The 71,360-nt window shown below is 47.8% G+C and overlaps 2 protein-coding genes across 5 annotated transcripts in view; one reads left to right on the top strand and one right to left on the bottom strand.

Moving 5' to 3' along the window:
• Positions 1 to 20,269, top strand: part of GOLGA7B (golgin A7 family member B) — a 33,751-nt gene extending 13,482 nt beyond the window's left edge. The window contains exons 1-5 of one of the 2 annotated variants that reach the window (XM_081007588.1): positions 6,599 to 7,143; positions 12,508 to 12,633; positions 13,080 to 13,232; positions 15,618 to 15,719; positions 18,180 to 20,269. In XM_081007588.1, coding sequence (XP_080863714.1) covers positions 7,132 to 7,143; positions 12,508 to 12,633; positions 13,080 to 13,232; positions 15,618 to 15,719; positions 18,180 to 18,287 — 501 coding nt within the window. In that variant the 5' untranslated portion in view covers positions 6,599 to 7,131 and the 3' untranslated portion in view covers positions 18,288 to 20,269. Of the gene's footprint in view, positions 1 to 6,598; positions 7,144 to 12,507; positions 12,634 to 13,079; positions 13,233 to 15,617; positions 15,720 to 18,179 lie in introns of those variants that run through there. The other variant, XM_081007587.1, reaches the window with a different exon arrangement.
• An 11,224-nt stretch (positions 20,270 to 31,493) lies between these two features.
• CRTAC1 (cartilage acidic protein 1) lies at positions 31,494 to 67,539 on the bottom strand. Of its 3 annotated transcripts, none has more exons than XM_081005144.1 (16): positions 67,386 to 67,538; positions 60,441 to 60,640; positions 51,847 to 52,043; positions 48,816 to 48,946; positions 48,021 to 48,177; positions 46,589 to 46,723; positions 45,832 to 45,971; positions 44,793 to 44,929; positions 44,029 to 44,111; positions 42,944 to 43,044; positions 42,646 to 42,814; positions 41,638 to 41,786; positions 38,818 to 38,860; positions 38,405 to 38,548; positions 32,331 to 32,456; positions 31,494 to 31,863 (listed from the first exon to the last, which is right to left on the bottom strand). In XM_081005144.1, exons 1-16 carry the CDS (start codon positions 67,440 to 67,442, stop codon positions 31,733 to 31,735), a joined length of 2,100 nt encoding a protein of 699 aa, XP_080861270.1. In that variant the 5' UTR covers positions 67,443 to 67,538; the 3' UTR covers positions 31,494 to 31,732. The 3 variants fall into 3 exon arrangements, with proteins under 3 accessions (XP_080861270.1, XP_080861271.1, XP_080861272.1); XM_081005145.1 differs by lacking the exon at positions 67,386 to 67,538 and adding an exon at positions 66,973 to 66,991; XM_081005146.1 differs by lacking the exons at positions 31,494 to 31,863; positions 32,331 to 32,456 and adding an exon at positions 37,634 to 37,794 and having other exon boundaries at positions 67,386 to 67,539.
• Positions 67,540 to 71,360: the final 3,821 nt, after the last annotated feature.

Here is a 71,360-nt window from a genome sequence, read left to right as displayed (position 1 = left end):
GTGCGGCAGCAGCAGGAGGCCCCATTAGCTAAAGTGGTACCTCAGGTTATGAACAGTTTCAGGTTAAGAATGGACCTCTGGAACGAATTAAGTACTTAACCCAAGGCACCACTGTAATTCGTTCTGCAGGTCTGTTCTTAACCTGAAACTGTTCATAACCTGAGGTACCACTTTAGCTAATGGGGCCTCCTGCTGCCGCCACGCCTCCGCCTTACAATTTCTGTTCTCATCCTGAAGCAAAGTTCTTAACCTGAGGTACTATTTCTGGGTTAGTGGAGTCTGTAACCTGAAGCGTCTGTAACCCGAGGTACCACTGTATTTTATTTGAGTTGGCACCCTTGAAGGGGAGCATCAGGAGGTTCTGAATGGGAGCCTCAATCTAGTATGTAAATTCTGTGTCAATCTGTCTCAGTGCGGTGATGGTTGATGCCCATTGGGATTGGTGGGGCAGAAGAGAGGCAGACCCAACAATAGGTGGAACCAGATCTAAATGAAAGGCAAACCCACTTCGTAACCAGTTGTAAATAAGAAAGCAGGCAGACAGAGAGTTGGTTGACGGTAGACAGAGGTTGGTGGTGCAGTGTCCAATTTGCCCATGCAATGGATGGAGTGAGGACAGCAGGTAGTCCTGCTGAAAAGAGAACACTTACCACTTGTGGACAAGGCAATTCCTACTGCCTTTTGTTTGCCCTGATATTCTGGCACTTGCCAGAAGGCAGCATCTGATTTTGTGACACAACCTCACTGGACTGCATCTTTACTGCATCACCTGATTTCACTAATTTTGAAGGCAACAATCAGGTTCTGTCTGATGCATCCGTGGGTGATTGCAGTAGGCGATGGCTGCCATGCCATGCTGGAAGGGAGAAGCTTGGCGTTCTCTGAAACAAAGTAAGCATCTTAATATGAAACATTGCATACAATCATCAGTCCCTAGAGCGAATGACAGTAAAATAAAATGAATAAAGAAGTCAAATGACTCGTAGAGAAAATAAAAGCTAATCACATCCCAAAGCTGAATATCACTGGCTAGGATCCCTGTGGTGTGCAGGCATATTCCCCACCTACCCAGTTAGAGAAGATGACACAGTTTAAAAACATTTCATGGATGGTTTATTTTTAGATTCAGAACATTTCTTTCCTATCGGACTAGTTCTCTTGTGATTCTAGGCATCTGGGTGGTGTTGGTTGTTATTATTGCTTCTTTTCCTGGCTTCTCTCCATCAAGGGCGACTGATCCCCATCAAAACTGATGCCACATACATGTGTGTGGTCATGTTGAGAAGTTGGCATTTTTTGGACAGATAAAGTTTTTTTGCAATGGACTTCCTTGGTAGTGCATATAATACTGTGATTGAAACACAGATAGTATCAACTGGCTCTAAGCTTCTATCTACCCTCTGTAAGGAGCAGGAAAATGTCTGTGTTTGTTGCTGGTTTGCCACTTGTCTTAGGGCTCTTCCAGACATCTGCTGTTTGGGGGTGGGATTCAATCACATACCAGTGAGTCCATCTTTTGCACCGCAAACCCACTTCCTCCTCCCTAAAGCTGGTTTTTGTGACAATGAGAGTGATGGGGAAATGCCCCAGAAAGTGTGGAATAATACTTGCTTGACACAACGATCACATAACTTCCCCACAAACAATTCAGAATAGTCCTGTTCTTGCAAACTTGTGCAAACAAGGCAGCATGAGTGCTCAAGAAACAGGTCATCTGCAAGTGACCTTAGCTAAATGATAATGCATTTCAGGATGCTTGTGCCAATACATCAGAGTCCTTGCCACCAGCTCTCTAATCTGGACTGAACAAACTGCTTTTATTCTGCCAACTGTAGGTTCTAAAGTCAGCTTTTGGACTGCTCTGACCCATAAGAGAAGCAGTCCCAGGCTAGCTGCATGCATCTTCAGGCCTACAACCTCTGTTATTATTTTCCCTGCTGTATTATTTCCATTAGTACATTTTTAAAAATTCAGTGCAGAGAAGTAGCTAGGTCAGCATTGCCTCCCATTGCTTTTCCAATTGAGGCAGAAGCCAGGCCACTCATACCACATGCAAACTAAATAGGGCTGATAGTGGCTGTATCAGTAGCAGGCAGAATTATGAGCTTCAGTCAATTTTCTTGGTAGATTAATCGACTAAAGCTTGTGCTGCAGTTTGTCATCTGATTAATTAGTAGCGCTAATAGTGAAAGGGAGCCACCCTGCAGACTTCAGGCACATGCCAGCTCCTCCTTCTTTGGAAAAAACAACAACACCCCAGTTATACCAGCATGTTCTGCATACATGAGTAAACAGAGAAATATAGGATGAAGATGCCCCTTGTTGCTCATTCCCCTTATCCCCCCCCAATCACTGTAGTTCCACTGACGGCTGTGTCTTTGTACCCTTTGAACTGAGGACAATGCAAGATTCATCCATGAAATTCAATGCACTTTGCTGACAGCCAGTCCCCTTCCATGGCGAGACACAGCATGTCTGACTGCAGCAATCATGACCTAAAAGGACTGGCTTGAGTCCATTAGGCAGCAGGCACAATTACTCTTCGCCATAAAGCACCGATGTTGGCAGATTCCTCTCTCCACTGAGTACCATGAGTGATTTGCGAGGCGTGCTTCCTTCCCAAAGGCAGCTCAGGTCCTGCAGGGAAACTTATTTTTAGAACACCATGGAAAAGTCCCATTGGCTTGCCTTAGGTCCTCCCAGTGATCTGAGGTGCAAGGAGATTCACTTCCAACCCAGGACATAATGGAGTGCCCCAAGTTCTTCAGGGTTTCCTCACCTCTTCCTAGAAGCATTCTGTAGATATTACACATGCCTGCAGACTGAGGCTGTGCACACATCATATGTTTAAAGCACACGACTTCCCCCCAGGATTCCTGGGAAGTGTAGCTTGGCAAGGGCACTGGGAACTATAGCTTTGTGAGGGATAAATGACAGTTGTCAGTAATCTCATGTGCTGTAAATCTGTCGTGTGAATGCAGCCAGAGGAGACAACATATATTGTAAGCTCCCTAAAGAAGAGACCTATTCATTTTTGCTTATGCTACCCTGCAAAGCTCCAATGCACATTGACTGTGAGGTCTATCTATGATATGCCATAAAAAGCACATGGTGCATATCACACGGTAACATGTCTTCCATCCTTAAATGCATGCTATTTGTCATTTTACTCTGAATGACATCATCCACCTTCTATCTTGTATGCAAGCAGCAAATACTGTTGCTAGTATTACATAAACAGAAAATGTGGCGTCTCCAAGAGATAGAGAACGGAATCCTTTTGAAGCCATACTGCCTAATCATAATAAATACTACTGTCTCACCATCATTTCCCTAGAGTGAGCATGGATGTGCTTAACTCAGTCTGCCAGGTCTTTCAATTATTGACTTATGAGTATAAGGCACTGCCTTGACCTAAGACAGTTTCTCAACTTGCTTTCCTTCCCAAACACAATTCCTTATACTGGATTCAAAGCACCCTAGCTGTGTATCTCTCTTCAGCCACCCTCCCACTCTGTTTTCCCCATACTGCAGACTGTGCCAATTGCCTGCATAGGTCTAATGAGCCCAGACTTTGTTCAATCTTCCAGAAGTTTTGCTCCTCTCATTGAGCTGTAGCTAATCTTTCAGCCTTTCTTGTTGATGTGATTCTGTGCAGTGATCTCCAATGTGCAGCCTGAGTTTCCTTTCCAAATCTTCAGTTTTTTGGGGGGGAGGGGAGACACGCCATGTCTGAAGATCCGTAAATGAAATTTTAGGCTGCACTTTGGGGAGTGCTGCACAGAATGGCAATGAGAGATACTAAAACATTTCCAGAGCAGAACTCCTCTGCAGATAATTACAGGTTCCAAGCACTAGGCATCATCGTTGGCTTTGGGCCAGGCATGCCCAGCATCTGCTCAGGTCGATGCAGCATTTCTACTCATGCCAGCAAACAGCTGGATTACCACTGGCTCTCAAGCCTCCATTCTGCTGATGAAGTGCTCAACTGCAGGGTTGAGAAGCTTCTCAGCAATCCATATTGCTCCTTTAATTTGCCTGAACGACAAGATCCTTTGAGAAATTTTTCTTGTGCCTTTGCACAATGCATCTGACAGGGTCCTGGTTTGTATGAATTGGGAAGATATGAAAAGAATGGAGGAGGGCCAGAATGACAGGTTTGTCTTCAGGGTGAGGCAGAAGTAGCAAGTATCCTGGCTTGAGAGTTGGGTGTGGTTCTTCTGCAGGTGTATACAGGGTTGAATTAGGCTTGCAGTTGATATTTATATGTGTGTGTCTGGGTATAAGTATCTGAAGTCTCTTGGAATCACATAAGACAACACTATATTTTTAGACCTAAGCATTTATTTTCCTTCCTTCTTTCCTTTTTTTTCTTAAAGGTAGCACATATAAATCTCAGAAACACACACAGCTAAACTATTCCTGCTATCTGCATATATCTCTGTTTCCCTTATGTTGCTGATGTGAAGTTTTGGAACATTCAGAAACAGTCACAATTTTCAAGACAGAACACACAACAGTAAAAGGTTCATAAGCCGGCCAATTTCTACGAGGGGCTAGAGAGCTCAGCTTGGGTGGGGGAAGATTCACATAAGGCAGAAGAAATTATACCCATGTTGTTTATATTCCATGAAGTCTTCAGTACCCTATATAGCTCGTTGCCCCTTCTTTATGTCTGCTGAATAAATTCTGCAAACTAAGCAAAGACATGAAAATAATAAATGTGCATAATTCATAGAGATTGCAGAATCCAGCCTTTTCCTTAGCACTGAACTCCATAATTCAGAGTACATTTGAAGGAGCAGCTGAATAGCAAGAGGCCCCAGGAGGTAAAGAAGACAAAGAGCAGATCCTGACGCAGAGTAGAATGGGCATGAACTGAGAAACCAAAGGGAAGGATAAGGAAATAAGGCAAAATCCTAATGCAAGGATGATGAACCTGAGGCCCTCCAGATGTTATTGGATTACAATACCAATAATTCCTGGGTTGCTAATGGTGCTGATGGCACTTTGAGCTGAACAACATCTGAAGGGGCCAGGTTCACCACCTTTGCCCTAAAGAAAGGACAAGCAGAAGAGACAGTGAATTGAGAAAAGGATTAATCAGTGAGAAAGGTGTTATGAACAAAGCTCCCACATGGCCTCAAGGAGGTGTGGAGAACATTTGGCTCCTCCAGATGTTGCTCAACTACAACTCCCATCATCCCGGGCTAATGGGCATGCTTGCTAGGGCTGATGGGAGCTGAGACAACAGTGACTGGTGGTCACCTGGAAGTTGCACTAAGGAGAAAGCAGAGCAGGCAAACCCCATAAAACAGGATAAGGGACCTTGTGCTGTTAGGAGAAAGGGTGAGGACAGGCAAAGATGCTTTGGAGATTAGAGGAGTGATATGAGAATAGGTATATTACTTCCAAAATGGACGCGGGTGGCGCTGTGGGTAAAACCTCAGTGCCTAGGACTTGCCGATCGCATGGTCGAATCCCCGCGGCGGCGTGAGCTCCCATCGTTCGGTCCCAGCTCCTGCCCACCTAGCAGTTTGAAAGCACCCCCAAGTGCAAGTAGATAAATAGGTACCGCTTTATAGTGGGAAGGTAAACGGCGTTTCCGTGTGCTGCGCTGGTGCTGGCTCGCCAGAGCAGCTTCGTCACGCTGGCCACGTGACCCGGAAGTGTCTTCGGACAGCGCTGGCTCCTGGCCTCTTAAGCGAGATGAGCACGCAACCCCAGAGTCGGACACGACTGGCCTGTACGGGCAGGGGTACCTTTACCTTTTTTATATTACTTCCAGGTGCTAGGAAACCTACTGTACCTTTAAAAGTACCGTAAATCGGAAAATCCAACCAAGGGTGGAAGAAGCCACACCTGGAACTGTAATTATTATTTTAATCAAATGGTCAAAGCAAAGGTACAGAAAATCTCTCAATGTGTGAACATTGCAAGTTTAAGGAGATAGCAAGGCCCAGAGATGCAGGGTTGAGTTTGAACTATTAACTAAGGGCACTGCATCTAAAGTTGCCCAATTGTGAACTCAGGAGAGGGGATACAAATATATTTAATTTCATGAAAAATTATGGTTTATTGGTATCTTTCAGTCCTGTTTGGGGAATATCATTCCCTGGAACAGGGAGAAAACCCCATTATCTTTAATTCCAAATAAACATTTAGAAATCATAAAATGCTTTTATCCACATTTCCCTCCGAAGACGATCACTCCCTGGCCAGTTCTAGACAGTAAGCATGGAGGATCAAGTATAGTGCAGACACGCCACCCCAGGGAGGGCTATTCTGAAGGAGGCCCTTCTGTCGCTGTGCCCTAAGTGCCCATTAGTGCGGCCAATTAGTCAGTCCCACACCATATACCAGGTCTCCCTTAGGCTTGGTATGTGAGGGGTGGGTATGTGGCAGCTGGTGCCAAGCGTTCCCCATCAAAGAGAACTGCCCTGGAAGCGGAGGCAACAACACCCGCCAGCAACACCGGGACCTGAAGCTATGCGCTATCTCCCGCTTTGAGGCTGGGATGGCACGTGCCCCAAGTAGCCCGCACACCGGCTCTCGGAAGACAAGCAGGAAACGAGCGCGAGCCCGGTTGCTCTTTTCCTTGCTCTGCACAGCTCCGCCTCTCGCCGTCCCTCCCGCGAGTCAGTGCCGGAGCCCGGCGCTCCAGCGTGGGGACGCCCTGGGGGGATGCGGCTCCCATGAAGGCAGCCCGCCCCCTCCCCTTGTGGTGGAGATGCCATTCACTGAGGAAGCCTGAGCGTTGAGGCTGGGGGCGAGCGAAGCAGCGGTTGAGGAGGGGATCGCGCTGGGGGAGCGGGTCGTCAGCACCGCGGACAGCGCTAGGCGGGGCGCTTTGCCCCCGACTCCTGCGCCTCCGATTCCAGCACCAAGGACAGCGCAGAACTCTCCGCGCCAGTTGCCCACCGCGCTTCCCCGCTGCGGACGCCGCCCCAGCCCTGCCGGTGGCAACAAGCTCCGGGGAGCCGAGCGCTTCCTCCGCCTGCGGCAACAGGGACATCGCCCTTAGGTCGGCTTCCTGGGAAAGGAGGGGCCTTCGTCACCAACCTGCTCTAGCCTCGGCTTCGGACTCCCGGGCTCCCAAGCAGCGTGGAGCAACCACGCTGGCAGCACAACATGGCAACCGAGGTGAGCAGCGCGGGGAAAGCAAGAAGCACAGGAGGAAGCTCTGTCGAGTCATGGCAGCCGCCGGGAAGCATCTCCTCCTGCTTTGCCTGCCTAGTTTCTGCCCGGTGCGGTAGGAGATCGCCAGACCAGGCGACCCTCACCGAGACTGGCTGCTCCGGCACCGCATCCCTTGGGTTTGTTTTGCAGGCCCCAGAAGTCCCTTGTGCCTCCGACTTCAGCGCGGGTTAAAGAAAGGCAGCGCCGAGAGCCTCCGGCGTGTGTCTGGGGCTAGGGTGGTTGGCACGTCATGGCTCCCTCCCCAGCGTGGCGCTTCCCCTGCTCCGCAATCCTGGGTCACTAAACAAGGCAGGGCATTGCTAATAGAGAAGGAGTCCTCGCTATGCTCAGTGGCTGAGGGTGCAGCGCAGGGAGTCTCATAGCAGTACCTGCCAGCGTCAGGCAAGGGTCAGGACGACGACAAGAGGAAGCCACAGGGCGAGGACAGCAGCATCCCTGTTGCTTCCCCAGGCTGTCCTTTGCATGTGGCTCTGGTGATGGAGGATGAGACCACCTGTGGCATACGACTCTCCGGTTTAAGTGTGGGTCCCATCAACCAGCTTTGTGAATCACCGGCAGCCACCCCCAACACATTGCTCAGTGTGGAAGGTCTGAGTGGTAGAGCCCTGGGACCTCCAGGTAGGACTGAGAGAGAGAGACCCCTGCCTGAAATCTTGGAGAGCCACTGCCAGCCAGTGTGGGCAATACTGAGCTAAGATGGACCAATTATGTGGCACAGCATAAGGCAGCTTCCTAGGTCCCTATGTGGGGTTCAGAGCAGAGTAGAAAGGGTGGGGGAACGGGGATCCAGCAGCGCTATCTCTCCAGGTGTCCTATAGCCAGAAGCTCTCCAAAGCCAGCTCCTTCATCTTACACCTCAAATCCATCCCTTAGGGCTGTTCGCCACAACCTATGCTCTTCACCTTCCCCCTCCAGCGCCACAAAACAAGGTCTTGTTTACTGTCGTTGTTGTGCTGCTACCGAGGCAAGATGCAGCAGCGAGCAGGCGAAAATGGTCTGAGCCGGAATGGGAACTACCGAAAGGTTGTTACTAGGGGAAAGGCGGCAGTTTCTAAATGCGGGTGGTGCGGCGCGCGCGCGGGGAGGGGGGGGGGTTGCAGGCTGCTACTAACGCCACAGCAAGGCATCCCTGTAAAAGGCCAAAGCATCTGAGCACACGGTGCGCACCGAACCCCTCCCCTGTAGAGTAGACCAGTTCCACTTCCTGCTAGGAAAGTCAATAATTTTTATCCCAGCATCAGATCTTCAGCATCGCAGCCCTTGTTGCTGAGGTTAGGACCTCGGTTGAATCCCATCTTGCACATGCTCAGATTAAATAACCCTTGACTTGAGCCCAAACCCTCTTGAAAAAAACGAGGGGTGTTCCGAAATCCAGGTAGAAAACAATTGCTGACTTTCTCAACATCTAGGATGATTTATTAATATGGAGCACCCGAGATCCAATATAACAGAGCATGTGGGAAATTTAATGAGGTCAGAACCTGAGACATGCCTTTTTTTGAAGTCTTGTAAGGAGATGTCTAATAGGAAGGAAAGGTGTGCTCTCCCTGCCAGACAGGGTGGGGGCTGCTTGCAAACTGGGAAGAAATATAAGATTTCATCATGCCCCTAAATAAAGCCAGCATCAGACTGTGAACAGGCAGGATGACAGATTATCCTGTACTTGCTTCCCAGGGGATCTGAAATGCCTCTTGGAAGGTTTGAAACTGGGCTGAAAGGATTTCTGGATTATATATACTGGCCAGCTACAGAAGTTTAAAAAGGTAAAGGTAAAGGACCCCTGACAGTTAAGTCCAATTCCACAAAGCTTATTAGAAACTAAAGGCAGTGGGATGGACCCTGGAGCTAGGAGGTGTGCAGTTCCATATCGATTCTTAATCACTCAGGGATTCATCACAAATAGGAGAGGAATAGCTTGAGACACAAAATCTGCTGCCACCTCTTGGATTATCCATCACACAGCTCTAACTCCCAGCAATCCTATTCAGGATTTTGCAAGCTGTCAATTGGCATATACTGCTGCAGTTAATTTCTGTTTTCTTTCTGTTACTCCATTCTACATCTTTCAGTGTTGGTTTTAATGTTTTGGACCTGCTATGCTTCAACTCAAGCTGAGTAAATTTCACTAAGTTTTTGAACTGATTTTTGAGAGCACATAACAGCTAGATAGTCGGTTTTTTAAAAAATTTTTTGACAAAAGTGCACTTTCTTGTTCTGTTAATAGCTTATTGACTTGTCACATCCTCATTCAGCATATTCCATTATAAGTAATTGGTAAACCAATGAGTCATACAACCTGGAAAATCAAGATACAGACGTACACCTCAATAGCAACAAGGTGTTCCATACCTAACTATGAATTTTATCCTCACACTATCAAACCCTCAAAAATGACGTGTTTCCATCAAAATATTTTTGTGAAATTGATTTTTCCAGAAGGTTATTAAATAGTTCCAATTTTCCGTATAGCTTCTAATTGTGTTAATCCTATTCCCATACTGAATCAAACAACATGTATTAACTTTATCAAGTAAGAGATATTCCATGCATTCATAACTCTTTCCTAGCTTTAAGTTATTCTTCCAAATTGTTTTTGTGATTTCAGTTCTTGCAGATATAATTTGGTTATTGAAACCAAATATCCATGTCCTCTGCTCTATAACACAGAAGAAACCTTAATGGTATTAAAGGCAATACAGAGAGAATGGGCTTTTACAAAATTGGTGTGTGTGTGTGTGTGTGTGTGTGTGTTTCAAAAAGATGGAAAAATAATGCAGTACAATGCAGAAAATATAAGTAGTGCCAAGCTTATTTTCTTCTGACACAAATTTTGTACATCTCCATTTCTTTAAGCTTGCTTATTTATCCCTCTCTGTCTGATTAACTGTGTCTTTGAGAGTCTGTATGAAGGGCTTGGGAAGCTTCTGGAGAAAAGGCAATCTCCTTCAAAAGCAATTTAGTTCTGCTGCAGAACAAATTATAAGTATAGCTGGAAATACAGAATTAATAGGATTTTTTAAATTTATTTTGGTTACCCACAGTTTAGTTCACACTCACATATACGATACATCATTGCATGGGTCAAACACAGTGGACCTTACTCCAAATGGAACCAGGACACTTTGAAAGAATAAAGAAAAGTGTCTGGTTATACCAGTAATTTTTCAGAACTCTTTGGATACTTCATAAAGAAGGAAACTGCATGAGATTTTTAAAGGCTTAGATAATCTGGGTTTAGGAAATGAAAGTGTCAAGAGAACACAAAAAGTAATATGGCATGACAAAGACGAAGATGCTGAGCATAATTGTAAGGAACAAGTGACTCAATGTATTGTTTCATGCGTCTTATGAAGTTTAATTATTACTGTGACACAATATGGTAGGGCAGAAATGGGTCGTGAACCCAGGATTACCCACACCGAGTCTAATGCTCCAGTCATTGAGGCACACTGCTCAGTTGTGTGTTTGTGTGTGTACACCCCACCCCACCCCTTCTGGATGAAATAGGACCAGAAAGGAAACGCCCATTAGAATTGCCAAAGGATATTCAGCTACAAGCTGGCAGTTTATGAAGTTATATTCATATAGTCACAAATCTAGGGGCGGCTGGAACAACTCAGAGTGTTTAACAAAAATGTTTATAATGGGTTAGCCTCAGGAAGGATACACACTTTTACTCCCTAAAGTTATGTGACAGATGTCTGCAGTGTTTATGGAGGATCTTGCTTTGGGGTTGTAGTTCTTGAGCCTACGTTAAATAAGGAGACAGATGCAAAGGCTAGACTCCATATCAGCTTGAGGCTCTTACCTTTTTACCATGCATGATCTGCTGCTCTTACTTTTTATCTGTGTCTTTGGCTGGCTGGGATTCAAACTGGAGGTGGGATGAGTCTGTACATTCGGCTCAATCCAGTCTCAGAGTTGGCTGGCAACCAGGGGAAGAAAGAGTGTTTGGGGAGCAAAAAAACCTCTGTGGTTTATTCTGGAAGAACTTGTTCTTGCTTTGTTAGGTGTGTCCCTTCAATTGAGGTCATCCTGTGATCTTTTCTATATGTTCCTGCCAGCTCCACTCTTTGTAAGATATATAACCCCAGAGTTTCAGGTTTTCCAGTCATTGATGGTCTTGGGAACCTGCTCCATTTCTTACTACAAAGCATCTTGCCAAGTTCCATTGATAGTCCTCTTGCTCCAACAGCAGCAGGCACATGTTGCTTGTATATAGGGATAGCCCATAAAATGCAATAGGAGGGCTGATTCACACATGGATGTTGCACAGTTCTCAGCCAATAATGTGCACTGCCTCAGTCGGAAATCACTATCTGTTGTGATAGAAAAGCTTCATGATGTTTGATCTACGACGACTGTTTTATACATCTAAGTTACTAGCTAATGAATATGGATGTATGAATTTACTCCGTGTCTAACCTTCAAACTGCATTTCCAAATCTAAAATCCTTACCAGTATTCTAAGGTGATGCTGAAGAGATAAGGAACTGTGTTATAATCCACTGCAGCAGGGCTTACCAGTGTTGTGAACTATAGTCTCATAGAACATACCGTATTTTCAATCAGTTTTGGGTAGGATTGCAATGCTGAATTGGTTAAACAGCTGTTGAATGGCCTTCTGGTCAACTAAAGAGATGCCCTTCAATTAAGTAGCAGATCAAAACAACTGTTCTTTAAATGCAAGCAAGTGTCAGACGCCATCTTAGAAGAGTCATTCTTGCTTCTTGCTCACACAAGGAGGGAGGGAATGCCTCTTCTGAGATGGTGCTCTCAATGAGGAGTGGCACATCATCAAAAAAACAATGGGTGGCATCCAAACCTGTGCAAGCCATGTTCCATTTGTGCAAAGTAACTCACCTTCCTCTCCTCTCCCCCTGCACCCTCAAAATCTACTCCAGAGTGTTTGTGGGGATGGCTGAAGGGGAGATGAGAGAAGGGGATATTTCCATTGCACAAGCAGAAATCAGTTGCATGAGAAGAGCAGCATTGACTACAACCCAATAACAGTACCCCATAATCATAACTTTTTTATAAAAAAATATTTGTATCCAAGTCAATGTAGATTCAGGGACTCTTTAGAGCAGGGGTGAAGAACCTGCAGCCCTCCAGGTGGTGTTGGGCTCCATCTTCCACCAACCCCTGCTAGCATGAACAATGGATAAAGAGAGTTGTAATCCAGCAATATTTGGAGGGCCACAAATTCCTGCCTTAGATGCATGGCATCAGGGTATGCTGTGAGCTTCCCCCACTGTTCTAGAAGGCACCTTTGCCTGTTGTAACCACCTGCCTCTGCTCTTTCAGGTCCACAATCTCCAAGAACTACGGCGGAGTGCTTCCCTGGCCACCAAGGTCTTTGTTCAGCGGGACTACAGTGACGGGACCATCTGCCAGTTCCAGACCAAATTCCCTCCAGAGCTGGACAGCCGGGTACAGCCAGTTTTCTCACAGGGTTCATGCTGACTGGTGAAGTAGGTGACAAATCCTTATGTCAGACGAAGGCATTGTAGTCTGGATGCCAGTGAGAACAAGGTGTTAGTGCACCAATGATGTTTCAGATGCTCTAGAAATCTTAAGCTGCACAGAGTGGTTTCCTGCCTTCTTAAACACCTGGGGTATGCCTCATTTCCTTTTATGATTTATTCTAACTTGTTAGCTGTTGTGATCATATACAAAATGCATAGCAGACCATCTTGCTCAAAGATCTGAACACACACACTTCCATTCCACAGTGCACCTGCTCTTGTTCCAATGCTCCCTTCTCTGATAGCATCTATTATTTTGCACTGGGTGAAAGATGGGTGCCATAAACAATGGAATGGCCTCCTGTGCATACATCTTATGGCATTCTTTCTCTTATTTTCTCCTCACCAAAGATCGAGCGGCAACTTTTTGAAGAAACTGTGAAGACCCTCAACAACTTCTATGCGGAGGCTGAGAAAATAGGGGGCAGCTCCTACCTGGAGGGATGCTTGGCCTGTGCCACAGCCTACTTCATCTTTCTCTGCATGGAGACCCGCTATGAGAAGGTTTGGAGCCACAACATGCATTGTGGTGTGATATAACAATTGGCGTTGTTGTTAAATAATATTGATTGGTCAATATGGAGTGTGTAAGTTAGATGAACCACCTGATTATCCACGTTCATAAGATGTAGATTCCTTGTTTCTCCCATATTTAACAATATCCTGTCCAACCTCTTCTTGTGCCAATAATCTCAATTTGTGAATCATTGGGGTTAAAGGTAAAGGTAAAGGGACCCCTGACCATTAGGTCCAGTCGTGGCCGACTCTGGGGTTGCGGCGCTCATCTCGCTTTATTGGCCGAGGGAGCCGGCATACAGCTTCCGGGTCATGTGGCCAGCATGACTAAGCTGCTTCTGGCAAACCAGAGCAGAGCACGGAAACACCGTTTACCTTCCCACCGGAGCGGTACCTATTTATCTACTTGCACTTTGACGTGCTTTCGAACTGCTAGGTTGGCAGGAGCAGGGACCGAGCAACGGAGCTCACTCCGTTGCGGGGATTCGAACTGCCAACCTTCTGATTGGAAAGTCCTAGGCTCTGTAGTTTAACCCACAGCGCCACATCATTGTGGTTAGGACTGAACTAAATAGGATATAAAGGGTTACCATCCAGAAATGTTGTTATCACAACTATTGTAGCAAAGCTGTAGCAAACTGACACTATGCATCGGTGCATATGGTGCTGAAGCACCCAGAAATTAGAATGCCAAGTTGATGTTTTTATTTATATACTTGCTTTTATTTACTTAATTGTGATAGTATGTGATCTGAATCCTGAAGCCACACAACGCAGGATCATGTAGACAATGAGGTCGCACTGGCAGAGTTTTTAGCTTTGTCTGATATGCTGATGGCGGGAATCCAGTGAACACTTGGCTCATGCATATGGACCTAAGGATTACTTGCACACAATGAACACCTAGAGTTTCAAGAGTGGAGAGAGAAGCCCAGTGTGGACACATCCTCATTCTTTGGTTTTGTTCTTTAGAGTCCCCCCCCCCCTTCCTGGTTGCATCTGAAATTTGCTTATCTCTAACAGCAGGTAGGCAGGACCTTGAATATCCTTGCCTAGTAAAGAGCTCAGTTAGAATAGAACCAGGGAGACCTGCAGCAAAATGTTGCAGTGTGGAATGTTCTTGGGCTCCTCCAGGTGACCTGTTTATTGAGCACTCATCCCAGTTTACTAGCACAAAGTTTTCAGGGCGATTTTACAGTATCCTCTCTTTATTGAGCATTCCTCCTGAATTGTTTGTGGGGAGGTTATATGACTTCCTGTCAACTGACCATCATCACACATTTTTTAGTGAACTTCCTCATCACTTTCCTTCCTGCAAAAAGTCTGGAACTTTTTTTAAAGTAGATTTGTTGTGCCACAGCACTTTAACTGTGACAACCAAAATTTCTGGTATGCAATTAAATTCTTCCTGCAATATAGTGACAGTCTGTTCAGTACCCTCCCCGGGATACTCCATTACATTTCCCACCCAATCAGTTTTCCTCCCCCCACCCACATGCTGCAATAGTATTCCGTGGGCACTGAACATGTTCTTTTTGGGGTTCCCCATAATTCCCCCCCTAAAGATTCTTTATACTTCTGCAAAAGTTAGAGTTTCCTGAAACCTGTTGATACTTCCCTCTTGCCCATAGCTGTCTTAGCTTCATAAGCAGTGGTACTGATGTCTGAACATAAGAAACAAAGGGAATAATGAGCAGGATTAAAAGGGAAAGGCACATGATTTAAACTGACAGCCTGTTTCAAGCTTTAGGGAATGCTTTCTTTGTCACAGGTTTTGCTCAAAATGTCAGACTTGACAACTCACTATTTTCCAGGGTTGGGAAAATATTCAAAATAGCAGAGCATTCTGGTACACTTAACAACTCTCCCTTCAGGTTTTATACATTTCATCTGAATGTAGCTCTACCTTTCTGTGAAGTCTCCAGCTAATTTAGATTGGGCTCCCATGCATTCAAGATGCAATGCAGTCATTCACAGGGGCACATAAATAGCGTAGGAGAGAGGCTAAAATAATTCTTTTGGTTTCACTTACAAAAAAATGTTCTCAGGCAGATAGTAGGCCAACATGCTCTGTGTAGGAGCACAGTTAGGCAATAGAGTGACTTGTCCTGGGAAACTTTCAAAGCTTGATGCTTATCAATCAGAGATTACTGAAACTGGAAATGGGATATCTAGGTCAACACCAGCTTCTGTTATTGAGGTGCTTCATCTGTTGATGCTTCATGAAACACCTTTTCCTTCTTGAAGTAGGTGAATCCAAGAACTTCAGAGGATTCCAGTAAATCGATCATCTTCCCTATATTTTGTGTCTCATTCTCTGGGGCTACATCTTCGCCAAATAGTTGCTGAACGCTTGTCCAATTATCTCACCAGGTTCTGAAGAAGATCTCCAAGTACATCCAAGAGCAGAATGAGAAAATCTATGCTCCTCGAGGGCTGTTGCTGACAGACCCAGTGGAACGGGGCATGCGAGTTGTATCCTTCCTGGTTAGCACCAAAGGGGAAAGGGGAAGATATGGTCACCATATAGATCGCTCTTCTTACCCATGTGGCTGACTCTCACCAACACACACACACACCCATTTCTTGTGTCCCAGCTGAGATTCTCTACTCCAAATTCAACATTCAAGCTCAAAAAAGAAGTTGTGGGATCATGCTACTTAGTCTACTTACTTATTTTACAGTGTTTGTTTACTGCTTTCGAACCACCGTGGCTCTCAAAGCGGTTCACAAAAATAAAATCAGATCTACAGGCAGATGATATTACTCCACACAGCAACAAATCTGGACTCCCAAGTGCTATCAGTGATATTTTGAACAATAGCATTGTGTGACTCTGCTCCCTTGACAAGAGTTTGGGGAAATGGGGCAATATAAGGCTGAAGTTTTCAGGAACATAGGAAACTGCCTTATATGGAGTCAGACCATTGTCCCATCTTGCTCAGTACCACTGAGCTATGACCCTTCCTAACTGCTGCTCACTTTTCTGCTGCTCTCAGCAGATGGGATCAGCTGGTTTGAGGCACAGTGTGTGGACAGTGATGTCTAAAGTAACCCCCCAATTCCCTTTGCTGGTGTTGCTGCCTCCCCAGGTTCACCACAGTGCCACAGGAAACGACCCTTGCTCCCAAAGGGGCTACCCCACAGTGCCACAGGAAACGACCCTTGCTCCCAAAGGGGCTACCAGTCCTATGCTTAGCAGCCAGAGGTTTTTGGTCTTTGTGGAGGCAAGCTCCTTCACCAGAGGTTGTGTCCAGCTATTGCGGCTTCTGGCTCGGCTCCCTTGAAGGGATGTGGTGGCCAAGAAGAAGTAGGTACTGAAAGGCCCATGTGTTCCCTCCAACCCACCAAGCATTCCTGCTGCCTCTAGTGCTGCCAGGACTCACAGTTTCCTGAACTCGTCAGCAAAATGTATTTTAGCCTTCAAAAACACCAGCAAAACACCGTAGGGATTATAAAGGATGTGCTTGGGATGTGTTTGTTTAGAGCTTTAAAACTTTGCTCTTCAGATGAAAAAGGCTCGCAAAGACCAGAAATAAAACAGTCCCTGCCCTCGGGCTCACAATCTAGGTGACACAGCACAAAATGAGAGATTTGGGAGGGAAGAGGTAAAAGCAAACTCAGGTGCAAGTTTTTAGTTACAAAGAACATCTCATAATGGAAGGCAGTAGCATATAACTTTAGGGCTGTCCCTGCAAGAGTGAGCATGCAATACATTCATGGGGCAACGACTACTATTTGTGTAAGGAAAGATTAACTGTCTTATCATGTGCCTGCTTCCTCTCTCAAACATAAGTTTCACTTAGTTCAGTAATACTTACTCTCAAGTTAATAAAGCATTGCACACTTTCAACTATTTGGCTTAGATAAGTGGTGGTTGAGGAGTGGAAGTAGACAGATATGAAACTATGACTATGGAGCAACCTTCTTTCACCTTCTGTGTGATATCATACAGCAGGAATGGAGAACCTGTCACCCCACAGATGTTCTTAGGTTCCAGCTCCCATCAGCGCCAACCAACATGGTTGGCCAATAGTCTGGGATTATGGCATGGAAGCCACAGATTAAGGGCACGTCCACACTTCTGCTTGTCATGCCACTTTCCCTGGGGTAATGCAGCTCTTTACCACTGAATCGGAGCAAATGTCAATTGGGTTTTCTATGGACTGACACTTGCTCCAATTCAGCGGTAAAGAGTGGGTTTTCCTGGGAAAAGAGGTGGGGCAAACAGAAAACCTCTGGGACCTGTTCTTTCTAGGTGAGGGATAAGTGGAAGTGAGAAGATGCTCCAACAACACAGGATGCCAACCCCTTTTGCAGAAGAAGGCACCTGATGTCAGAGAAAAACAGATGAGGCATATTTTTACCCAGTGCATGGTTGACTTGTGGAAGCACAACAACATGTATTTGAGACAGAGCAACTGCCTGAAAGGTGCGCTGTCATTTCATATTTCAGCTGCACATGCCAAACTGTCTGAGGTTGGAACAGTCAGGAACTTGCTCTTACCAGATCAGCTGATGTCTTACAACAGAGGTGAGGAAACGTCTTCAGTCTGAGGCCTCGTTTCCTCGTGGGGAACCTCCCAAGGGCTACTTGCTAGTGGTGGGTGATGCCAGAGGCAAAGCTGGGTGAAAAATCAGATGGGACTCTCCCAGCATAAATCAGAAGTTTATATACACACATCTGTCCAGCCAGGCAGAAGAACTCAAGGTGGGCATACAGCAAGATTGTCCCAGGAGGGGCATGGCCTAGGGAGTTTCCTAAAGGCTGGATGGCGAGATCTGGAGGGACACAGTTGGCCCCTGGGCTGGAGGTTCCCCACCCTGTCCTACAGCATTGTCAAGCTCTATGTGCATTTGTGGCTGCTGAACAGGGGTGCGCAAGGCTACTAGCTCTCCTTGTTCCCTGTATCCTCCTTATCCTCCTGCCCACAGATCGAGATCTCCATCTATGAGGATCGTTGCAGCAGTTCCAGCTCTGGCAGCTCAAGCAGCAGCAACAGCAGTGCTGGCGGCGGGGGTGGGGGAGCCGGGGGCCGGTGACTGGCACAGAGTCCCGGCAGGGATTTGTACTGCCGGGACGACGGTGTCTCCGAGATCCGCAGACTGCGCTACCAGAGCACCCGCTTCTGAGCAGCCCCAGGGGGGTTGGGGTGCCAGCAAGGAGGGTTGTGACACCCCTGGGGAGGGGCTTGTGACAACCAGCGGGGGGCAAAGTCCTTCTAAAGAGGATGCTTGGCCTCAGCCCCAAATGAGCCCAGTCTCCCCATGGCTCAAAACCTGGGTAACCTGAACTACTTGACACTTCCTGCGGGCTCCTGGGGACACTCCTGCCCACCCCCTCCCCGGGATGTCCAAATGTGTCATTGTCCAAGTCCTGTCCTCACAAGCTGCAGGTACACAAATACCCCGTCCGAATGCACCCTCTAGCTCAAGGTCAAATGACCAGTAAAGATCAGCCCAGCATGGTGAGATGGGGTGGGGTGTGGGTGAGGGAACTGGTGATTTTGGGACCCTGTGACAAGCCTTTCCCTGAGCACCACTGTCCTCTCCCCTCCTGCATTGGCACTGACCCCCCATCCTAGTTCCTGTCTTTTGCTTGCTGCTGTGCATGCCATTCTCCTGGCACTTTAGGCATGGTCTGAGCATCCAACGTCCACAGTGCTGTGATGGGGCCCCTGCAAGTGCTTTGCCCACCCTCCCCTCCCTCCTGCAGGGTGCTGTACTGGCAGAGATGTGCCCTCTCACAGATTCCAGGATGGACTCTGTACTAGGGCACATGCCTCAAGCTCTGGATCCTTCTGAGGTAACAGAGAGACAGGGGTATTGTAAGGAGCCACAGGAGGAGGTGAGGCAGCAGCACTGTCCCCCTCTGGTGGGATAGCAGCACGGATCCTGTCAAGAACTATATAGTCTTCCAAAGTTGAAAGACTGCACCTTGCCACCTCTGACCAGGTGCAACAGGTTTTCCAGTTCAACCAGGGATCATGGAGAGCATCAGAAGATGGGAGATGTTGGAGGTGCTTTAGTGGAGAGGCCTCTGGCTCCTCAATTCCTCAGCTCCTCCCAGTCCAATAAGCATCTTTGGGATTATGTATGTAAATATTTAATATAGCCCTGGCTACCAAAGCTCCACCCCTCCCTTCACCCTTACACCACATTTGGCAAACAGAAGAAAGAGGAAGGAGGATGAAAACTCTGAGGTGGGTATGGAACCCTGCAATATTTCACCCACTTCCCTAGTGCACAGGTGTTTTGCAGCATCACCTTATCACTTGCATGCACAAGTTGTCTCCTTGCTGCATGTTCCCTCTCCCTCCTTCCTGTAAATAGCTACCTGGGCCCCACATATGTATGTCTGAGACCCTCTTGGTTCTGGAGCTTCGGTACCTCTTTTCTGAGTCCCCAGTGCCATTCTGTGAAACGAGATGGGAAGGCAAGAGGGAGACGACTGAGCCACTGGGTCAGTGGACTGGGCCGCCCAATGAACAGGTGTCCAAACCATGGGTGAAGCCTGCCACCACTTCTGGCAATGGACAGCAGCTCCAAAAATGCTTCCAGCTTCTCACACACCACATGTCCCACGCACAGCTAGATGTCCTTGTGGGGGGGTCACTCAGTATAAGACTTTGTTTGCACCCAGCTGTGGAGGGGGAGATTGTTGGAGGGTAGACACTGTTTTGGATGCTTGGCCTGGGCAAACTCAGCAGTCACTCCACTACTTCGTTAATGCTCCAAACTTCTTGATTTCAGAATGGGATTTCCTCCTTTTTGATGGTGGGGAATGAATGTGTTTGGAGAGTGACCAGACCCTGACTGTGCTGCAGGGAAATGGGAGAGCTGCAGAGGGCATCACAAATGCATAGAGGTTAAGCCAATGGGACCCTGGGAGGGTTTCCCCCTGTACCCAGATGCCCTGAGAAGCTGCTCCCCATGCCATATATTGGACTCATGGATCTGGTCATAGTTGTATCCCTCTGACTCTACATGAAAACTTCTGACAATAAACTAGAAGTGAGAATCTACCAGTGTTGCTTTCTGCCTATCCGTTCTCTTAATAAATAATAGACCTGGCTCCCGCACATATATTTCATTCACAGCCACCCATGCTGTTGTCTTAAGGCTGCATAACCCATTAGTAGCAATGGTTCCCATGAATTAAAATATAAAAGTATAGTATGCATTGCCTGGATGATCAAGAACTATCATCAGGCTTACACTTTTAGGCTTACGCTTTAATTGGACCTTTATTCATATGCTTGATTCTAGAGCCACTGATGCGTGGTTGAAGTATGCATTTAACATTTAACTGGTGCTAACACTGCTCTTGAAACAAACAAGACAGATGCTGGAATCATGATTGCACCAGAGGTTTTGCTGGTTTCGTATGCACTATGCAGATTCACCTGTTTCGTTTGAAGATATCAATGGAGCTGATGTGCAGCTGACCTGCTGCCTGGCTTGGTGGTACTCATACACAGGTAGGTCTGCAGGCAATTGCTCTAAGTCTAAAGCTAGCAAATGAGCTTCAAGAGAGACAGGTTTTCACATGCAGATTGTCTCACCGATGTGACCTATGCAAAGAAACAGAGTTGGGTTTGTGTAAAAGGCCCTGTGCCCTTCCAGCACTCAGAGCTTTGCCCTTGACGGAGATGACCATGTTAACCAAAGTTAGTTTGGATGAATGTGGGAATTATCCTATAACTTCCGTGAATTAAAAAAAATGTGAACAGTCAGAAGACCTCAGACATTTCCCCCCAAAACAAACCAGAGGACTCAGAAAATAGTATTTGTTCACCTCCCCAGAAACTGTCCTCCATCAGCCTCCTTCCCCCCCAAACAAATCTCCCCTTTAGGAACATTGGAATCTGACTTATATTAAGCCAAACCACTGGTCCATGTAGCTCACTATTGTCCACACTGGCTGGCAGCAGGTCTTTAGGGTTTCTGTCAGTATAGCCCATCAGGAAGTATCAAATTTAGAAACCCACAATGTTCAAAACAGCCAGAAAACTTTGTATACTTCTGGGATATTTCTTTGCATTTCATCTTTGCTTGTATAAGCAATAAAACAGTGCCAATCTGCTGCAAAAGAATCTTTATACTTCTTTAGATTATTCATTAATTTATCCACCCAAGTGACTTGCCAGCCCATCTTATACCAATTAGCTACTGAGGCACTCTTTCGGTCCATTGAGCAACAACTTGCCACGCAGCAGCGAGAATCTATCCAATTAGAGGTTTGGAATGGCCATCTCCATTGTTGTTTTGAATAGAAAAAAAAAGTTTAACAGGAACAATTCTGGAGATTTCATCACTTACTGTCCAGTCATTTCAGGAATTTCTGCAAAGACCACAGTCCAAAACTGCGACACTTTTTCACAGACAAAGCAGACAAAGGTGGAGCTGTCGTCATCATGAACAAAACTGACTACATTCAGGAGACTCACAGACAACTTTCCAATACCGCCTTTTACACAAAATTGGACTCAGACCCCACACAAGAATACAAGAAAGAACTGAACAAGATTGTTAAGGAGCTACCCCCACACATCCAAGAACAGATCCTCACCAACACACCAACAGAACCTCGACCAGGAACTTTCTATCTTCTACCTAAAATACACAAACCAGGAAATCCAGGACGCCCCATCATTTCAGGTATTGGCACTATTACAGTGGGTGTCTCCGGTTATATGGACTCTGTTCTGAAACCATATGCCATCAGTGCTCCCAGCTATGTACGTGACACCACAGATTTTCTGAGGAAAATACAATCTTTAAATAATCTTCCCAACAATACTATACTAGCTACTATGGATGTGGAATCTCTGTATACCAACATCCCACACAACGATGGTTTACAAGCTATAAGGAACACCATTTCAGATAAAACCACAGCGGACCTTGCCACCAAACTCTGCCAATTTGTCCTTACCCACAACAACTTCAAATTCGGTGATGACCTGTTCCTTCAGATCAGCGGCACAGCAATGGGCACCCGCATGGCCCCACAGTATGCCAACATCTTCATTGCAGATTTAGAACAACGTTTCCTAAACTCCTACCCACTCAAACCTCTCTTGTATCTGCGATACATTGACGATATTTTTATCATCTGGACACATGGTCAACAGACCCTGGACACCTTTCACCAGAAATTTAATGATTTTCACCCCACAATCAACCTTACAATGAATCAATCTATGCAAGAAATACATTTTTTGGATACTACTATAAAAATACAGGATGGGTGCATGGACACCACCTTATACCGTAAACCAACTGACCGACAAACATATCTACATGCCTCTAGCTACCATCCCAAACATACCAAACAGTCCATTGTATATAGCCAGGCACTACGTTACAGCCGCATCTGTTCCAATTCTACAGACAGAGACTCTCACCTAAGAGATCTACAGCAAACCTTTTCAGAACTAAAATACCCAGCAGATGAAGTTAGACAACAGATCAACAGAGCCAGACTTATACCCAGAGAGAACTTGCTGCAAGACAGACCCAAAAAAGAAAATAACAGAACACCTCTAGTCATCACATACAGCTCCCAAGTTAAAACAGTACAACGCATCATCAGAGATCTACAACCTCTCCTGGACAATGACAGTTCTCTTTTTCAAGCTCTGGGAGGAAGACCTTTCATTGCCTACAGACAGCCACCCAATCTTAAACAACTCCTAACCCACAATAATACTACAACCAGACTTAACACGGACACTGGCACCAGAGCCTGCAATAAACCCAGATGCCAACTTTGCTGCCACATACACCCGGACAACACCATTACTGGCCCCAACAACATCACACATACCATCTCGGGACTATTCAATTGCTCATCATCTAACATTGTGTATGGCATCAAATGCCAACAGTGTCCTTCAGCTCTCTATATTGGACAAACAGGCCAAACCTTACGCCAAAGAATAAATGGACATAAATCTGACATCAAGAATCACAAAACAGAGAAACCAGTAGAACACTTTAATCTCCCAGGACATTCTATACAAGATCTCAAAGTAGCTGTTTTACTACAAAGGAATTTCAGAAATAGACTGGAAAGAGAAGCTGCTGAATTGCAACTCATTACCAAACTTAAAACCATGGAGAAACCTGGTTTGAACAAAGACATTGGATTCTTATCCCATTATACATGACTAAGCCATTTCTCACCTTCTCACCCCTTGCCTTTTCCTGTAAGACCCATTACAGTCGTTAAGAGTCGTCAGCAGGCTCATCCCAGCTATCTGCCAATCTCCCATTCCCACCACCCTTCTGAGTAATACCCCTCCCCACCTTCTCACTATATAGAAGGATCTGGCAACTTCTGTTTCAGTGTATCTGAAGAAGTGTGCTTGCACACGAAAGCTCATACCAAGAACTAACTTAGTTGGTCTTAAAGGTGCTACTGGAAGGATTTTTTTTATTTTGACTTTTTCACAAGTCTAGCACATATGCTGGAATGACATTGGTTCCTTATATCCTCTCTAACACCGTTTCAAACTAGTATCATGGACTGGCTGGAGGCAGAGGAGTAGTGGGAGGCACCAGCTGAGGAACTCCCAAGGGAACCACCAGGGGAAGAAGGCTCAAAGCCAGGGGACTGGTGGTGGGATGACAATGAGTGGTCAGAGGGAGAAAGGGGAACAGACTGAAGGGAGGAGATGTCGGAAGCTGAAAGGGTCAGAGGCTTTAGTGAGCAGGAGGAGGCTGTGGCAGAGAGCAGCCCAGAATCGGGCAGAGGCAGAGGCTGGAGAGGAGGGGAGCCAAGAGGCAGAGATCAGGCAGGCTGCTGAATGAAGCCAGGGAGTCTTCCTCTCCCTCCTGGTCTCCCAGAACCCATGGAGGTATGAAAAGGAGCATAGACAGACACGGCAAAGAAGTCTCAGGTTGCATGGGAAGGAGACTTAGGGAGTTGTGGGGAAGTGGGAGCGTTCAGTCCTTGCAACTGCCTCAATGGGGCAAGATCTGCTGGAAAGAGTTGCTGTGCTCACTGGGCCTGTCTTCCTGAGCTGTTTGCTTCTTTGAATAAAGAGTTAACTTCATGGATGCCTTGTGAGTTATTGTTTATCTGCTCCCACCTCCCTCCTTGACTATTAGATATATTCGTTTGAAACAGTCTCAAAGCATTTCTGCACACCTTTTCATGCTGGTTCCCTCATACTAGGTGATGCTGATTTAATGGGCAGCTTTAACCACATAGAATTCCAACAACTGCCTTAAGTCTCTTTTCCACAGGCTAGTTGGTGTTAGGTGGCCTGGGAGTGGCAGTCGATCGGGAGCGTGAACCTAGCATTGCCCTCACTTGCCTTCCATGGATCATTTGGTGTCAAGGCTTATGTAGGCCAGCCTTCCCTGCCCGCTGCTTGCTGGACTACAACTCCCATCAGCCCTAGCCAGCATGACCAATGGTCAGGAATGATGGGAGTTATAGTGCAACATCTTGAGGGCACTAGATTGGGGAAAACTGATGCGGATCTTCTGCTGTGCTAGGCCCCAGCATCTCTGTGCCTTCACCAAGATCTCAGTTATTCAGAACTTACAGCAGTGTAATAATACATATCAGAAAAGCATGTGAACTAAGCCAAATAAGAGTTTGGGGACTTGTAACACTCACCTCTCATTTAAAGTGGGTTTTATGAGCTCCCAGAGTTCATTTCTGAGCCTGATATGGCTCACGAGAACTTCACCAGCATCGCTAGTCCCTGGTGGCTCTTGCTTGATCAAGTTTGTGCAAGACTTCCCTGACAGGTGATCAGCAAGGCCAATGATCTACTTGCCCGGGAGCCAGAATTCTCAATCCAAGCTTTCCCTTTGCTCTGCCTCCACCCCCAAAAGTTGATAGTTGGCATTATTAAATCTAGGAGCATTGACCACAGAGAATGTGTGCATAGGGATGCTCATTCATGGCCAACTGTAGCATGCAGGGGTATGGGGACTGGGACCAATACTGTGGCATGGATTGCAGCGATTCAGAGAAAACCTATGTGTGAATTCATTTATTTATTTTTTACTTGAAATATTATAACCATGAGGTTGCAAAGCCCTGCAGGTCTTCTGAAATTCATGTTTGTATCACAGCACCCTCACGTGGTGAAGGATTTTAAGAGGCATAACGAGGGCTATACAGTATATATATATAAAATTCCAAAAGAGCACAGAATTCTGTACTGAGAACAGGATGTTTCATGTTAATCTCAGCTATTGTGGTTTTTGAAAAATGAAGCCTCTAGCCCTTTTGGCTGTGAAGGTGTGCTGAAAAGCAACGTGGGCAATATCTGCTGAAATCTCAGGACCTGGAAAGGTAGCTGTATAAGTTTAGCAGCAGAAGAAGAACAAGTCTTCTGTGTTCTATGCCCTTCCCATGACTAGCAAAGGCAGAATAAATTATGCAAAATATAAATAATTGAAGAATGAATTATGCAAAATAAGAGAAGTGTACACATTCCCCCAACTTGCATAATTTATATAGATTGCAGATTTCGGCATTGGCACTAAAAATATTTATTTATTCAGTACACCAAGTCCTTGCCATAACCATGGATTGTCTCCATGGAAAACCTTACATTATTTTAAATAACAGTAATAGCAATAATGTAGAACCACAGATTTCTACTTTTGAATGCCCAGTCTATGGATGAATCTCTTTTCCACCATGTTGGACCATGTTTACACAAGCAATTAGAAGGCATAATAGAACAGAGACTCTTGATCCCAGAGTCGTGGGTTCAAACCCCATGTTGGGCACAAGATTCCTGCATTGCAGGTGATTGGACTATATGTCTCTTGTGGTCCCTTTCAACTCTACAATTCTATGATCCTTGGAATATGGTGCAACAATATCCCTTATTGTTTGATCAGTGATTCATCATGACACTGCTTGCTGGTCCAGTAAAAGGACTTATTGATTCTGTGCCTCTATTTCTGTAGGACCAACACAGCAATAAACACTGCACAATAAATGCTGTAAATCCATATCATCTGTATAAACTATGACAGGCTGTGTTTGTGTTCAGAACAGTATGAATGGATAACTATTTTGTGTTGTGTTTTTAAAATGTGGTTCTTTTTTTTTTTTTAAATGATATTTATTAAAGTTTCACAAAAATACAGAAAAAAAAGTATAAATTACAGCAAAAAAGCAAAAAGTAAGAAAAAACATACAAAATAAAACAGTTAAAAACACACTAATGTTCCATAACCTATGTTCCTTACTCTTATTTCCCCAGACCTCCTCATACCTCCCTTCTTTGTATTCCAATTCAGTTTGTTGGTTCAGCAAATCCTTACCATTAATCTTTTACCCAATTGTTAACCTTTTTTTCCCCCCCCATGTCTCTTAAAGCATTACAGCTAAAAACCTCTTAATTTCTATCCAGCATCCTTCTAAAGTTCCTTAATTTTACAATATTTCTGTAAATAGTCCTTAAATTTTTTCCAGTCTTCTTTCACCGACTCTTCTCCCTGGTCTCGGATTCTGCCAGTCATTTCCGCCAATTCCATGTAGTCAATCACCTTCATCTGCCATTCTTCCAAAGTGGGTAGATCTTGTGTCTTCCTAAAATGTGGTTCTATTAAAGGCCCACTCATCCCTTGATGAACGTAACATCAAGTGATGACTTCCATGGGTGAAACAGTCATCACAGATCAACCACAGCAGGCAGAACAGTCAAACTACCTAATATAACCCAGGGCACAATATTTTTCACACATTTATCTGAGAGCCATGAAGTAATATCAGTGAGTGATGAACTATCAAATGATATATAAGGAAGTGTGAATCCATCCTATGAATCTCTTCCATCCATCTGAAGATCACACAAATGAGCTGCCGGAAAGGTCAAGACCCTTTGCCTCTGGGAAATGGATACTCTTTAGTTTTATTGACTCTTGTGTCAGTGAGAGTTGTGCTTGCTATCGCCTTGTTTTACCTATCTTCCACATCAGCTTTATTTCCTTATTTCCCATCAACTTCCACAGAAGGTATCATCCTTTTCTATCTCCTAGAAAGACCAAACCTGATTTAGATAGCCCAATAGCCTGATCTGCTCTTCTGCAGCTACCAATGTACCTGGGGACCAGGCTGATGAAGCAGTTCCACATGCACCAGAAGCTGGAGTCTAGGGTAAGGAGCGCCATTCAGTAACAGCTCATTGGAGTGTGCTTGTGTAAAAAATGGCATCTGGCATTGCTTGTATGAATCTGAAGGAAGTGACCAAACACAGGCAGGTGCCTCAAAGGGGTTGTGTATAGTCCTGCTAACTTAGCCAGGAGTTTCTGCTAGACTCTGTCTTTATGCGTGGAATGAACTCTCTGGAAAGTGATAGACTCTCCTTCCTTGCAGATTTTTAAGCAGATGTTGGGTGGTCATCTGTCATGGATGCCTTAGTAGATATTCCTGCATCGCAGGGAGTTGAACCCTCAGGGTCCCTTCCAACTCCATGGTCCTTGATTCTTTGAGGCTTTAGCTTCTGTCTTTTTATTCCCCCTCCCCATAGGTCTTCAGAGCTAATGCTGTGGTGTTTAGTGCCATCAGCTGGGGGAAAGTATTCTGCAGTCCAAAGCATGCCTAGATGAGGAATATTCTACAGTGAAGAAGATGGCAGATATTAGGTGGGTATGAAGGTCCATTGCCTGGGAATCCAACACAATAAGAGGTGGGCAGGCCTGGGAACCATCACATCCCTCAATTGCTGGCCTCTGTGTGTGTTAGCTGCAGAGTTGTTTGTGGAAGACGCAGGGAATTATGGGAGTCATGTACCCCTAGATCTTTAGGGAAAAGGAATGAACGTGGCACCACAGAGTCTAATTTTGATGCACTTGACTATGATGTAATCCAAACATTTCTGAATATACATTACACCCTCCAGCAAATCATGTCAAAGGGGGGGGGGGGATGTGACAGATGAGTTGGGAAGCTTGGGCTCACATAAGATAACAAATGGCCCTGTCATTTTGTAAACACAGTGCAGGATTTTATGTTCAGGATGATTGTAAAATGCTAAATTAGAGATGTAAGATCATGTGACATCACTGAAACGGTATTAGCATCTTGAATCTGATCTGAGGTGTGGACCAGGCTGCCTATTCCATAGACCTCCTCAGCTCAGTTGGCTGGCATAGATTTCATATGGTGACTAAAAGCAGTTTAGATCCAAGTGTTTGAGCTTAACTGGATTATGGATTTTGCTATTAGCAAACACAAATTATTTGTGCGATAATCACTGAACATTCCAGACACCGTGACAGTTTCTGCATAGGGGTCTGGAGATCTAGCAATACTATCTTAACCTTCCATGATGATTCACTGCCAGCCTTAAGCCTCTTGACAATCAGTTCCATATATATATATATCTCACAGAGCCAACATCTGCAATAAGTAGGAAAATTGTGGTGGGAGCCTAGAGGACTGAGAAATGACAGAAGTGATTCTGATACCAACGTACTAGATTAGCTATAAATTGAGATAATTACATTATTCTTATCAGTTTTCACTCTTTCTAAGGCAAAACCATCTCAGTTGCAGCTAATGACAAACCTGTCTCCCTGCAGGCCACCTCTGACTGTCAGTGACCTGGGGACACAGGAGCCCCACTGTAGCCAGAAGGTGGGGAGTCCTCCACCTCTCTTGCTTTCATAACCCACTCCATCACAGAGCCTGTCCAATACGTTTTCACTCATGTACAATTGTGTTTCTGTGCTAGTGAAGGCTTGTTGATAGGGATCTCTGTTTCCCATTTGTTTCTCAGCTGTGTTCATGATGAGCCACCCCCTGCAGGGACTATTCCACTACCACACCCGCATCAGGGCTCAGCGCCCGCATCTTATCCACCCTCGGTCCGCTCCTACCGCAATCCCCCTAGTTACTGCTGGTGTGATAAATCATGCAGCTGGGCTGCATGGTGGTGAAAGATAAGGGGGTGGGGGGGACATTGATATCATGGTCTGCTGGAATCTTAATCTGCAGACAGTGGCAATCAACCAAATGAACATGGGAGATGTAGCGGGATGAGATTGTGGGCTGGTAAAAATGACAAGCAGCCTGAAGCAGGTCAAAACCAGGCAAGTAGCCAAAATGGGCTATTGGTCCCTGCAGGGTTGGTGTCAGCACTCACCATCCTTGGTCATCTTCCAGGACCCTAGGGCCCTGTCAGGACCCACTGCTGCCATCTGTTCTGGGCTCCACTTAGAAGAAATAAAATGCACCCACCACCCTCTAAACAACCACCATTCCAATTTCCTGTGGCGTTACTGGTGTAGCATCACTGCAAGGTATTGTGGGAAATGAAGAAGACTGTTAGGTTGCTTGGAACATTGCCATTCACTGCTGCAAACCAGGGCCCTGACTCTTCCCCAGCAACTGATGCTTGTTTACCCAATAATAACTCCCTGAAGGATTCACCCTGGAGACTCACCTGTCACAAAGTGCACAAAGGTGGGGTTTTTTTTTAATACCCAAGGAATTGTTCTGCATACGAGATGATGTGAACATCAAAACGTCTTATATAAACTACCCACCACTGACTGGGTTTGTAGCAAGAAGTTGTGCCTTTCCATTTGCGATCATTCGGCTTGTCTGCATTCGTATAAATATATCCATATTTAAGCAAACATACATTTTTAAATATAGATTGCTCTGCAGTAGATCCTGCAAATCACCTGCTTCTGGCCTTATCTACTGATTAACTCGTTCACTACAGAAATATGTCAGAGCTGCCCATAAAGGACTTGGAAGTTCTGGCTCCCATCAGTAACAAGGAGAGACTCCTCACCAAAGAGGAGATTTTTTCCTGGTTGTGTGTTGCTCAAGCGTCATTACTCGCCTGATTATAAAATAAGCAGTAAAGTGATTGTAGCATTTAAAGCTGGGATTTAAGCACAGCACTAACATTCAAGAGCCAATTTCCTTCCCAGCTCAACCTTTTAAAAAATGGGTTTTCCAGGGAACAAGTGGAGATTGTTTTCTTGAGCTTGGTCTCCCAGGCGAATGATGGTGACATTGTGATAAGTAGCCTGTCACAAGGTCAGTGTCACATAGGAATTTTGTCCGAATGGTCCCTCGATAAAATTCCACCTGCTCTGACTGCTGAAAGGCATCTCATACACTCTGCACAGTGTTATGCAGGACTGCCCTGTCACAAAAGCCCTAGTTCAATGATGGTGAACCTTTTAGAGACCGAGTGCACAAACTGCAACCCAAAACCCACTTATTTATCGCAAAGTGCCAACATGGCAATTTAACCAGAACTGGTGCATAATCTGCAGTAGCTGTCACTACTCTGACTCCTATTTAGCCCTGAAGAAAGAAGTACCTGGTTACCATATTGCACTGTATCTGGGGAATTTGTGTGAAGTCCAGGCAAGCTCTCTCAGCGTTTGCATTGAAAGAGAAGATGCATATAGAACTTTTTGCTGTACATTAACCCAACAATTACCCATTCTCAGCACCGTTGTTTGCCTTCATGAAGGTAAGTGTAGTTAATATGTTTTGACATCACCACCATGAGACTTTGTTTGTCTTCTCTATGAGCTACTCATCTTGTTAGGATAAAATACTTGTTTCTGCAGCAGCCGGAGCAGCTTTTAGAGAAAATAAATTCAAGAGTGTTTTCCCTGCTCCCTCGCCCAGCCCTGACCGGCCCCTATGCAGGGTGTCTGGTGTGGCCCTGGTGCGCCCTCACCCACTGCACTTGGCTGTGGTTGAGCTCAGTGAAGAAGTATGCCAGTAAGTGGGAGGCGATCATGGCACGGAAAGACTGGCGGGGCCTGGAGCCCTGGTGCTGGGTGAAGGGCGATGAGGACGGGGCAGAGGACAGGCAGTGCCTGCCTGGCTACCTGGCACTGGAACAAAGTGGCTTCTTGAGGCTTGCCAGCGATACCATTCTCCCCTGCCGGCTCTCGCCCGGCACCTCCCATTGGCACTGGGCAGGAGAAGGTGGTGGCTCGGCTGCCCCATTTGAGCTGAGGACTCTATGCGCTGCCCTTGCCTTCTGCTGGCTCTGTGCTGGGGCGACGGCACACATGCCCACAGAGGGGGCTCTCAGTGCCCCCTCTGGCGCATGTGCCATAGATTCGCCACCACTGCTCTAGGTAGCATTTGTTACATTAGGAAGTCATTTGGGGCTGAACTCAAGAATGCTTTGCCTGGTCCTCAGGCTTACAAAGATGACTCCACAGCAGGACTCTCTGAACTTTGTTGCATTGCAATACCTGGGCAAATAAACCCTGAAGTTCTTTGCGAGAGTCAGGAAAGAGCTTTATTATTATTCAAGAAAAGCAAGGAAAGGGTGATTCGGTTCTCCAAACAGGTCCTAGTGGGTTCGCATGGAGGAGGTGGAATCACTAACTCGGGGGAAAGAAGTTGTCCTTTTTGCCATACGGAAGCTGGGCATTGTCTATCGCATGAGCCACTAACGCCGGGCATGCACTCCAGCTGGCAGCGCCCACAGGGGAACACCATTGCCACTGAATCAGTTCTTCACACAGCGCCGCCTGTCTGCCCCCAAGGAGAATCCTTGCTGGCAGTGGCAATGGAAAGAGCCAGGCTCATTGTGGCAGATGTGATCACACAGGGCCGGCCTTTCTCTGCACTCATTTACATCTGAAAAACAGAAGGAAGAGACATATTTCACCCAGCGGGAGGAGCAGATACCAGCGGGGATTTCAATGGAGTGCCCAGCAGCAAGGAAAACCAGCTCCTTGGAGCCTACTCCTTGCAGCTGAAAAAATGATGCCTGCAGGAAACGGTTACCCTACTCCCTATTGCAAGAGGTAGTCGCTGACCCAGCTCTTCCACAGTTTTGTGCCATGGAACACCTCAGAGAGACCTAGAAGGGGACATGCTACGGCAATGCCTGCCACCATGGAAGGTCTGGGGGTCTGGCTCATTGCTTGCAGACTTTTTGGAGCAACAGCTGCTAGCCTGCTCAGCAGATACTGGCTACTATTTTTTAAAACACACACACACCAACCCACACCAAAATGTATATACTACTTGTTTGTAATAAAAGCTTGCAGTGGTTTGCAAAAATGATTAAAATATTAATAAAAGACAGTTTAAAAACTTACCCAGGCACTTGTTGGCATCTTGGGGATCAGTCTTGAAGCCAGGGTGGCATTGGCAGGAATGCCCACCCTGTGTGTTGACACAGACGTGGCTGCAGTTATGCAGACCATAGGTGCACTCATTTATGTCTGGGCAGAGAGGAAGGATCATAGTGAGCGCAGCAGTGGTTAAGTGCTCCTGTTCACACACGTGTCTCCAATCTCATGAGGAGACCTCATGGGCACCTCTCAGACAGCTATTACCACTGGCGAAAACATGGTTAGATTCCCATTCCTGATACCCTCAGGGTCAGCCTTGTAAAAAAGTGCCCCAAATTCCCATGACCATCACCACCCCCAAATTGCTGGGTGGGGTGGGGTGGTGGTGATGAAAACCTGGCCATGGCAACTAATTATGCAAACCTCATTGGGACAGCAAACCTTTGTGACAGATGGCTCAGGTGGCACCCTATATTTAGCCACTTAGCAGGTAAGTGAAGCCTCCAAAGAGATCCAGAGGAAAGCCATTTTGCACCCAGTGAACAGTGAAGCAGTTTTATCAAGAGCATGAACTGTGCTCTATTTCCAAGCAGATGATCTGAGACTATCCAGGCATCAGTGCTTAGCATGGGAAAGTAGTGTTTCCCCATGTCCACTACTGTATTCTGGTGTGCGGAAGCTTGCAATGATAGGCTGCTGATTCTTTCTTTTTCCCCTCCAGAGGGCACCAGTGTCCTATCTGATTGTTGCCATCTGGATACGCAGCAAAGAAGCAAGAAAAGGCTTGGTCACTCCTTCAGGTTGTGCTCTCAAACTTATCTGACCAAGTGACATGTCTACTTATTAATTGATCAATGGAAGCTCTATGGAACCACAGCCCAGGTGCCCAGAGTATGTGACTTTCACAACAGAGCAAGGGGGTGATGCGGCAGATCGGGATTCCAGCCTCTACTCCAGCTGTAGGTATCTCAGTGCCCCTGCTAGGTCAGGTGCACGGAAAGCAAGAGCCCCTCAAGAGTTCAGTTCCCTAGAACCAGGCAAGGCACACAATCCAGACATGTAGCTTACGGAGGCACATTAAAACCCAAATACACATTTGAGCACATGGCAAAGAATGATACGGTGTGACGTGACCAACGCTTATCAGCACCCTTGTGTGGCACACCAATGTTCACTCACATTTCTGGTTCATTCAGGCACCACACTTGTGAACATGTAACTCACACGGCATATATGTGGACATTGTATTGCCACTGTTTATCCCCTGAGGTCTGCTTCCAATCAAACTATCATGGGATCTACATGCATTTCTGCTTCTCCATCAGCAGCATAGTGGTATGTCAATTCTCTCTCTCTCTCAATTTTAGACATATCTGAGGACTTACCTTTCTAAGAAATATGGCCATATAAATCAGCAGCAAAGACCTCTGAGGGTTTAAAATGGGGCCGGAAGCACAGAATCATGGAACTGGAAGGCACCTAATGAGCTACCAAATGGCCGATGTCTCCAACCTGGACTGGAACCCAGATGAGCTGTTCAGAATCTGGAGCCCCACATCAAACCAATGCCTTCAAGATACAAGAAAGGAGAAAAGTTTCTGACAGTCAGAGCTGTTCGACAGTGGAACAGTCTCCCTCGGGAGGTGGTGGACTCTCCTTCCTTGGAGGTTTTTAAAAGCAGAGGTTGGATGGTCATCTGTCATGGATGCTTTGGCTGAGATTCCTGCATTGCAGGGGGTTGGACTAGATGACCCTTGGGTTCCTTCCAACTCTACCATTCTGTGATTCTTCCCACTCTCTACACACACTGTGAATAAAGATTTCCCAGATTCAAATTATCCCTGAACAATTGCATCCAGCCTTTTTAGCTTCCTGCCCAAGATGTATTTCAAATGTGGTCTTTAGGGCAGTAGCCCATACCTTGTGCAGAAGACTAGGTGGGGGATTTTTTAATCAGCCATGATGTGGAGCTCCTGCTGCCCTGCCTCCCCTCTGCCTCTTATTTACTACGTTTCTTGTGTTAGTTTCACGGATAACAGTGATGGCGAAGGTCAGGCATAGGAAGAGACTAGGGTGGGATAGAATCATTAGTTATGTACACGCCCTCCTGCAAAATTGCCCTGTGGACTCACAACTGAATGAGTCCTCAGCAGAAATGCAACACGCAGTGCATGGATAAAAGGGAAGCTGTTCTGACCCTCATGAAATGCAGCAAATAAATGATGTGCTAAGCAATGGTGCTTTCTCTTGGCGACACCAGACTTTGAGGCATGTTGTTTTGTGGCTTAGTCTGGCCAAATCGATCAGCATCTTCTGTACAGGTGAAACGGTTGCAGAGAAAAAGCAGTTCTGCTTTTCAAGAGGACAAAGGCTTCACAGCAGTGCAAGGCCAACTGAATTTCCCATCAGGAAGATGTGGATCCTGGCAACAATGCCAGAGATGTGACAGGCAAACAAATAAAAGCTTCAAGAAACAGAATCCTCTAGAGGAGAGCCCCAAGAGGTCATGATATCTTGGATTTGATTCTACATCACATTGGAGAGAGAATTGTTAAAGCTGAAGAACCACAAAAGCTCTGCATTCCAGAGGACAGAAATAGACCTAATGGACGTAAATTACTGGGTGGTAGATTTTGGTTGAACATTAGGAGAATCTTCTCAGTGCTAAGAGAACTTTGGCAATGGAACTAATCATGTCCAGTGGGGATTGGGTCCTCCTTCCCTAGACATGTTCTAAGCAGAGGCTGAACGGCTGACTGTTGGGATTTGGGGTTTAATTTTGATGTAATTTTAGATTTCCTGTGGGGATTCTGCTAAACTGCAGCTCCCATCAGCCCCCAAAACCATGGCCAATGGCTAGATATGATGGGAATTGTAGTTAAGCAGAGAGCAAGCCACAGGCTCCCCACATTAGAAGACAGCCTACACGACCCTTCCAGTCCTAGGATTCTATGAGCAAAAATAGCAAAGGGATCTGTTCTCTCCGCAAGAAGCATATTTAAGCTGCAAATGAGACAAAGATGTATGGAATGAAATTCTGAAACTGTATCTCTAGAAGCAGGAAGAGTAATGTCATTAGTCAAAAGAGAGCCAGATAAACTTATGAAGGGTGTTGAATGAGAAGCATCATCTTAGGTTTCAGGAACAGTCAAATGTGGTCAGGAAATAATTAACCCTCCCCAAAAGGTGTGAGTTTCTTTTCTCTCCTTAATAACAAAAAAATAAAAAAATCACTCACTCACTCATTGGTAGTGATGAATGAACTTTGCAGTTAGGTTTAGAATTGAGCTGGGTAGGGAATGAGGAGCAGGAATGAACTATCCCACCCCTAATTCAGAAAATAGTTAAGAGGGATGTTGAACTCAGTTCCAAGCCTGTTTCAGACACACTTGTGCCCAAAAATGACAAGATCCAAAAATTTATCCAAACCCTCACAATGGCAACCCATACCCACTCACCTGTCTATGCCCTCTCAAGCCCCTTGTTCCTCTGCATGTGTCTTTGCTGCTCCTCCAACAGCAGGGAAAGGGAGAGGGGTCTCTTCCTCCCCTTCCCTCTTTACTGTCTGCATGCTGGTATGGTTCTGTGTTAGACCCAAGGTGTACTGGGAAATGTAGTTTCCCAGAACTATTGGCATAGATTACTGGAGTTACATTTTCCAGTGCTTCTCGCATCTGGCACACAGCATGCCAACTGTCCTCTCCCTTTGACTGCTGAAGCACACACACAAACAAAAGCATGGAAATGAAGGGGCAGTGATGGATGGGAGGCAGGAACACGGGACATTTTTAGGCCTTCTCTGGCTTGGATTTTAATCTGAACCAATGAAGAACTTTGGGGGTTCTAGTTCTTGCAATATATTTTAACATAGGCTCATCCAGATTTGTAGTCCAAGGATAATGGTTTGATCCCTCACAAGGGTTTGTGAAGGTATCTTCTACCAAGTCAGGTTGATTGGTACCTACATGGATTTCTGCCTTTTCCCTTTCCCCCTCCTGGTTTGTGGCACAAATCGCTTGCCCGAGCCTTCTAGGCTTCCTTTACTGAATGCTTTTTGTAGCAACCATGTTTTTCAGTGTGCACAATAACTTGAGAATGGGAAATGCACAGCCATTAACACAAAGGAGAAATCATGGCCAATCAAGACACCCTGGGTAATGCCCATTTTTATTCATTTTATTTACATATGCATTGCATATTTACAAACATGCATATCCCCTTCACAGTTATGGTGTTCATAGTATAATAGGCATTGGCCATGCTGGAAACCTGTTTTCCATGTGACGCCCTTACCTTTGCCTTGTAATAATCTTTGGTATGGAGCGCTTTGCTCACTTCTGTTGTGTGCATGTTATGCATTAGAATAATCTAACAAAAATCAGTTGTTGTTAGATTACAGCTCCCATCATCCCTGACTATTGGGCCAGTAGGACTCCAACAACATCTGGAGGACCACAGATTCTGCAATCGTGATAGAAATTACAAGGGCTTAAAGATTTTGGTTGAGCTGTTTGCATAGGGAAGACGTCACCACAGCTCAAACAACTGAGCTACTAAATAGTAGAATGGCATGGCCTTGGCTGGGAGGCAAATAGTCAACATGCAGTTGTCTTACAAGTTGAAGCCTCCTCGTGTGTAGCCAAAGTCCTATGCAAATGCCTGCAGTCATTTGCCCTGCGGCTGTTATGGCTACCCATCTCCCTGAAGGTTCACACGTGTCTCTCACAAAAGGAAACTGGCACACAGCTTCGCACCACCTCATTCTTGGCCTACATTTATCTTCTGGATATAAGTTGTGGCCCCGTATTCCCACCCAAAGCCCCAAGTATAGCTGCAAGCAGGTGCTTATAGACAGTGTAGAGTTTATTGGGTGGAGTGAGCTGAGAGACCGGGTGGGTTCAAACTTCAGACACACACTGGTAAGACAAGGTCAAGGTGAATCCCGGTCCAGTCGGGCTGGGGGAGCAGGAGGAGGAGGAGGGAAGGGAAGCAATCATGTCACAGGCCAAACCAGCAGGCACAGGGTAACTGTTATCAGTTTTAACCAAGCAAGCAACTACCAGCGGGAGCCGCCATCTTGGTTAAAGGCAAGCTCCTAGGAAGATGGCAGCCACTCTGAGGAGACAAAGCATTGGTGGGGCCTCTGCCCTGTCTTGTTTTCTCAGAAAACATGCAAGGGGTGTGACACTAGTGAGACAGTGTCGTCCGCCGGGCTGCGTAGTGCCCTTTGCAAAGATGGCTGCCCCCACCTCAGTCCATGTTCCCAGGGACCACCATGAGAAGACTGGATGAGAGAGATTGGAGGGGAGGAGTACAGGGGAAGCCACTTTCATCTATAAAGGCTGCTTTTTGTCCTTTATTGGCAAGGCTTAAAGTGCATAGGAGTGAAAGCAGAGTCCGAGGCAAAGTGGAAGAAGAGGGGCAGAGGGCAAGATGGGGCCCAGCCAGCTCCCTGAGGAAGGGTATCCACCAAAAAAGGCCACTTGAGCTGCACAGAGAGGGAGACAGAGAGACAGAGAGAAGGAAAGAGAAAGACAAGGCAAGAGTTAGAGGCAGTTGGCAAAGAGGAAGGTCTTCAGGGGCTGAACCAAATGTTTGCTGCCTGACAAGGGCCTGGTAACCCTACCTACCATTGAACATACAGAGGAAAGCAACAGGTGCGGGGGGGGGGGGGGAAGCACCCATTTCCACACCTCCCTGCAAATTGCACTCTTTGCCCACTGCTCTGCAGCTGTTCGGCAACTATTACATTTTTCCAGACTCATGCCTGATGCCAGATGTATTATTTGGCCCGAAGGTATACTTTACCGCTTCTCCTCCTTTGCTCAGGCATCCTAACACGGCATACAAAGCAGGCACTACAGTGCCCCCCACCCCATCTTCTCATTGGCCAATGTACAGAGATCGTGATTCCAAGCTCAGGACCTCACTGGCTTCACTGCTTTCCCTTGCTCCTTCCCATCTTGGGATTATGAAATAAAGAAAACCCAGCCTCAGTTAAACTTTTCACTGCTCGGGTGGCTTCAAGGGAGGACTCAGCCCCTGTGGGGAGCGCCTCTCTCTCTCCCTCCCTCTGGTCTGCCAATGGCATCACTCACCAACGCAAGCTGTGCCGTCCTCGTTGGGCTCAAAGCCGCGATTGCAGCGCTTGTTGCTGCGGCAACGGTACCCGCCATATGTGTTGATGCAGATGGGCCTGCCCCTGGGGCAGACAAAGGGGAATTCTGCACACTCATCCATATCTGAGAAAAGGGGGCAGAGGGCGGGTGGAGGGAGGGAGGGGGGTAAAGAGAGAGAAAGAGAGTGTGACGGAGGCCCACGACAGGACAGAATCTAACAACAGCATCTTAACACCACGGTTGGGCTGTTGCTTTATCCCCAGAGACTACCGCTGTGTGGCTGTGGACGGCTGCCACAAAGAGCTCGCCTCGTGCCCCATTGAGCCCAGTTGTGGGTAGAGGAAATTGCACCCGAGCACCATTCACTGAGCTGCCCCTTGCAGGTGACTCACCAACACATCGCCCGTTCTCATGCTGAGAGAAGCCTTGGCCACACTGCGGGGGTAAGAAAGAAATGTGTTATCCGTGTTGCCTAATTGCCTCCCAGCCTCAGCTCCCTCTCTGCCTTGCCTCCTCCAAGATGCTATTTCCAGGAAATCAGGGAGTTTGTGTGGCAGCCTCAGACCATATAGCAGCTAATGTGGTAGCTCTCAGCCCTTAAGTCTCTTTTTGTTATCATCTCAGTTCTGAAAGGTATACGGAAAGTTTCTGCTCAACACTTTAAAACAGCAGGGGAACCTAGGCTGGGCTTTCACAGCTGGCAGAAGATGAGATGAGTTCCCCAATCATTCCCCAAGGTCTCAATTGCCTTGTGCGCCTATTTCTTCACCTCCGAGTGTTTTGCAATGGGCAAATTCACTGTCCTGCAATCTGGGCAGCAAAGAAGGAAAGGGTCGGTTGCATGCTGTTCTAGACTTCTTAAGATCTGTGACGAAGGGGATGACATATTTTGCTGCGACTCCACATCTCTCCAGTATTTATAACAGTTCTGTGTAGCAGTGGGAGTAATGCTACAGCCAGACTACCCAAACCCAGACTCTGCGCTTCACATATGGGACATCTGGCCTTCCCACTTCACTTCAATGGAAGGGGAAAATCCATATGTACAAATGGGTTCACATTCAGAGCCGCTTCCTCTAAAAAAGAACATGGGGCATCCTTACAAGTGATTTCCTATAATGCACAGTAAAGGACCCACGTCAGATTTCTGGATAGTGGGCTTCTTTGGGAGGATGGACAGGAGCAAGTCGTGTTCATTTCCATGGTGTAGATGCAGGTCCTCAACATCTAGTAAATTTGCCATTGAACACAGAGAATTCACAACTCAGCATTCACCAAACAGAGAGGTTATCTAACCTACATAGCTGGCCCTTATCCGGCTGCCCATCCACCAGAACATGACTGGTCCAACTATCTGATGATGGTGTACAAAGTCATATCCAGACCTTTCGTCAAAGCAAGTGAATATTCAGGTTCTCTCTGCAAACTTCAGCAGCCTTTATTGGTCAACTTGACAGATGGCAGCAGAGAAAGCAGAGCAGGGGAAGGACAAAGTCTGCTCTGGACCACTTCACTAGGAATAACTCCAGCAATTCCTGCTGCAGCTAGAGCTGAAGAAGTCGTGTTGCAAAACTTTTTGGCACGGACTGTCTAGCCATTCTGTGCCTCCTTCCGCTGCAACTCTAGTGTTAAAATTCACTGAGCTGACGGAAGCACATTTTGTAGAAACGTCATTTCAGTTATTATCTGTCTAGCACACCAAGGCCCCTTCGGCTGGTTTACAGCCTCCCTGATCACTTGAACTGTTGCTGCCACAAATCAGGGAGCTCCAAAACAGACCACTCAAAGGGAACAGACTCAAATAACTGATGTTATTAGTGGCATTTGTATGCCACCCCATAACAGAGGAGTAGGAAATTAGGCCAGCTGATCAGCCTGAAGGAATCCTCTAATCAACGGTCTGGTTGGTCCAAGTCCAGTTTAAAAATAAGGAACTCTAAGAAGGGGAAGTGAGCAGGGGCCCTGAACCTGTAGCTAGCATCTAAACAGCAGCCAGAGCAGATACACAGGTTACCTGGCCAGAGTCTTCCCACCTCTATTTCTGTTTAAATGATAGTAATTGTTTTTCAGTTTGCATCTATATGTATAACTTGACATTTGCAAATTTTATGCCAACTTGTGTCCTCTTTTTGGGGGGGGGGGTATGTGAAAGTGGACACCCTCCTGGGAAGGCTGTTGCCTAACTGGGCAAGTAACCACCAAGTTTGTCCATTAAAAGAAAACGGCATTTGAAAGAGAGAGAAAACCTTGCCCAATAGTAGCACATGAGCTTGTCCTTTTCTTTCAACCCCCAAATGTAACTTCTTCTGAAAATCTAGGGCCCCTCCAACTACTTGGAAGTCACTGTCTTAATTTTGGGTGGCCCCATTTAGCACGTCAAAGTGCAAGTAGATAAATAGGTACTGCTCCAGCGGGAAGGTAAACGGCGTTTCCGTGCTCTGGTTCGCCAGAAGCGGCTTAGTCATGCTGGCCACATGACCTGGAAGCTGTACGCCAGCTCCCTCGGCCAGTAAAGCGAGATGAGCACCACAACCCCAGAGTCGGTCACGACTGGACCTAATGGTCAGGGGTCCGTTTACCTTTACTTATTTTGCTTGACAGGCCCTCAACCACTACAGTTCACTCTTAAGAAGGAAGAAGAGGCCCCTACAAAAAAATATTGCAGTGCATCTTTTTTCAGCATACTATAAGTCACAAGCAGCTAAAGCAAGTCACTCTCTCCCATTTTCTGGGTTTTTTTAATATGACACTCTGCGAACCGCAGATCTTAGGGACCAGTGAACATACTCAGCCTTCACTTTCTTTTAAGAGACAGGGAATTGCCCTCTTTTGATATTTAATTTTTAGATGTATTTATTTGCACTTCTGCGAAGCTCAGGATTCCCCTTTGCCTGCTGAGACACCCTCAGTGGCTCTTTTGATGTCCATTTCTTTCAACAAGGGGGCACTGAATTTGTTATTGGAAGGAGTTACATTATTACGAGGATTCTTGACATGCCTTAATGCAGGAAACACAGCTTAGGTTTGCAATTTGCCTTTCTAAGGAGACAAAAATAATACCTCTGTCAGCACAGAGCCTCCAACAGGATTTTGCATGGCCCTTTTTCTCAGTGAGATGAGAAAATGGAAAAATGTTTCAAAGAGGAAAGGGTGAAATTGAGGAGGGATCCATTCTAAGTAAGATGCACATGGCTGGCAAAGGCAGGGCTCACCTCCAGAGGCAGAATGGTAAGGGGTGATCCCGGAGTGTCCCGGGGATAGGGGATCTCCAGCACGGAATTGATCTCGCTGCTTGCTATCGATCGGCTGATCACCCGGCCATCTGGCCAAGTCACCTCCAGGCTGCTAGGCTCATCCTGTCCTACAGGGAAGAAAAGCAAGGAAGGGTTGAGCCCAGGAGAGATAAACAAAAAAACCCGTGCAGCCCACCCAGGGATCTGAATTGCTCTGGAGAACCATCTTCCTCTCATGCGGTGGTCTGTGCTTTCCTTTCCCTCTCCCCCCTTTCAACCATTTCTTCCTGCAGAGATGAAAGAACTTGGGATGTGATGAGGGTCATGTCCTTCCATCAAGCACTCTGAGCCAACACTAGCCTGGCTCTTGGGCACAAGGCCAGCTGTGAGCAGGGATGTGGGGCATTGTGGGGCACGGGCCCTCTGACTTTCCGTGCCACTTGGCTTCTCAACTCACAGCGTGGTCTAACCCAGCCAGGCCCCACTAAGCTGGGCCACCTCGGGGCTGTGGAAGAGTAATGAGGTGTGGAGACATGCCGTCCCTTCTGCAGGAACAGCTGGAGGGGGCAGGCAGGGGCCTCGCTGCAACGCACGTCCGCTCTGCTGAGGACAGGAAGCAGACTTTCTAAATGTTTTGAAAAAAGAGGACTGCACACCGGGGATAGGTAGGTTTCACCAAATCTACCCTGTTTTTCAGCAACATTAGCAGACTTGGGAGAAGTCAAAGATGGGGCATTATGCCTAGAGGCAGAGGTTTCAGACTGAAGGGAGCTTGTTAGAGGAAGGACAGAAACAAATGTCGGCATAGCTTGCAATGTGTTCTGGTAGTGCAGGGCCGGTATTATCAGGGATGAGCGGCAGAGGGGATCCAGGAAGCTCAGAAGCATCATTGGGATGGCCGTGAAGATGGACAGGACGAGAAGAGACCTGGGAGGGCACATACCCCGCTCAGGCTCCAAGCCCTGCTTCCAACTCCTCCACACTCACCCAAGCCGAAATGGGCAACGGGCTCCATCTCGCACAAGTACCCAGACCCTCCGTCAATGATACGTAGATGGGCACCACTCTGACGTGTGAAGAGCACCACCTTGGCACCGCGAGCAAATGCCCCAAAGCGCGTACGTGGGATCACTCGCAGCCAGTTGTTGCCAGCGCCCTGTGGAGATGGACAGACAGACTCAACCAAGGAATGAGCAGGCACAAAAAGGAGGAAGGAGTGGTCCATGCTTGCTCAGATGTGGGTTGGGATCTGAGCACATTGTGAGGAGCACCTCTCAGCACCCACCTCATTGACCTTGAAGACTGAAAGCGGCTGGGCCATGGACTCTCCATGTGACAGGATCAGGTCCAGCCTTCCATCGCCATCAAAATCCACCACTGCCCCCCCTGGAATGACACAATAGGACTTCTTACATCTCTGCCCCATGAGTCCACCCAAATTGCCTCCACTGACACTGACCATCCGTGTGCCTGTTCACCCCAGAAACTGTTTCGGTTCCCGGTGCCAAATGCTTTGTAAATGGCGACATCATTTCTGCGAATGTTACTCAAGATTTTAGCGTCTTGGTGGTGGGTGGGAATTCCACACAGCCAACCCCTGGATCTTAATGTAATAGTCATGAAGTAAGATTCTGGCCTGGCTTGGTTTCACCTTTTAGTGGTGTAGGAGTCATCTTGCTTCTTCTTGATGGAGGCACACTTTAATTATTTTTATGGGTTATGATATGCTATGAATTCTTTCTGCTTGGTAAGTTGTTTTGTATTTTAATATTTTGAAGGTCACTTAGAGATGTTTCACAAAAAGTGCTGAAATTATTATTATTATTAATTATATTATTATTATTATTATTATTATTATTATTATTATTATTAATACTTTGCTTTCATGCTTTGCTCTAAGAGTTGGCCAAGCATGTGTGACCAGATCACAGACCTTTTGGCTTGGGGCAAGAGGATATTTTGTCCCTCTCCCCTCCACCCACCAAACCATAAAGTTCTGATCTTTTCATGGGATACCGAAGCCCCCAGCTCTGCCAATCCTCTCCCATCTCTTTTGAGTACCTGCTGTCTCTGCAGTGAGAAGATGCTCCCCGCATCCATCCCCATGCTGATAATCCCTGCTGTATGCCAGCAACCTTGGCCAATAAAGTGAGATGAGCGCCGCAACCCCAGAGTCGTCCATGACTGGACCTAATGGTCAGGAGTCCCTTTACCTTATTTATATGCAGGGTGGAATATAAATACGAATTTTGGAACAAGCCCCCACCCCAGGCCGTCTGGTGGTTAGAGTAACCCCTCTGTTCACTAAGCCCACTCCTGCTAAGCGAAGCCACCTGATCATGTTCCACAAGAGACATTGTGGAGACCCACCTGTGCCACGCCCCTCGGGTTCCACGGCATCACCAGGGTTCAGTTCCTCGATGGCCGGGTCAGCATGCTCTCGGCGGACCACCCTGTGGCAGAAGGGGAGTGTGCCAGTGCAGAGAAGATGCTCTTCCCTCCCACAAAAGGGCCCGTCATGGGAGTCAAGCCTACTACCACTACTCCTGAGTGGGCACCACCCTTTGCTCACACACTATCTTGCCAAATCCTTATCTTCCCAGAAAGGGGCCCTGCCCACTCGCATAGCAACAGGTTTCCGCACGGACTGCCCAGATTTGCCACATGCTGCTGCTATCACTTTATTAGCCTGAGAAATGTAAGCGGCTCTGTTTAACGAGCCATTGATTGCCTACAATTAATGGGAACCGTGCATAAGTGCTAATTAGTGAAAGCCAGAACCTCCAGGGATGTGGTCTAGGCGGAACAGAACTGCTGTATTAGTAGCGGTGTAGGAAGGAGCTCAGTCACAGCTCTGTCAGCTGACCGGAGGGAGGGCAGAGCAGGATAGAACACACCCTCCTGTGGGTTACGGCAGTGGGGGATCTAAAAGGCACTAGATTCTGGATGCAGAATCCAGCCCTCCCTCCTCCCTCTCCCCATATTCTCAAGTTCTGCATGCAGGACTTCCTAAGGACGAAGCGGGTTCACCACAGACTCTGGTGCGGGGGTCGCCCTCCCTGCAGTGCCCGGGAGCCTGGTAAGATGGGGAGCCCACTGCCCCAGCCTCTGGTGGCCACGTGGCTCTCACCCACCGGAAGAGGCGGTTGGCGGATGAGCCGCGATAGGCGATGTTGTTGAAGAAGACCTCCAACTCCTGGTCATTGTCAAAGTCAGCAGCGATGACGGTGCGGACGGGTGAAGGCATGGACAGTTTGGGCGTGGCAATGTCCTGGGGGAAGGACGGGGGTTAGTGGGGCAGGGCTTGGGCTGGAGCAGGGCCAAGAGGAAGCTCAGGTCTAAGGAGGGGAGGGGTCAGGAGGCATTGTGGCTGGCAGGGCCAGAATACACGGGAGCTGTGGAGTGGGGAGGGGAGCAGAGCTGGAGGAGCTGGGCACAGCGCAGAGACTGCAGTCTCTTGCAAGGCAGCAGCTGGAGAAGGAACCAAGGAGAGGGAAAGGCTGCCTGGTCGACATGGCAGGAATAAGCAACGGTGCAGAGCCGCGGGTCTAAAAGACGAGGCAACCCTTTAAAAACAACGAACATCTGGCGGCCCAGCTGGGGGCAAAGGCAGCAGTCTCCTTGGTGATCTGCAGTTCTGCTCTGGCTTTCCAGAATGCATGGGGGGGGAGGGAATAAAGCACAGAGGGAGCGCCGAGTGGCGGTGGCAGTGGGGATCCCTGCCTGCTCCAGCCCAGCCTTCGCACATTGAGCAGGAAGGGTCTGAAGGGGAAGGGTTCGTATATTCAGCTGAGCGCACTTGGAAGTGTGCCCGCAACTGGGAACTCTCGATTGCACAACGTTCCTGATCCTAAGCGCATCCAGCTGAACACACAAAGAATCCTCCTCCAGAACCTCAGGAGTCAATGCACGAAAGCTGGCAAGTGTTTGTGGAGCGGGGGGCGGGGAGCTAGGAGTGTGGCTGGCCCACATGGCCTTGCACAACCCCCCCCCCACACACTGTATCTTTCCCCAACACCAAGCGTTCACTGAATGCCTGAGTAAGGCTTCTCTGTTCCACTCTTTCTTAGGCACTTCAAGGACTGGACTCTCCCTCCCTGATCCCACCACTTCCCTGCTCACAGCCCAGGCCTTTCACCGTTTTGGGACCTCCCTCTTCCACGTGACACTTACTCGGAAGCGCCCACCTGCGCTCATCTGCAGGTAGAGCCGGTGAGGTCCGTTCCAGTTACCGTAGATCAGGTCTACTTTGCCGTCACGGTTGAAGTCGGCCAGCGCCACGCCGCGACCGTGCTGGTAGGGGTCATCCAGGCCTGTGGGAGGCGGCAGAGGAAGTCAGCAGGGCTGAGAGTGCCCTGAAGGCAAAAGGACGCTGTGGACTCAACTGAGCCTTCCCTTCTGCTGATGCCAGGCTCAGAGGTTGAGCAGCTCAGAGGTTATGAGGCAGCACTTGCCCCAAGTGGCTCAAATACAGCCTGTCAAGGATGGGACAGTGGGGGGCAGGCTACAGGGGGCAGAGGATGGCTGGTGGAGCAGGCAGTCCACAGGCAGGGGCCAGAGGACCTCTGCAGATTCCCATGGACACCTAACCCATCCTTCCCGCCTCTCCCCGCAGGTCCCCCTACTCCTATTCTCTTGCTGACAAGGAAGGAGTGTTTCTAAAGGGAATAGGTGTCATCAGCAGCACCACGGTGATGGATGCCACCCTGACACCTCGTTAAACTCCAGTGATCAGCCAGACGCTCAATTACTGGTGGTGGCTGAGCCCTCAGGCACTTGTCATCACACACACAAACCAGCAGGCAAGGAGAGGGACAGGGAAATGGCAGGACCCCACCAGGATGAAAGAGGGCCAAGCAGCTGCTCTGGTCGAGTTCTGCCCCACAGCTAATGGCTTCCGATGACACCCTCACCCTTGCCACTCACTCACCAGCAGAGGGCGCTACGTCTATGAAGGTACCGTCACCCTGGTTCTTGAAGAGGAAGTTGGCTCCGTTCTCATTGTCGCAAAATATGTCGGAGGCTGCTTCACTCAGGATGGGCCCCACAGCTACGCCCCGACCGCCTGGGAAGAGGAACAGTGAAAACCAGAAGTTAGCGCAATATGGGCATTACTGGTGGGACAAGTTCCCGTCAAGATGTTTAGAAATCATCAAGCCATCCACTTCTTAGCTCGCTCTCCTGCTCCCTTACACCTCTTTTCACAATTATTGAACTTCACTTGAATGTTGGGGTTCAGTCTTCACCAGCAATGGTCACCACCACAATTATTACAAAAATAGTCAGTGGCAGTTCACTGCCATAGAGACTGAGAGCAAGACAAAAATGGCATACAGCTCAGCAACACTTCCCAGTTGCCAGGACTGAAGGTGCCTGCCCTCCACCCCTCCTAAGGCTCCTCCTCTCCTGGACATTTCCTAGGCAGCCTCAAACTGTGTCTGTGCACCTCTCGTCTCTGTTCTGCCCTCCTTATTATCCTGCACATTCTTGGGGAGTAGGGGGGATGGGAGCTTGTCGCAGCTGGAGAGGGAAACTCCCAGGATGCTTCAGTAGTCTCTTGACCACCCTCCTCTGCTTCAGCCTCAGAGTCTGAACTGCTGCCTGTCACAGGTTCCTCCTGCTCACTAAACTCTGTTGTCCCTTCAGTATCTAGCATCTCCTCCCAATTTCCCCCCTCTGATCTCACCTCAGTGTCCCACCACCAATGTCCTGGCTCTGATTCTTCCCTCTCTGGGATTTCCAATTGGGGGGGGGGGGAGGTTTCCCAGCTGGTGTCTTCCACCACTCTTCACCATCCAGCCAGGACCTGACACCTCCCTATACTGGAGGCTTGGGCTTAGTTGGCCAAACTTGGCTTTTGACTGCTATTTTAATTTTCCTAATAGCCGAGATCTGTGTTTTTTCCCAACAATAGAACATCTAAGGCATTGTAGGAAAACAAAATGGTAGACGTATGTGGCAGTTGCTAGAGGAGCTCTGTCACTCTTCGTAATGCCCAGCCACATATAGGAACATAGGAAGCTACCTTATACTGGGCCAAACCACAGGCCCATCTAGCTCAGTATTTAGAGTCATAGAATCATAGAATGGTATAGTTGGAAGGGACCACAAGGGTCATCTAGTCAAACCCCCTGCAATGCAGGAATCTTTTGCCCAACACTGGATTCAAACCCACAACTCTGAGGTTAAGAGTCTCGTGCTCTACCAACTGAGTTCAGACAGGAAACTCTTTTCCCTTCCTGAAGATGCTGGGGGCTGAATCTAGAACTTTCTGCATGCAAAACAGAAGCTCTACCACTGAGCAACAGCCTTTCCCCTTAAGCTGGGCTAGCTCTTGGGAGAACAATCCTCTGCCCTCATACCTGTGAACTTGTTGACTCCGGCATCTGCCGCCACATCATTCAGTGCCACAATGCCATTCTCCAGGTCGCTGGCAGCTGTGTCCATCTCGATGAGGGCATGGGGCCCAACTCTCATACTGGCATAGTTAGCTATGTAGATGGAGTAGCGGCCAGAGCCCTGTAGGAAGGGACGTGGGGGCAGGTGAGAGGCCTGAGTCTTCACTGGACTGGACCCCTCTCTTCCCAGCACGAGGACGGATGCAGAGGGTGCCACACCCAGGGCCCTGACAGGGATGAGTCTATAAAGGTAAAGCCAGTCGCAGGCACCTGAGCAGAAGCGGCGTAGTCCAGCCATGGGCTCCCAAACAGGGGGGTGCCATCCTTCATGCTCCCCTGTTTTGCCTCAGACATCTCTTCCAACCACTCCCTGTCCCCCCCCCATTGTTTCCCTCATGGCACCCTGATTTAGCAATAATCGTTTGAAAATAAGCCACGCAAGGCAGAGGGAGAAGAAAGCGCAGGTGACAGGGGCATAAATCACCTAGACAGGCTGTGTTTATCAGCAGCACGGCACCCGCCTGGCATGGCAGTCCCTGATGGGAGTCCTGACAGCTGTGAGGGGGGGGGGAGGAGGCAGAGCTCGGCCTTGAGAAGTTGGGTGGAGAGCAGGCCCCTCTAAGCCCATGTCCTCCCCTCCTCCATACAACTGCACTGGTGCATCTTCAGCTCCCAGCTGCCCCCCCCCCATGGGCCTGACCCACAGCCCTGAAATCACAGCCTCAAGCCAACCCACCCCAACCTGTTCCACACACTCACCGTCCTGTCCACGCAAGCCACGGAGCGCCCAGCAAACCTGCTTGCCACACCCCGGTTCACCTCATCACTCAAGATGTCCTCCCAGCGCCCGTTCCGAAACTTGAACAGTTTGTCTGTATAGGTAGCTACACCTGGGAAGGAGAGATAAGGTATCAAGACGTTTCAGGGTCTCCTGGCCAGGTGCTGAATCAGCTCTCCCTTTCTCTCCTTCTCTCCCAAGACAGGAAATCAGTCTGGGTTGTGCATGACTTTCTCTGGAGCCCTAACCGTGTAATTATGCTACGGGCCCTCCCTAATTGATGCTCCAGACGATCTGTTTGTTCAGCATTCATCCTGATTTGCTTGCACAAATCTTGCCTGGTTAGACTATGCATTCGTTCTGATTTGTTTATGGGGAGGTTATATGACAACGGGTCCCTTCAGACTGGTGCTTTTTGTGGGTATATTCTGCAAAATGTCACTGATGCAATAATTGTGCATTAGTGGAGGGTTTACACCACCCTCAAATCTACTACTTTATGAGTTGTTCTGTGATGCCCATGGAGCACATCATCACCATCGGAAGGGAACTTATGCTTAGTGCAACAAAAACTGGATAAACACCCACTGACCCCGAACTTCTGTGATATGAAAAGTTGCAGGTTTTCAGCACTGAACTACAGAACACGCACCTATTGCAAACAAAGCAGTATGTTTGTCCTGAAACCTTTTCAGGGATGAACAGGCTTGAAAGTGGGATCCTATAAAACTGTCCTGACACCATCATGAGCACAAATAATGATGAATATTCAAGAGAAGAGACATCTGGAAGGACCCAATGAACATGCATCCTGATTTGCTTCTGGGGTGTTTACATGTCTTCCCATTAATCATTTCTTCATGCCACACTCTTTAGTGCATTTTGCTGTCACTTTCCAAACCATAAAAAGTCCCCTGCAAGTGGGTTTGTTGAGCTAGGGCAGCAGAGTGCTTTAATCCATTTGAATTACACAAATCTAAATTGAATTGCTCTTGCAAAATAATGACAGTCTGGAGGCACCCTAAGCCTCCAGCAACTGCAGGTTTGGTGTGCAGAGACTTGCTGCAAGCCTGGCTCTGAACTGCAGCATTACACTTTGCAAGTGTGACGCCCATGGATGCAGATCTTTGCAAGTGATGAATGCACCCCCGAATCATGATCTAGATTGAACCCTTGCGGCTGTCCCATTTGGATCGCATTCCCTCTGCCCATAGATGCCTCTTCCTGATCATCCGCCTTTTGGGGCTCCCCCTACTCTGCCGGCCTCGCCCAATGCCTAATTGCTGTCTGGTACTGCAGGGTTGTGATCAGGACTGCGCGACAATGAATGCAGCAACCCCAGCAAAGCTTAAGGGCTGGTAAGGGAGGCCCAAAAGAATAAACTCATTAAGGTAAAATGTGCCAGAGCAGCGCAGAGCCATGTTCATCATAAAGGGAAAGGGGAAAATCAATGGCAGGCACTGGCCGGACCCTGATGCCAGGAGTAATGTGAATGGCTGATTTAGGGAGCCTTTGGCAGCTGCAAAGCAGTAATTAGGTGTGTCAGGAAGACTGATAAGTGGAGCCAAGAGCAGGTCGATGCTGCAGGTGAGGGGCCCAGCCCTACTCGGGAAGGATGCGATGGGGAAGTGGTCGCTTTTCTAGGCAGATTTCCGGAGACCCCAAGCAGTGCTTTGGACCAAAGGAAAAGCGGTGGTGGTAGGAGGGCATTTATCTTTTCCAGATATGTTCCGACTAGAAATGGCGTAGACTACAACTCCCATCATCCCTAGCTAACAGGACCAGTGGTCAGGGATGATGGGAATTGTAGTCCCAAACAGCTAGAGGGCCAAGTTTGGCCACCATTGCCCTAAGAGCAAGTCACAGGCTGCCAGATCTGATCAAGCAACATATTTCTAGGATTTGAACATGTGAAGCCATCCAAGCCAAGCGTCTGTTGACTTGGGTGCAATTCCTAACTAGCCGCTAGGAAGGGGCTTGGCCTTGGGACAGAACCAACAGTGCGTATTTTGAGGCTGGTCACACCTAGGCATTGCAAAAGCATGCCAAACACCTCCTCTGCTCCTAAAGCAGCAAAGGGTCTCTTAGTAGCAGTCTAGGAATTAGGGAACCACCTTCCCAGAAAAGAAAATATTAGACCCTCTACCATTAGGTTGCAGCATTGCCGGTGGGGGTGGGAAAGAATATGCTTTGGGGTTTCACTACTTTCTCCATTGCATAATCCCAATGCTGTCTCAAAGGATGTCTCCTTGCCCAGCGAGATACTTGCCTGTCCCTCAGAGATCCCAGGGCTCCTGGAGCTGCAGTCCCTGCTGGCAACTAGAGATGTGGCAAAGCCCTGAGTCAGCAGCCAAGTCTCTCCTCCCCCCCCACTCCCCCCCCCCGCCGCCACCCGCTGCTGCCAGAGAATCGACAAAATCACTCAGCTGGGAAATTAACTCCAGCCTTGAAACATCCCACCCTGGTGGCCAGTGAAGGTCAGGGAACTGGAGTCAGTGGCTCGGGGCTGGCAGGTGAAGAGCCCCAAAGCCAACGGTGTGAAGGAAGGGAGCCTGCACTGCCAGGACATCAGCCAAGAAAGGAGAGTGACCTCTGGCCATCACCACCACTGCCACATGCCCCTCTGTGGATCACTCCCATTCCCTTTTCAGTCTGCTGTTTGCAGGATAAATGCCAGGAACTGTTAATGATAAGATCTTTTGTGAAGAAAACATCATGTTTTCATCATCAGTGAGTGAATGTGGACTGATGGGTGGGTACCATGTGTTTAATGGGTATTATGGGATGGGCACGTCACAACAGAGGTGAATAGAGATGGCTCTTGGCAGACGATGGGTAGGTGCAAGAACTTAGTAAAAGATGTAAGACTGATCAAGGTGATTCTTGAGCGGCAGGTGGGTCTTGATGGATAGAAATCAAGGACGAGGATGTTCATAGGGCACAGGAGAAGCTGGATATGCTAACTGGGTTGCCAGCAGGCAAATGTCAGGAAGGAACAGCTTTCGCACTCACCGGAGAAGGCGTTATTGGTGTTGAGGAAGTAGATCTCCTCCCGCCCGTCCCCATCAATGTCGCATGCTGTCACACCAATCGCATTGCCTTGGCGATCCCGCAGTGCATAATATGGGGAGCTACGTTCATCCACTGCAAGGTTCACCAGCCGGCCCCGTATCTTGTCATACTTCAGCACCAGGTTGGGACCATTGTACCTGAAAGAATGGAGAGCAGGAAATGTGATATGGGAGGTGCTTCAAGGTAGCAGTGACCCTTCCCACAAGATCTCTTCCAGAAAATCAAAGTCCACCGTTCTCATTTTGTGGGGTTACTGGGAGAAGCAGCAAAGGGCACATCCCATCACTGCTATTCCTGGGGGAAAGGGAAGGGTGTGTCACAAAGAGAGTAGAGCTTGAAGCCAAACATGGAGGAGACTTCAGAATGTCTATATTTATTCCACTTGTATGCTTCTCCTCCCTGCAGTTCAGGGCAGCAAACGAGGGGACTATCCCACTGAATCCCCACAACAAAAAGAACAGCAAGGCCAAGGTCATAACATGGGTTTCATGGCTGGCTCCATTTCAGAGCACAGTATCTACTATTACCATAATCCTGCTGTAAAACCTGGCACTGTAGATGTTCCAAATCAGGTAGATAGCACTGCAAAAACGTTTTTAAATTCTTACTTTACTGTAAATAAAAGAAAAGGGGGGAACCATCTGCACCCATGAACAATAAGAACAATCCACCAACCCAGCAAAAATATATATGTGAATGAGCTATCATACCTAATTTAAACATACAGTATATTGCACATTCATATAATTCAGCCATATGCCCAAAAGGGTATCCAGGTGAGACAGATGATTGTTTGATACATGATGCTTTAGTTGACATTCCTGCACTGCAGGCAGTTGGACTGCATAACCCCTGGGATCCCCTCCAGCTGTACAATTCTATGGTTCTATGTTCAAATGTGCAAAGGGCAGTAAGATTTTCAGACCACCATGCAGTAGATGGTGGGTGGTTATCCTTCTAACTGCAGGGTTAAATGATAAGGATTTGGAGGTGGGCTTCTGGCTGTGGGGCTCCCATCTCTATGGAAGAAGAGTTCCTTTTTCTAATTCATTTCACTCAAATTGAAGGACTCTGGGATCCAGAAAGGCAGTACTGGGGCTTCCCAGGAAATAAAAGCCAGCTGGTAAAGCAAGCCAAGGAGGAGCTTATTTGAAAGCATTGAACATCTATCAGAGATCTGATGCCCAGAAGATTCAGGTTGAAATTACCCTTGTCAGTTTGGGGATCAACACAACCCACCTGGAGCTTGAATGCCAAACCGGCTTATGACATTGGGTTAGTCTGGAAACCCCTGGCAGGCAACAGCTGGCACTTCTAGTACAGGGATGGCAAAGGCTTAGGGTACTGCTTTCATTCAGCACCTGCCCGTCTTCGGGACGGCTACGGCCCAGTGGCACCCTCCCATGCCAAACGTCCAGTTAATCAGCTTCTTAGAACCCTGATAGTCAGATCCAGCATGAGACCCGGATTCTTTTAGACATCCATCCATGCTAACATCACACAATGCAAAGTTGCAGAAACGCCTGAGCAGTTTCATCTGGCAGCTAATGATGTGTGACTCTAATGTGGTTAGCATGGAGTTTGCGAAGGCTGAAAATGCACAGTCTAGAGAGAGAAAATTAATACAGCAGGAGAAGGAGGTCAGGTAGGGAGGGAGAAACCTTGAGGACAATGTTACAATGCTCTGGAGAAAATAACGCTCGCCAGCACCCAAGGGGAATCAGGATTGGGGCCTGATTGTGAAGCGCAATCGATAAAAAGAGCCATAGCTGCATCGGAGGCTGAATTCTGAGCATCAGAGGTGCATCAGAGGTGAACATATCAATATATTGGCCAGATTCACCTGAAAGTGCTAGTGCCTGTGAGACTTGGGAGAAGAAAAAACTGGCTTTGGGAAATCTACCACACCATCATTGAAGCCATATCAAAAGCAATGAGTTCCTATAAATGTTCACACTGTCCATTTCTTCATTCTCAAACAGAACATGGATTCAGATGCTTCCCAATGATTTCAACAAGTACATGATAGTCAGATGATCTGAAGCTTTTCTCATATGACTGGCTACAATATTCCCCTACTCCCCATCTGTAATCATGAATAGGAAGGAGGCTTTCGTGTGATGAATGCCGTGTGAAAGGGTTAACAGCTGCTCTGAGTTCTTCCAGAGTCTTATTTCTATGTCACATTTTTGTGGTTGGCATAGCCTTTGCCTGATTGGACATGCACTCCACTGAAAAGCACAGTGCTGCCTAGGCTATGGTGAAGGTCTTTCCGGAACGGTGGCAGTCTGTGATCCAGAGCGCTCTAGATCTGAGCAGCTAAGAAACTTTATTGGATAAGGCAGTTCCACCCCTCTCTCAGGAGCTGGACACACATTAGGAACAAGTGCAAAAGCAAATTGGAAGTAGCTAGGCATGAGAAAGGAACTCGGCCTGCAGATGGTTTTGAATAGTTCTAACTCTAGTCTCTCTTGTTAAGGCAGCACAACACCACTTCTTCTTGATAAAGGCTTTCCCAAGAGAGCTGAGAAAAGTATTTTGTTGCTTAACCAGGTGAACTTGCCAACTCCAGTGCTAAAGGCTTTAAGAGATCCAGGATGGCAAAGCAGGATAAATGCTCTCCCACCTTGTTCCCAAAGCCAGGCAAGTTGGAGCAGAGGGCTGGGCACTGTTGCTACATACCGTTTCATTGCCCATAAAACTCATTTGGACATCAGAAAATTAAAGGGAGTACATGAAGCTTAAAATGTAGCTTTTTGCTATGTATGAACATGCTCAAAGTCTCCCAGATCTTGTAATAATCTCAGCTAAGTTACTTGTACCAGATAGGGGCCTGAATTTTGAGAGGATCTCCTTAGGACGCATGCAAGAGAAGTTGCAAAGATGTTCTGTTGCCCTTCCCTTTCCAAATTTTAAAAAGCTGTCTAGTGCCTCTTGCACAGATGAGTGAGCACCAGTTCCCAGCTTAGGGCTTTCTGCCTGGGCTGACTCAGCAAGCGCTATACCCTGGCCTCGGATAAACAAGTTACACAAGCAGCAGTCATTGGGTTATGAAATGTCCCGTCTCTGTTTATGGTTATGGCCTGGCACGGGAGGGAAGCAGATAATTGCCTTTCCCCTCCCCCCCTCAACATCTCCCTGGGATGGTTGCAGCCAAGCTCCCTGGGAGGGTTTTAATCCCCCCCCCCTTCCCATCTGGCCCAACCACTCCTCATTCTTAGGCCAGGAAAATATGGAGCACTGCCCTTGTCAAGACTACAGAACACAGATGGGATGGGTCATCCAAACAGACTCCTTAGCAATGGAGTAGGAGCACAATCCCATTTCAGACCACAGTGAGCACTTACTCTGGGAATGGCAGTAAACCCTTGAGCTAGCACGTGTCAGTGATCAAAGAGAAGCCAACAGCAGCAAACCTGCTTGTGCCCAGACTTGTCTTCAGGTGATGCATTCAGCTCCTTAGCACACCCCCTCCCACTGCTAACATTTCGCATCCAGGCACAACAGCAGCATCTGTGCTATTAAGGCTCCAAGTATCAACAATGTGGCCATAGACCATGTGGAAGTGGTATCTGAATTGACATTGCTGAATATGGTCAGCTTGGAAGCAGACACTCCATTGGCAGAGGAAGGAAGATACCTGCAACAGAGATCGCCAGGTCAGCCTGGTCTCACTTCAGCAAGACTCAGCCAGTCTCTGGTATGAGCACATCTTGGACAGCAATAGCTTCTCTGGCATGCGCTGGAGGAGATACTGGGCATGTGAGGGGGTGTTTGCTATAGGATGCTTCCTGGAGTTGCACCAGCACTAATGACAAAACCAGAAGATGAAAGGGGAAATGCTACCATCTGACAGGTGGAGAAATAATGGAATTCTTCCCCAGAGAACACTTAATGCATTGTTGAAGCTCTTCTACATAGATCAGACCTGGATTTGGTGTTACTTGATTTCTATTAGCAAGCTGGAGAACCTACTTATTAATCTTGCAGGTGACACAAACTAGCAAGGTCTGCGAACATTTTAGGGGATAGGAGTCAAATTAAAAATGAATTTGGCAAATCAAAATCCTAGCCACAGGTGAGCTGCGGGAAAAGAGGAAAACAGGAATCATTTTGAAGGAAAAAACCCCAACTGAACTTTAGAAAAACTTGGCTAGGTTGGCAGTAATACTGCTGAGAAGTGTCTGGAGTTATAGCGGATCATAAACTAAATGTGAGCTAGGATTATGGCAAAAGCAGACAAAATGTTGTTTTGAGGTTGCCTTCTCAGAAGCAGTGTGTCTAAGAAGCAGAACCTACTTGCTCTGTTCAGCACTGTTCAAGCCACCGCTGAAGAAGTAGCGTCTCCCTTTAATAAGAACATTGACAAATTGGTGACAGTTCAGGACAGAATGATGGAGATGCCAGGTTTGGAATGCAAGTCCATGAAGAAAGGTCAGTGGGACGATGGGACAAAAAGGATGGATGGATTCAGGTTAAACACAAATACAGGTAAATGAGTCTAAAGATAATTTGTTTGCAAAAAATGTGCCTTGCGAAGGGCAAGAATGAGCAAGTTTGCTGAGTTGATGCAGACATTTCCCTTTACTAAAACTTTAAGAAGTCAGATCAGCAGACTGATCTGACCCACCAGAGAGGCTGTATATCAGGGATGGTGTTTCCACAGCCCTCCAGAAGTCATTGGACTCCCATCATCCCTGATCACCAGCCATGCTGGCTGGGACTGATGGAAGCTGGAGTTGAGCATTGTCTGGAGAGCACCATGTTGGCTATTCCTGCTGTAAAGAAATCGTGCAATCCCAGAAGTCCATGATTTAGCAGCACTCATTGGAATCAGAGTTTCTTCAAATTGTTTGTGTCATGAGGACAGCAGTCTTCATAATTATATCCGTGTTAATATTAGTAGTAATGGTAGCAGCAGATCTCCACAGCCTAGATTTGTCTCATGAGGTGTGGGGTTTCTGTCTCACAGTGTTAAAAGTATTGTGGCTTGCAGTTCCTCAAAGGTTTCTTTCCTACAGGGTTTCCTGACAGTCTAGAACATAGAATCATAGAAACGTACAGTTGGAAGGGACCACAAGGACCATGTGCAGAGGTCTCCAAGGGACAGTCCAATCAGGGCAATCTGTGTATTGCCTGACACTTCCTTTGCTGAGGACTGCATCTTATTTGGTTAGCAGATTAAGGGGATCCTTGGGATACAGCTGAAATCCTGCTGCTATTGCAGTATGGTTCATGGGGGAGGGGCTGTCCTCTCAAGGATGCCCTCCTGGACCTGCACACATATATGCACACCCAGTCTTTATTATGCTTGCATTGAAATCTCCCTTGATGTTTGCTCCCTCCAGATGCAAAACTGTTGGATCCCTATCAGGACAATGTGGAATGGGCCGGATGGCTGGCTCTTCAAGCAGCTGGCCAAGCTTCAACTCCGCTCCTCATCCCCGCCAATTGGAACTAGGAAGATTGGGGATACGCACAGCTGAATGTCTTGCTCACTGCTGTGCACCTTTGCAAGCCAAGTATGCCAATAATGAGCTGGGGCACTTCCTCGCTCTGCAGCCAATTAACACAATGTCAATTGGTGCACACCGAGGCCTGTCAGCACAGCAAGAGAGAACCTGGAGAGGAAAGGCTTGCCCCTCCCTCCAAGAGAATGCCAGCAGCTGCTCAGTCCAGGTGAGATGCCACTGGCCAGAGTGCCTAGTCACAGCAAGGGAACCTTTGCTTTTCCTTAAGTGCAAGCCATTTTTTCACATTGCTTTTTGCTGCTGTCAGATACTGAACCCTAAAGACTGGGGAGAGGGTAAGGTAGTTTGGGTTCCAAGTCAAAAGTCCTAACCTGCTTGGGGCAAGGATACGTGAAGGATCGCCTCGTCTCACATATGCACAGCCAAACACTATCTATGGTCAGTTTCTGAGGCTTCTCTCTGGTACTCCCAGTGAATGAGGTTTGGTGGGTAGCAACCAGAGAGCGAGAAAGAGTCCTTTTAGTCCTTTTAGTGGGGCATCTTTGTTTTGGAATGCCTTCCCTAAAACCTCTTGCCTCTGCTGTGGTCTTTTTGGTGCCAGATGAACCCCTTTTTATTTTCCTAGGCTTCCCTGTCTTAAAAGTTCTATCCTAAATTTCTTAGCACTTTTAAGATCTTTTCCACTGTTGTTGTTCTCCACTGCTGGTTTTAAATCTGGATTTATTCTGCTGCTAGGTTTAGTCTGTTTTCAGTTTTATGCTTACCTGTTATTATATTTTCACATATTATTGTCTTGTTTTAGTGCAAACCAGCCAAGGGACTTTTGTTACTGGGCAGTACACTGGGCAGTACAGAAATACTGTAAGTAAGTAAACAAGTAAGTAAATTACAAGATGGCAGCCACATCATAAAGAATGTGGTGGAAACTCTGGCCTGATAATGCTGATGGGGCGAGGGTAACTTCTGCAGCCAGGAAGTGTGCTGCTATGCGGATGACCACACTCTGGAAAAGAATGGCTATCCACTTGGAGGAAAGGAGCTGGCTAAGGGGCCATGAAGTCAGCTCATCTGCATAGGCTGCTGACCTTGGAGCTGGGCAAGAGGACTTGGTGAAAAGAGAAAAGGGCTTGCCTCGCCTTAGAGTGGATGACCAGCTCAAGGCACACACCACAGCAGTTCAGCTTTAACACAGGTGATATGGGGCGCTGGGTATTAGGGCAAATGGGATATAGCTTTTATTTTTGATGCTCAGCGAATATGGCACCAAACACACACATGAAGGAGGTATAAGGAGGAATGCAAAAGAAGAAGAGGGGCAGACTTTGGGGGTAGGAAAATGGAATGGAATGAGTGCCTGGAATCCTGAACTCCACATTGAAACATTTTGTTGCATGACTCACTTGTTTGTAATGTTAAAGAACGAGAGCCCAGGATCCTTCTGAATGGAAGGATGTGCATCTACTTTACATAACGATGCCTGGAAAACAAGTTGGGCCCTGTATCACAAAGTAAAGGAGCCAACCCCTCAGTTAAACTTGTTGCTGCAAAAGAAATTGTGCTTCTTTTTGTGTTCACGCGGCACAAAGAGAATGAAAGCATTCTGGACTGGGGGAGCTTGGGGTGGGGTGCTCTGTTCCACAGAGGCAAATGCAGAATGTACTTGCATGGAGCAAGGTGGGGCAAGGAGGAAGGGGACATGGGTGGCCATAAAACACACAATGTGGCTTTGGACAGCTGAGCGCAGCAGCCCAAGAGAAAATTCTGGGACCCTAATATCCCCAAGCCTTTACAAGCCGTGTTATTACTTTGTCTTGCTGCTGCATTAAGGATGGGCAGGACAGAGCAACACCTAAGGAGGAATTCAAGGGTTTCAGCGAGAGACGGAGGCTACGAAGAAATGAGATTTCTTGGGAAAGTGAACTCAGCCGAAGAGGTGAATACGATCCAGGAAACGCCAGACATAAAAGTTATCCGGCAGATATATGCTCCTTCCCCCAGCTCAGTGCAATTCAGAGAATGTTTTATGGGCCGGACAAGTTATACAAGTGGTGGCCAAGTATAAAGGGACAGCCCCCCTGCAGTGCCCATCCACCAGGTCATGACTCCCGGGGGGCCAGCTGGCAAGGGGGGCTCCAAGGCAGCTGCAGGCAGAAACAGTTTGTCAGAGAAACGACTTGGGAAGACAGCTGCTAAAGGAAAGCTTTACTGCAGATGCACGTTCAGGCCTCCATCCGTACCTTTGCGCTGTTATTACTTCAGGTTTATTTCAGGTGCTACAGCCTGACCCCAGCATGTTGAACATCAGAATGAAAGAGCAGAAATATACACCTTTTTCATCCCTCTAGAACCCACCCTCCAGCTCATGGACCAAACTTGGCCCATGCCAGGGGTTCAGATTTTGCCTGTGAGGCCGTTTCCGCCAAACCACACACACCTTCCCCATACTTGATGTCAATGTGACATCAGTGTGGGGCTGGTATAGACACAGGTGCCAATGCACAAATCAGGAGTCTTAAAAGTGGGTCCACAGTTGTGCGTTTACAAGGGAAAGTAGGCTTCAGCCAAAGCGAAAGCTGGCTAGAACCAAATTCTACTGGATGATTGCATAAAGCAGGACTTGGCTCTACCACCCATCAGCTGAGGCCCACTGGACTGCATGTGCATGGTGCTTTGAAGTCCTGACTTTAGGACTTCAAAGCGCCCAATCATCTGGTGTCAAATTTGGCCAAAGGAGCCAAAAAGGTTTCTCACCCCTGCTCTAGAACAAAGGTAGGCTGCCTTGGGGAGGTTGAGGACACCAAACGACACCAAGCCTACACTTGCCTCCAGCCTAGAATCTCCAAAATAAACCAGAAAGACATGCTCTCCCCACCCACCCCCACCCTACCTCAGAGAGACATGTCAAAGATGCATGTATACCTAGCCTAGACTTGGGAATGTGTATGTAAACCTGCCTAGTCCTGCATCATGTGAAAGCTCATCCCAACCATGGTACCCTCTTTCCTGGCAGCCACCTCCATTCTCATACCTCTGACAGCACCCAGTATTATCCATGGTACCCACCCAGCCACGATGATCTCAAAGTCTCCATCCTGGTCCACATCAGTCACAGCCACACCATAATTGAGCTGTGTCGGATTGCTGTCATAGTCAGGCGGGAGGATCTGATCCGTGATGGCTGTGAACATCTCGCTTCGCTGAGATCCTTCACCAGGCCAAGCCAGGACCAAGCTCCACAACAGTAACAGCCGCCACTTTGACATCTACAGGGAGAGAAGCAGGAGACTGTCAGTCCTGTTGCCCTCACCCATCCAGCTGCTAGGGAATCTTCCCCCAGGCGTAAATTCTGAGCCATATTTCTGGTCACAGTTTTCAATGTGTGTGACTACTTCCCAAGGGAGATGAGCCTCTCAGGCCTTCTCATTTGGATATGGAAGTGAATGAATCGCGCCTTGTTCTAGCCTGGGCTCAGATGGTGTTAGTACTCCGGAAATCCCCTTGGTCTCCATCCATGGCAGACTATGCGCCTGCAGAGAATCTGCCTGTTTCAGTGCTACTTACCCTGCAAATAATTGCATTTGGCAGGCGATCTGATGCAGCCTGCCTTATTGTTGGGAGAGAGCCACCCTGCCATTGCAGATCCCAGGCAAACAGCCCCAGTCTTTGGGTTTAGGCCTGGTTGCCTATTGCTCAAGTGCCAGTGATCCCCCACACTCCCCAATTCAGCGCAAGCAGGAATAAGGAAAAGCAATGAAGTTGTGTTTCTTAATCCTCTGGGCTTGCTGGGGGAGAGCTCTGGAATGTGAAAGCTGTGGCAGCCTTGGGCTGGTGCCCAAAGCAGGAAGTGTTAGGACTACGATTGATGCAAAAAAGAGAGAGAAAAAAGTCTAGGGTGGGGATTTTTTTGACCTAAAGTGAATTCAGCTGTCGCACAGATTTCACATTGGGATGCGAAACCAGGCTTGCTCCAGAGTTCCACATCACGGTTGAAGAGAAAACAAACAAAAACGACAGTGGATTAGACCTCACAGATACTCTGCCCTCTTCAGGACTTTGATAGGAAGAGGGAGATCCTGAGTTAGCCTGTGCCTCCAAGCAGAATGACCCATCTCTACCCTTTGACTGCATCAAAGAGAAACAGAAGATTCTGTCTCTGGACTGGACTGGGCTGGGAGGGAGGGACGGGAGAGGAGAAGCTATAAACTGAGTGCCAGGCAGAAACAGTACTTGTGTGCTTATCTTCAGTCTGGAGTTCTGTCACTTCTATAGGAAGATGTATATATGCACAGCCTTCCTGCTAGCCAGACGTTTGCTGGTGACTGTGAAATTAAATTAGCACTCATAGAGAATTAACACACTGTATGATGCATGGGCAAAATAGACAGAAATTCAGAATTGCTGCAAAAGTGGAAAGGCCTTCAGTACTCCAAAACTCCCAGTGGGACACTACAAACATTTCTCATAATGGAAAAGGCCTTACAGGGATCTAAGTTCATTAAAGCCATAAGCATAAATGGCCTTCCTAAATCAGATCAAGGGTTCATCTAATTCAGGTCTCTTTCCAGCCAAGGCCATGAAACACTCGTAAGCAGGTTAATCCCTCCACAGCCACCCAGAGGTATACTGCCCTTAATCAAGGAGGCTCAATTTGGAGTGTCAAGGTGAGCCAGTGTGGCTCAGTGGTTAGTGGGCTGGACTAAGACTGGGGCCCTGTTAAGCTCACTGGGTGACCTTGGGCCAGCTACTCTCAGCCTAACCTACCTAACCTACCTTGCACGGTTGTTCGGAGGATTAAATGGGAAGAGGTGGGATACATATACAAGCAAGCAAGCAAGCAAGCAAGCAAGCAACAAATAACTATACTATTCCATTTCACCACATCTGTAGAATAATAATAATAACAATAAATTATACCCCAGCCATCTGGATTGAATCTAAAGCTGGTCATGGGCTCTCCTATTTGTTTTGAGAAGTATATAAACACATGGAAGGAAAAGGCACCTTTCAGTGTGTATAGGATGGGCACACCAGTAAAACTAAACACTAGGGGATATAAACAACATTCAAAGATTTGTGCAAGAACTTGGTGAGATCACACTTGTATTCTAGAAGAATCCCTGCCCTCTGGCTTTTTCTGTATAATAATTAGGGACTCATAACATCGTAAAGCTGGAAGGTATTAAGAAGCACCTAGCTTGCTCCTTAAGGCAGGGTCTTCTCAACATTAAGCCACATCCAGATTGTTTATTGGCTCCTCCTACAGGATAATCCATCAGATGTGTGACACAGGCAGAGGTAGAGCACAGACAGTGTCCTGCACCAGAGGACACTTTCCCAGTTCAAGGGGCTGTTTAGCAGGCGTCTCAGATCAGAACCACCCTCCTGCACTTGAGGGTGCATTTTCATAATTAATGGAGCTAATCCTTAAAACTGGTTAAAGCCACCCCTTTCCAAATCTGTACATGCAATCAGGGTAGCCAGGAGCTTGGCAGGGGAGGCACTTTCTCATTCTGTCATTGTGTGCATATGGAAACTTGACAACTTACGCTAATAAGCAGCAGCTTCTTTTTCTGGGGCTGCCAGCTTGGAGCATTCTTATAAATGCAGCCAATGGCTAGGATCAATACTGTCTTTAAAGCCTCTCGGGGATACTTTATCCACCCTGATTGTGTGCACAAAAGGGTGGTCAAAGTGCATAGCAAAACATGTAATATGTATTATGATCATTCCTATGGAGAACACCTGGTTAGCTCCACTATTAGCCACTCGGTGCTCCCCCATTCCCCTGTGGCAGTACCTGGCTGCATTGTAGACTCCAGCATGCAGATCTGCTGTTAACTTCCCCATACCCACTTCGGAGTTGTGGCTTGGCTATGCAAGTGTTTCTGCATGGTTTTCAACCTTCTGCAGCAATTTCCCTGCTTGGACCCATGATACAGGGGTGGGCTAGAATCCTTAGAAGCAGCCGATTCACCTTAGGCCAGCAGCAGCATATAGTGCCAGAACCAGACACATCCCAAATCCATTCAGCTCTTGGTCCAGAGCCAGCTAGATCCTGCTAGCTCCAAAACCTAGCCTCACTCACCATATGTTCAGTGTTATTTCCTGAAGGGGGAATAAGTGGTGCTTGCATGGTCATTGCCTTTTATATGATAACGTTTAGGGCAGTGGGATTCATGGTGTGGCTGGCAATAAGTTGCCTTACAAGTAGCCAGAAGGCTGTCTAATAAATACCCCACTGGTTTAAAAGTCCGTCTCAGATCAAACTTCAGTGGGTGCCTGATATATGAGAGAGTAAGAGAATTCTGCTCACAGTCATGGTGCAACATGATAGGAGCCAACACGTGCGGTCCTGTTATTCAGATAGGATCTTGCCTCTATCCACTCACCATGGAAATAGTCTGAAGAGCGCCGTAGATTCCTCCAGGCACGGGGATTAGGCAGGAGCTTACGGAGAGTAGGGTACATCTCCCATGTGTTGGGCCACAGCAAGCAATATATCACACAGAGCTGGCAGTCTGGGGGCTAGCACCACCCTCCAGTTCAAGCCCAGATTAACTTGTTGTCAAATTAGAACAGGATGGTAACAGGTACCTGGTGACAAAGATGGTGTGTTCTACCATCGGGCTCCCAGCATTTGGTTTGGGCTAATTAAACCCATACATCAGTGAACTCCCGATAGATCATTAGGGAAATGGCTATTAATTAAGTTGCCTTCCTCTACACACAGAGAGAGCACTTATACCTGTGCACAAGGCAGTCAAGCAGACAGTCACACACTTGATCTTTGTAACCCTTCTTCCTCCTCCCGAGGGCTCTCGACTTTCCCACTGGAGCTTGGACAACCTGGTCTCTAAAAGCATAACGTCACAACATAGTTGCTTAACAAATTAGAGAGTCCCTTACATTGATGGTATTCCATACAGAAATGTGGAGTGGGGGAGGCAACTGTTTACATGAGGAATGAGCCTTCTGGATGTTGTTGGGACTCCCATCAGCATTGGCCAATGGTCACGAGGGTAAGTTGCAGCTCAACAACACCTGGAGGACCACAAATTTCCCAACCCAGTTGTAGATCATGGAACACAGGAACACAGAAAGCTGCCTTATACTCAGCCAGATCACTGGTCCATCTGGCTTCATGTTGGTACCTATCATCTACCCTGAATGTAAGGTGCTCTCCAGAATTTCAGACAGGAGATGTCATGAATTGAACCTAGGATTTTCTGCATGCAAAGCAGATTCTCTGTCACTGAACTACAGCCCTGGAAGTCTCTACTCCCCAGCCCCACAACTTTGTATTCACACTAGCAAACCACAACTTCCCAGGACATGCACACAGCAAAGAAAATTCCCAGAGGCACTATGACCACACATTCCCCAGAGATTCCTATATGAAAGTCTTTACCAGGCATAAATTGTGTGATGAGAGAATATTTTGTCTGATCCCTTCACTTGATTAACTGATTAACACCTTCTTCCTGGAGCCTGGAGAGCATCCAAAAGGGAACTGAATTGGCGGCGGGAGACAAAAATGAATGATCTAGTCCCAGAGCGGCTGATGGCTGCTTCTATTCTCAGGATGCTAGTCTCTTGTTTTGGATGCAGCAAGAGTCCAGCCCCACCAAGTGCAATGTGCCCATGGCATTAAATGTCGGATGGTGCAGGGAAAGGCAGCAGAATACTACATGAGTATCAGGCACCTGGGCAGGAAAAAGGGACCCTCCCAAAGACCAGGAGATGGTCTTCACTCTGAACAAGGCAGGAAACTGTGCACAAGCAAAGGAGAACTGGGCCTTTGCCTGCTCACTGCTGGGTTGTTTAATAATCCCTTCCCTTGTCTCTTATGGGCAGCTCTGAGAATGGAGACAGTAGAGACTAGGTAAGAAGGCATGCATCCAGGCACCGGTCCAGTCTGTCCTTGGACCAAGCTTGGGCTCAGAACTGGGGTCAGGCATCCTGGCAGTCGCCTGCTAGGGGGATCCATGGTATAGATTTGCTTTTAGAGATGCCCTTGGCAGCTGGGGAAGGGAAAAAAAAGCAGTTGGTCGCCATCTTGTTCCGAATGTGGACATTGATGGAAGTCCTCTCCATGACTTTGTGCCCTGCACACCACCATTTTCTGTCCCAGTAAAAGGGCCAGCTCTTGAGTAAAGGATGCAATGTGTACAAGAATGCCCACTCAGTGCCCGCACTGCAGTAAATTTGCCCTGGACGGCTTGCTGTGGTTATAAGCAGATCCCCTTTCTCTGCATTCTGTGTTGCCTGCCCAACTCCAGTGCTTGTAACACTCTGACATTAAAGTGGTGATATGGCACCAAGGAGGTGAAAAGTTTCTCAAATGGGCAGTGCTGGTTCTCCACCAGGCAAAGGAGAAAGCACCTCTCGGGCCATGGAAGCAGCTGTGCAGTTCCATGTCTTGCATGCTCCTACAGGGTGTGGTTGATTACACTGCAATTTGCACCCATTTACCCAAATGGACGGAGATACACTTAACTCAGTAGACCCTGCCCCAAGGAGCAGATGGCACTAGAGGCTTACAGGAAGGTAGCTGGTCCTGCTAGTGACACAGCAGGGCCTCTGCATGCTGGGGGCAGACAGCGGGATCTGCATGACATGCTAGCATGGGCATTTGATAATTCCCAAGTGAAGGCACTGCTTTATTTCCTATCATGGAGAGAAAGGGAGCTGTGTCCCATTCGCTCCAAGGCGACAAGGCCAAGACAGGTTCTTTGGAGAATTCTGGACATCCAGAGAGAGGATGCAACAGAAGCAAAAATTTAATTGTATTGTTGCTCTGCACCAGCAAGCAGCTGCCGTTGTACACAGTTCCTGCTATTTATCCTAAATGACTTCATAGCCCCCGTGGCACCGCCATCTCTGTTATAAAGCATGGCCCTCCAGCAACCTCGCAGTGAGATAACACTGCCTGCGCTACTGTGGACTAGTGACATCACTAGCTCACAATGTCATTATCCAAATGCATTCCCACATTTTCCTTGGTGACATCACAACTGAACAGCCAATCAATTGTGGTAGCATCAAAATAGCCTGGAAACATCACGAGACACCTCCTCTGTCTCCCCCCCCCCCCACTGGCCCAAGCCACCATATTATCTTCCAAAGTGCTACTAGTTCAAGCAATCTGAGCACAAACAAATCCAGCAAGACTAATGTGTGGCATCATCACCACATTAGGGTTCAGGTCCTGCTCAAGTCTTTCAGGGCTGCTTTTCCTTCAAATTCTATTTTTCTGGAACCGCTGCTGAGAACAAGAAGAAAAATGTCCCTGTCCTGGGCTGCACTGCTGTCTTCCTTGAGCCCACTAAATACCAGCCCACAACCTGCATTAATGCTGCAGGAGACCTTCCCTGCAAAAGCGACAGGGATCACCCCCCCAGGGTGTTCGGGAAGCAGCCAGAGATACCTCTCCCCGCCTCCCACCTAGTGCCTAGGGAGTTGTTCTTCAGAGTTTCCCCTTGTTTCCCCTGTGCCACACTGCAGGGTGGCCTGCCTGCCCCAAGCTGGGGCACAGCCAGCAGCTGCCGCCGGTGCAGTGTGGAGACAAAAGCAGTCACCTTAACAGCAAGCAGACCTTGGCACCCTTGGGATGCTGTCGGGGGGCGCGGCAACCAGAGAGGCAAAGTCCTTCCTCAGGCAAGAGCTGAAGCTGACCTGAACGGGAAGGGTGCCCCCACCCCACTTTAGTCCTCCTCAAAGCCAGAACCTCTTCCCTTAGTTAGACCCCACCTCTCCGGGCCACCCCTTCCACTCCACTTCCACAGCTTCCCGGGCTCCCATGGCTCTCCTCCGAGTCCCACCCTCAGCCCCCATTTCCGCCCGCCCGGCTCGCTGGCGCCGCTTGGCGTCCGGGGAAGCGGGGCGCAAGCGCGCGCGCCCTGTGCGCCCTTCCCGCCTCTCCGGCTCACTCGCAAGCGCCCAACTTTTCTTCTCCGGCTCTTTGGGAAACTTCGCCCCGTCGGCCGGGTCGCGGCCAGCTCTACTCACCGGGCCGGCGGCGGGGACCCGTGGCAGGGCCATGCCGCCCAGCTGGCCACGGAGCATCCCGGGCGGGCTGCCCCAATGTCCGCAGCTGGTGCTGCCTGCCTGCCCGCTCGCTCGCTGGCGCCTCCGCTGCCGCTGCTGGCGCGTCTCCCTGGCTCCCGGCGTGGAGCTCCTCCGCCCCTTCTCGCGCTTGGGCAAGTCCAGCGGAGCGCGAGCGCCTCTTTATGTAAAGCCTTGTGCCCGGCAGGCGGCCAATCAGTGCGGCCCGAGCGGAGCCGGGCACCCAATGGCGACGCCGGGAGGTTGGGCCGCCTGGCACTGATTTACTACCTGGAATTGCAGGGGAAGCGCGGCCAGGCAGCGCCGATCAATACGGAGCCAAACTGTGACGGGCGGGGAGGATGTTGGGGGGCGGGCGGGGGGCGGAGGTCTGGGGTGTGTGGAGGGCGAGGCGGGAGGAGGGGGGTGCAGTCTCTTTCAAGAGCACAGCTGGTAACCTTCGCCAGGGAGCGGGGCTTGCCGGATCCGGGTGGCAAGAGCTGGAATCGAGCCCAGCAGCCCCGACGACGCGCACCCGTAGATGGGCTCCCAGGGAGACCCCGAGGCAAGCGGAGGGCAGGGAGATGTTCCGCCCCCTCCCACCAAACCTCCCACCCACTCCACCTCCAGTTCGCCCGCCTCCCCGAAGCTGATCTTGGCAGGCAGGATGCATATACAGTATATATATATATATATATATACTGCCGTGTGACACGCTCCATACTGTTCCTTTCCGGTGAAGATAGGAGCGGCAGCGGCGGCTTTGCCTAGGGAAGCAAAGGATGAACGGACTGGAGCTGCAGGAGATCATCCTAGGGATACTTGGAGATATTGTTGGGGGGGGGCGGGGGGAACCGGGCTGAACACCTGAGCTGTAGCCTTGGGAAATGTGGCATTCGCTTCTCATCCGGGCAGCAACACCCCTTTCCATTGCACTCTCTTCTGCCAAATATCACCCACCACACCACCCTGTGCTGCCACCCTTTTCTCTTAGGCTCTTGCACACACACCCCGCCGCTTTTCCTCCTTCACCCGATGTGGTTCTGAGCCGTACCAACGCCTCGTGCGACTCCTCCGTTTACCTATAAGCTCTTGTCTGCCTAGTGATGAGCCTCCTCTCTTAAGCCCTCCAACTTTGGTTGAAGGTGTGGACAGCAGTTACGCCCCCAGCTACCACTAACTAAACGTGGGGGTGGGGTGGGAGAGACGAGCAAAAGCCCAAGAGGAGCCGGATCCTCTCCAGCATCCTGTTCTCACAGCGGCCAAGCAGATGCGAGCATGGCAGGAGCGCAAGCAGGCAAGCGAGCGCTGTTCGTGCTCCCCGGCAACTGGTGCTGTACCAGTGCATCTCTGGTGCATCCCGTGTCGGATGCTGGAGGTGGCATCGGGCAAGCGAGGACAGAGTCGTGGCAACATCCGGTCCCTTCCAAAGCTCATTCACACTTCCGCTAGCCGTCCCAGTCCCATCAAGTTCTGGCTCTGGCTTGACCAACTCCCTCCCTCCCTTAAGGAAGGGCTGCTAGGTCCTAGAGCACGTTGCACCTGAGACCCCCAATGGCTGAGCGTCCCTTGCTTGGACTTCGACTACTTTGGGCGCTTCCTGGGCTGCTGAGTTCTTCGCGGTATCAGGAGGGCGCCAAGCCCTCTGCGCGCTGTTACTAGGGAGATTACACTATGGTCTTGTAAAGGAAATTACCCTTTATTTCTCTAGTCTGGCTGCAGATGTAAGCGCACGCTTTGGTCTTACGGGTTTTTGTGTGCGTTTTTTTTAAAAATGAGTCGCGTTGAGGAGAGTCCTTCCGTATGACCGTAGCACGTGGGAGCCAGTTCACCAGGGTAGCATAATCACAGGATCAGTGAGGGCTTAGGTTGGATGTGTCTGTGTGTACAAGCAACTAGAACCACCTTAGCATGGTCCAGATGTCAAGGGGTGGAAAGACATGTGGCCCTCTAGACCTCTATCTGGCCCTTAAGACTGTTGGTGGCAAAGGAAATAGGCATAAAAGGAGAATTCCCTGGATGCCAAGATCCAGTTTTGGGGCAAGTACTCCACAGCAGTCTGAGATTCCGGGGGTGTCAGAGTCTGTATTTCCTTTAGGAAAAAATGAGGCACCTTGTATACTGTGGTGTCTTTATGATATATGGTTTATTTACACATATATATGCAGCTTGAGCCTACGATGAAGGGGTTCCCAGCATCGTACCCCAAGAGAGTCTTGCTTCTTCCCTAGGCATTCCCTGGATTCCCTGGATTCAAACAGCTGTCAGCCATTTCTCTGTTATCTGTTTGCCACATAACTCCTACTCTCTAAGCTTCTGGCCCATATTGCTTCCTCCCCCTCTTCTCTAAGCTCTTGGCTTTATCTCTTGAGTGAAAGTTGCCCCACCTCTTTGCAGTCTATGGTGAGTTCCTTTGGTCCAGTGTAGTCCTTAATGCTCCATCCCTCTAGTGACTGCCTCAACAAAGGAAGCTTAGTCTATCTTAATTAGCCCTTAACACATGTTAATTCCAGAGGATTTAGAAGCATCTAATACACTGGTCTAGCACAGGTTTAGCATTCTAAGCCTTCATTACATATAACACCTACTGAACCTAGTAATTTAGGGTGCATCTCGCACCCATGAACTCCTAACAATCCTTTCCAGTTACAGATAGGTAGCCGTGTTGGTCTGCCATAGTCAAAATAAAAAAAATCCTTCCAGTAGCACCTTTAAGACCAACTAAGTTAGTTCTTGGTATTGGCACTATTACAGTGGGTGTCTCCGGTTATATGGACTCTGTTCTGAAACCATATGCCATCAGTGCTCCCAGCTATGTACGTGACACCACAGATTTTCTGAGGAAAATACAATCTTTAAATAATCTTCCCAACAATACTATACTAGCTACTATGGATGTGGAATCTCTGTATACCAACATCCCACACAACGATGGTTTACAAGCTATAAGGAACACCATTTCAGATAAAACCACAGCGGACCTTGCCACCAAACTCTGCCAATTTGTCCTTACCCACAACAACTTCAAATTCGGTGATGACCTGTTCCTTCAGATCAGCGGCACAGCAATGGGCACCCGCATGGCCCCACAGTATGCCAACATCTTCATGGCAGATTTAGAACAACGTTTCCTAAACTCCTACCCACTCAAACCTCTCTTGTACCTGCGATACATTGACGATATTTTTATCATCTGGACACATGGTCAACAGACCCTGGACACCTTTCACCAGAAATTTAATGATTTTCACCCCACAATCAACCTTACAATGAATCAATCTATGCAAGAAATACATTTTTTGGACACTACTATAAAAATACAGGATGGGCGCATAGACACCACCTTATACCGTAAACCAACTGACCGACAAACATATCTACATGCCTCTAGCTACCATCCCAAACATACCAAACAGTCCATTGTATATAGCCAGGCACTACGTTACAGCCGCATCTGTTCCAATTCTACAGACAGAGACTCTCACCTAAGAGATCTACAGCAAACCTTTTCAGAACTAAAATACCCAGCAGATGAAGTTAGACAACAGATCAACAGAGCCAGACTTATACCCAGAGAGAACTTGCTGCAAGACAGACCCAAAAAAGAAAATAACAGAACACCTCTAGTCATCACATACAGCCCCCAAGTTAAAACAGTACAACGCATCATCAGAGATCTACAACCTCTCCTGGACAATGACAGTTCTCTTTCTCAAGCTCTGGGAGGAAGACCTTTCATTGCCTACAGACAGCCACCCAATCTTAAACAACTCCTAACCCACAATAATACTACAACCAGACTTAACACGGACACTGGCACCAGAGCCTGCAATAAACCCAGATGCCAACTTTGCTGCCACATACACCCGGACAACACCATTACTGGCCCCAACAACATCACACATACCATCTCGGGACTATTCAATTGCTCATCATCTA

Source organism: Podarcis pityusensis (assembly GCF_964106645.2).
Source record: "Podarcis pityusensis genome assembly, chromosome: 5".
Lineage (NCBI taxonomy): Eukaryota > Metazoa > Chordata > Lepidosauria > Squamata > Lacertidae > Podarcis > Podarcis pityusensis.
Note: the sequence above shows the minus strand (reverse complement) of the source record. Positions and strands in the feature narration are given on the sequence as shown.

Bases quoted from the DNA above. Each gene is read 5' to 3' on its own strand.
- CRTAC1 (XM_081005144.1), bottom strand. From the start codon at position 67,442: ATGCTCCGTGGCCAGCTGGGCGGCATGGCCCTGCCACGGGTCCCCGCC. The intron at 43,045-44,028 runs GTGGGTCTCCAC...GTGTCATTCCAG, and splicing joins ACCCGAGGGGCGTGGCACAG to GGGGGGCAGTGGTGGATTTT. The intron at 32,457-38,404 runs GTGAGTGATGCC...CTCTCTGCCCAG, and splicing joins GGACGGCACAGCTTGCGTTG to ACATAAATGAGTGCACCTAT.